The sequence below is a fragment of the Octopus sinensis genome, unplaced genomic scaffold (assembly GCF_006345805.1).
Source record: "Octopus sinensis unplaced genomic scaffold, ASM634580v1 Contig08757, whole genome shotgun sequence".
In the NCBI taxonomy this organism is placed as follows: Eukaryota; Metazoa; Mollusca; class Cephalopoda; order Octopoda; family Octopodidae; genus Octopus; species Octopus sinensis.
In genome coordinates, this window is record NW_021831287.1 from 1312 (window position 1) to 73400 (window position 72089).

Sequence of the window (72089 nt, forward strand, 5' to 3'; positions counted from 1 at the left end):
GGGGGATCAGTTTGAAATATTTTAGGATAATATGCGCTTTTTACAGCTCGTCGAAAACCTTTTTATCTACTCTATTCTGGCGTTTTAAAATTTTTAGCAAGATTTGCGTAATTATAAAGATCCCTACTCAGTTCTCCACGTGTGTGATATCAATCGAGCTCATTTTTTCAGGGGGTCAGTTTGAAATATTTTAGGATAATATGCGCTTTTTACAGCTCGTCGAAAACCTTTTTATCTACTCTATTCTGGCGTTTTAAAATTTTCAGCAAGATTTGCGTAATTATAAAGATCCCTACTCAGTTCTCCACGTGTGTGATATCAATCGAGCTCATTTTTTCGGGGGATCAGTTTGAAATATTTTAGGATAATATGCGCTTTTTACAGCTCGTCGAAAACCTTTTTATCTACTCTATTCTGGCGTTTTAAAATTTTTAGCAAGATTTGCGTAATTATAAAGATCCCTACTCAGTTCTCCACGTGTGTGATATCAATCGAGCTCATTTTTTCAGGGGATCAGTTTGAAATATTTTAGGATAATATGCGCTTTTACAGCTCGTCTAAAACCTTTTTATCTACTCTATTCTGGCGTTTTAAAATTTTCAGCAAGATTTGCGTAATTATAAAGATCCCTACTCAGTTCTCCACGTGTGTGATATCAATCGATCTCATTTTTTCAGGGGATCAGTTTGAAATATTTCTCGATAATATGCGCTTTTTACAGCTCGTCTAAAACCTTTTTATCTACTCTATTCTGGCGTTTTAAAATTTTCAGCAAGATTTGCGTAATTATAAAGATCCCTACTCAGTTCTCCACGTGTGTGATATCAATCGATCTCATTTTTTCAGGGGATCAGTTTGAAATATTTCTCGATAATATGCGCTTTTTACAGCTCGTCTAAAACCTTTTATTTATTCTATTCTGGCGTTTTAAAATTTTCAGCAAGATTTGCCTAATTATAAAGATCCCTACTCAGTTCTCCACGTGTGTGATAACAATCGAGCTCATTTTTTCGGGGGATCAGTTTGAAATATTTTAGGATAATATGCGCTTTTTACAGCTCGTCGAAAACCTTTTTATCTACTCTATTCTGGCGTTTTAAAATTTTTAGCAAGATTTGCGTAATTATAAAGATCCCTACTCAGTTCTCCACCTGTGTGATATCAATCTATCTCATTTTTCACACACCAATGGGGATACCGGGAATCGCCTCTTGAATGCTTGTACTAACTTGTGCAATTTATTCCTAAGCGGCAAAATTTCTGACCATGCTAGAATTCTGTTCTTTGCCGCGAATCTTACGGCCTTGGGCAAGAAAGATGGCGGTATCAGGCCTATTGCTGTTGGAAATTTCTTTCGTCGTTTATTTGCGAAAGACTGTTGCAAGTCCGTTATTCCTTCTATTGGCGAGCAACTGCAGCCCATTCAGTTGGGTGTGGGTGTTTTTGGTGGCTGCGAGTCTTCTGTCCATGTTTGTCGTTGTTTTATTCACGCTTCTACTTGTTCCAATCTTCCCCTTGCCTTATTGAAACTGGATGTAACTAATGCTTTCAATTCTCTGGACCGTGGTCATATGTTGGAGGTCTGTCAAGACCGAGTTCCACACTTGCCTTCCTTTATATCGCTTTCGTACTCGGTTCCATCACTTTTAATCGCCGGTGGTTCTTTCATTTCTTCGTCCTGTGGCGTCCAACAGGGTGATCCTTTGGGCCCATTACTGTTCGCTCTTGCCGTGGATGCCATTGCCCGCGTTAATGAATCGCCCCTTAATCTTTGGTATCTCGACGATTGCACCCTGGGCGGTCCGCCTGATGTTTTGCTAAAGGACTTAGCCAGTCTAATTCCGGCTTTATCCGACATTGGTCTGGTTATTAATTCCAGCAAGTCCGAGATTGTCAATCTCTCTGTTGAGCCATCCCTGTTTAAGAACTCCTTCTCTCTTTTTTGCAAACTCCTTCCTGAGTTGAGACAGACACCTCTGTCTGATCTGGAAATTCTGGGGTCACCGATTCTCGCCGACTCAGCTACACGAATCCTTCTTGCCAAAAAAATCTTATTGCATCTCTTTGTGAAAAACTTTCTGTCATTGATCCTCATCCTTCATTCTACATCCTCAAGAACTATCTTTTGATCCCAAAAATTGTTTATATCTTGAGGAGCTCACCTTGTTTTTATGCCACCCAAATGCTGGAATCTGATGATTCCTTGGTTCAGGTCTGCGGAGAAAATTCTCAATGTGCATTTCGATGATATTGCCTGGTGTCAGGCTAAACTTCCTATGAGTCACGCGGATCTGGGCCTCCGTTTTAGTATGGATTTGGCTCTTCCTGCCTTTCTTTCTTCGGCGTCTGGATCGTACAAAAGATTCTTCTTGTCCAAAAGATTCTGGAAAAAACTACTGAATCATCGTTGGACTCTGATATTGATTCGGCCCTCGCTTTTTGGGAACGCAATTTCTCTGAAGTCCCTTCCGATGTCTTTTCTCAGCGAGACTGTGACAAAATTCTTTGCTGTCGATCTTCAACTGACTTGGAACCACTCCTCGACCAACACAGACTGGCTTGTTTCCGTTCCACCTGTCAGCCATACTCAGGCTCCTGGCTGAATGTACTCCCTTCTCCGCTTTTGGATACTGTCCTCGATAGGGATTCACTCCGTCTGGGTATCTGTAATCGCCTTGGACTCCCTGTCTGCAGACCTCACCCATGTCGTTGTGGGGATAAAGTTGACGCCTTTGGGCTACATCCTCTTTCTTGTCGAATGAGCGCCGGCAAAACGTCCAGACGGCTGTACGCTGTTCGCTTTTGAATCCGGGAAACAGCTCGTTTGGGACATCACCTGTTCTGACTCTTTCGCCAAGGGTGCCTTAAATGCTACGGCTTGTCGACCCGGTTCGTCGGCCGAGAAGGCCGAATTTGTAAAACTAACGAAATATGAGGATTTACTCGATCGATTTTGCTTTTGGGCAATTGCCGTCGAAACTTCCTGTGTTTTTGGGGCCAAGACGCTTGCTCATCTCAAGAAACTTGGCCGCCTGTGCACCTACCGCTCCAGAGATCCGAGGGAATTTATATTCCTTAATCAGAGGATCTCGCTGGCTGTTTTACGCGGGAATTGTCTTTCAATCCTGCGAGCCAGTTCATAATAGCTAAATTTTTTTGACGATTTCTCTTATTCAAAAAAAATTAAATTAATTAGCTTAGCTATCTTTTTACTTTTTTTAATAATTATTTTTGTACAAAAAAAACATATTCGGTCCAAGCTAACAATCATTTTACAAACATAGCCCCCATGAAAGCAAACCACCCTATTCTTTACACCGACAGACACCCTCTAATTTGACAACCATAAAAGGAAGCATAATTTAACATGAATAGTAAGAGTTTAATTTAAATTTGTTCAGAGATTATTTTGGACGTCACTGACAATACAAAACAAATAATACCACAATTCGCAGCATTTTCACGTTCCAGTTCACCCTCATACAACTTGTTATGAAGACCCATTTGCCGGATTTTGTCCCTCAATTCATTCAGCTGAGTGAGTTTGGCCACAAATGACTAAAATCATAAAAAGACACAACCTCAACACTTCGAATAACAAATGAGAGCATAAAGACAGCCGAATCGACATTCTTCTTTGTGCCAATAATGTGCAATTTGTACACCTTCTCCTCCTCACTGTAATGCGTAAATAGTCTCCGCACTTCCGCACGATCCACAATCTTTTGTAAATTCTCGCCCTTCTTTCGATAAATTCTCTCTACAATGAATCCACCAGGCATACGAATCAAGGACTGCTCGATGGAAATGACTTGCTCGACATACTCCAACATACTTCTCGCCTTACTCACCGAGGACGCGTTCTAACACCCTCAATATTCTACAAATACATTTCCGGCAATTTTGACAGACGAGGTCTCATCATCGACGACCACGTCCAGAATTCCACGTATTTTACGTGCAGTGTCAATGTTAATTCCTTTGGTCCCAATGACGTGGCACATCAGAGACTTGTCCACTTTGAAGACGTCAATGATAGTCCCAGGCTTGACATTCGTCAAATCGCCGGACATTCGACACTGCATTGACACCAATTGGGAATTTAGTTTCATTTCTGTCCGAATAAAGTTGATGTGCATGTCCGCAATATTCACAACTTGCCTCAATTCGGCCGCATTCGGAGTCTGCCAGTCACACCACAACACATACAATCAAATCAAGCAGCCCAGTCGACTCATCCACAGAAATTGAGACTGGCTCTTTGCAGTCCTCAGTAAATTTGGCGATGCTTTCTGCACTCATCACGCTAAACAGTAAACGATCACCAAAACCTATCTAATAGTGCTTGAGGGACTTTAATTTGGGCAAAGTGGTAGCGGGGGGCTCCTCTTTTGTCCATCGTAGGACTGCAACTGTCGGGACTGGGAGATACTTGTGAGTGACGGCTCGGACTTCATCGACGGTGTAAGAGGCGTTGGTGGCCTCTCCTCCAATCACGGAAAAAAATTCTCCACGGACACGATCGACTTTGCAGGCTGACCAGCCAACGGCATTACTTCCGGAAATTTTGACGGGCACCTAAAATAGGAAGTTGTGAGTCAACTTCTATTTCCATGCCAGCTTCCACTTTAGTCACTTCGGAGTACTCTCCTGGCATTCTCAGTTGATTCAAAAGATACATCCCCGATGGAAGGCTAAGGGATTACAGATCATGGGATACTGGTCAAAGTCTATCATAAACGAGTTAGTGTTTCCTGAGGCAACGAATCCCTAAGGATATTGTCATAGGTGAACTACTTTAATCCACAAGTCATTTTTTAGGTATACTTCAGCTGTATACTTTCCTCGAGATTGACAAAAAGACATTGAAATGTAACCAAACTAAATCAACAAGTCAAAAATATCAATTGTTTCTTTTGGTTTAATGGAAAATTTATAAATTTTAAATAAATAAATATTTATAATAATATTTATTCTTTTTTCATTCTTTCATTATACTAAAAAATTAGACTAAATTTGTAATTATATTATTAATATAAACCTAATTATGGAAAAATTTATCAAAAATATACCATTGTATACATAATTTTGGAACTTTTTGAGAGCGTTCCACATGCGTTGGGCAGATTTTTCCTTTCCAAGGATTTTGATTTGTTTTTCCCATCTTCTTCTTTTTTGAAAAAGGACATAGCTTTGTTCGTACGGGGAAGGGCTTTTTTGATTATGATTGGATTGTGATCTGAATTAAGATCGTAGTCTACTGTCCATGAAATGGCTGAGGATAAGTTATTTGAGGATAGTGTAATGTCCGGACATGTTAAGCGTTCGGTATCCTTATAAGGTGTCCTAGTGTGGGTCTTGGCAGAGACATGGCAGAGAGTTGTTCCATTAGACACCATCCTCTTGAGTCTTCCCGTTGGGATTTAAGCCAAGTCGGATGCTCTGCGTTCAAGTCTCCGCAAATTAAAAGGTTCTTTAAATTGGATAGCTTTGAGAAGTTTGGATTGAATCCCTTTAGACAAGAGTTGGCAATAGTGGTCTTTCCAAATTTAGTATTCAACGTAATTCAAGATATTCCTGATACGCCGTCCTGAATTGTTGCCTTGAGGTCATCCGTGGAGTCTGTATAGTGCAAACCGTTTTTGATAATAAACAGAAGACCTCCGCCAAGTCGGTTTAACCGATCTAAAGGATACAGTTATATCCCGGGCGGAAACTGTTATGAAAGTATCTGATGTCTGAATACAGACGAAGGCTGAGTTCATAGATACGTAAACAAATGGAGTGCCAATGACAGGCGGTTTGGGCATGCAAACAGATCCCACTTGCTGTCACAAAAACTGAGCACAAAAATGGCCGTTAAGGGTCAGAAGAAAACCGATTTCTAATGAAACTCTGCAGTTGACAGAGAAACAAACGAAAATAATAAAATTGAATAAATAATCACAAAATGATGAACTTTCAGATAATTTTATCATTAAAAGAAACTACAACACAAATTATTCCTTCTGTATCCAATTACATAAAAAATAAAGTGGGATCATACAACTGAGACAGTACAATGTTCTGAGCACAACAATCGACCGCGTGCTCACATATGGCCTGAATTATTAGGTGGCCATTAATAAATAAAATAATTAAACTTTATTTTAATAATACCTGTGTTTTTTTAACATTGGTTGTTTTTTCGGTTTTAATCAAAACTATGTTTATGGTAGAACACAAATATTTTGATTTAATTTAGTATGTTTTAGGATGATTTACTTACAGTAGAACAGGTAGTCAACTCATTTGTGTTCTCTGCTGTAATTTTTCAACTAGTCAAGAAAGATCTAACTTTTGTTCCTTAACTTTATGGGATCTTATAGAATTTTGCAAATGTTTACTGTCCGTGGAAAACAAGGGATTTTCCTTGGAGATTTGGATAGCCTGTCTTTCAAGTTGATAGAAGTCCTAAATGAGGATCTGTCGACGGTTGGTCTGCGACTGAGGTCGGCGGACGACCGGGACAACCTCAAAGACATTGCAAGCACCAGAAATTCCTGGTCGAGAGAATGTTACGGAACACGGCACAAGGGAGACTTAAATAACTTTATGTTTTTTAAGTGCTCTTAATAATAATAATGGAGGTATTAAGTGTAACTTTAGAACAAATAAAAATCTTTATTCTGAACAATAATTTGAAGTCTTAGTAACTTTAAATAGACTAGATTGCAAATATTATATTCGGTGGTTTCCCAAGAGTTGTTTGCCGTAAAATCTACTCACATCTGAGTGTGTTTCCTGAAATATTTGATCGAATAAAATCGAGTGCAGTCAGGGCCTTAAATATCCCTAATTTACCTTTAACTATCTTCATTTATTCAAACTCTAGGAGTCACTGGCCAACAATGAAATGTCACGTAGTGATTTGATAATCTTCTCACGTGTGCTTGTTACATATTTGCAATGAAGAAATTCTGTGGTTGTAGCCATATGGGTTTTTCGTAGACAATCAAATTGGTTTTGAAGATTAACAAGATTTTTTCCGATTTAAAAAAACAAATCCTCTTCCATGTTTATTTCTTGCCAGATACCGTTTTTCTTTACAGACTAGCTTTTTCAGTTTATTTATAAATAGAAAATCATTTTTTAAAAATAAAAAAATTAGCTTAACCAGTATTGATTGACATATTCAGACAATTTGAAAACAAAATCCTGCTTAATGGACCTAAGACTAATACAAATAACAGCTATATGTTTGAATTTGTTTGGATAAAGTATGTATTTTGACATTTTAAATATTCAGTTGCAGTCGTTGTAATATATTACAGTCCGACATTGAATTGGAACACTTAGTGCTTTAAAAACTGAGGTTTTGTCAAAAAATTAATATCAATATATATTTGCATTGCATTATGGTGACTTAGAGAACTTCACATCAAAAAGTCTCATTAAAATATATTGTAAACAAAACAAATAATATTTATTCTTTAATAATAATAACAGTTCATAGGCAACGGAAAAGTGGTGTGATGAGAATATTCAAGGAAGGCAGTCACGGGAAGTGTGAGGTGTCCTTAGTGTGAGTAGTGCAGGACTACAAAATACTGGAATGCATAGGGAAGGGTGCCTTTGGTCGAGTCTACCGGGGAGTGAGTGTACAAACGGGGGATTTCGTGGCCATAAAACTAGTAGTGATGAGATTATACATATAGATACAAAAAAGTATATTAGGGGAGTGGAGTATGGCAGAACGTATTCGACAGGAAGTGGCGATTCATTCCAAGTTGACTAATCCGTGGATTGTGAAGGCAAGAGTGTATGATCAATATCCGATAGTTGTACACTCACTTTGAGGACGAGGACAATATATATCTAGTCCTCGAGTTATGTGAAGGGGGGAGTGTTTCCGCACTGTTGAAGGCCCGGGCATTAACAGAACAAGAAAGTAGTGGATTGAATGATAAGCAGGCAAACACATATTTAGTTCAGTTGTGAAAGCAGTGGAATATCTCCACTCTAATCATATTATCCATCGAGACCTGTCCTTGTCCAATGTCCTTGTCTCCTCTGACCTCACTTCGGTCAAACTCTGTGACTTTGGCTTGGCCACCACTGTCCTAGAACAGCACGTGACTGTGTGCGGGACACCCAACTTTACTTCTCCGTGTGCTCGGTCATTCATTTGTTAGGGAAATGATGAGAGGACTGCCTCACGGACTGGAGACGGACGTGTGGTCACTGGGTTGCATACTCCACACTCTCCTGACGGGCACTCCTCCCTTCGTCGAGTCCGGGGGACACATTTCACGGAAGGCCAAGGATTTGATTGGTCGACTCCTTGTGAAGGACCCTCGTGGGAGAATGAGTGTGGATGGTATGACCACTCCTTTACTCAGTCATACTCAAACACGACTATTTCTGGGAGGACAGTGGTCACTCTACGTGGTCTCTTTCGACCAGTCGACTGTCGCCGATTAGCACAAAGAAGGGGGAGTTGAGAGTATTGGTGATACAACACGACAGATATCCATTGTGGATGACCTGAGTGTGGAAATGGTGAGTGGACATGAGACGTGGAGAATATCGCGGGACGGAAGGGAGGTGAGTGTGAGGAATGTGTCGGGGAGTTGTGATGAATACACAATGACCTCCCTCCCGGAGAAGTACTGGGACAAGTACAAATATGCATGCAAGTAGACAACACTAGTGAATAGTAGATTCGTGAATATTATACGTTCAAAGACACCCAAAGTGACACTCCACACATCCTATGGGCAGTGTATACTCATGGAGGACTCCACTACCACAGAAATGAGATTCCACGACAGTATTCAATTCATCGCACTCCTTAGAATGCCAAGTGAGGACCAACTCCGCGGGGATGAGGATAATCTACTCCGACGGGCGACAGGAGAACATCGACATGTCCAATCCACAATCACCCATCCATCACATGTGTGTCTCCTACTACACACAAGTTGGTTAATTGATGGGTAGTCCCAGGTAATGAGAATACTCCGACAATCCGAGCAGTCCTCCCCTCTATTTCCAGTCTGTCTATCCAAGTGAGTGCTCATTCATATAACAGGCCCCCCTCCCTCAAACGAATGTTCATATCTGACATTCTCAACAATCAATCCCTCCAACTCATGTCACAACAAACACCCTTCATTCACATCCCCGACGTCGGCTGGGGGGCCAGGGTTAGATCCCCATCTCATCTCCAGGTACACGACACTGCCACTATCCTCTTTCACGACGGCACTCACCTTACTTTCCATTCTTCTCCCCACCCTTCTCTCACTTATATTTCACATTCTCATCATTCTCAGTTTAGTTATTCACTCAGTCATAGATATCATTCCGCGGGAAAAATTCCACCCCACGTGCTGCAAAAAGCACGAGCTTTTATTCTTCTTATGAATATTCTTGGTCCTCAATAAATATGCTTTGTTTATTTCCTCCCTTTGACATCATAGTAACATAATCTAATCTTCAAAGTGGCCTTGGTCGATCATTTTTTTGAAAAAACAAAAAAAAATTTTTGATGGGACCAATGACAGTCCAATGTTAATTAATGCTTTTATTAACTCGGATTTGGATTTAGATATTCTGTATCCTGTCATTTTTACAACATTTTTTCTATACCTGCCATTTCTTCTGTTTCGATGGCACACTTTTTTATTATGTATTCAAATACACTCAATACGGTCACTTTCAATACAGTCGATTATATTCTCCATGCTGAAGCTAACAAGTTTGCCCTATTTAATATGCTCTTAATACTTACCGACTACAAATTGATTAGTGTCTAATATAAGCTCCAAGTATATAACAGAATCCACATTTTCTTTTATTCTTACATTAGTGACAGGATTACGATCCACCCAACTAAAGTTGACTTGATCGTCACGATCGTCACAGAATTCCCTGTTGGACCAAAATTCTTTAAATTCGTCTAACTTGAGGTCAAAATGAGACGCTTTATGCATTTCTTCAAATTCCTGACTAGCTGACCAAATGTCTAAATATCATGTCCGCGAACTGGTTGATTCCTAGAGCATACGAAGTCTTCTTTCTTTCGTATTTCAAGTTGTATTAATTAATTAGTTCCAGATTGCTTCCCATCTCCGACTCTCCTCATGTGATGGATATTGTTTGTCACGAAAGTTGGTTTAATGAACAAATAATTTTTTCAAGATCAATTTCAGATTAAACTGGCGATAGTTCAAAACATTGGAACAAATATTGTCTTTATATTTATATTTTATTGCTACTTTTAGAAGATTCGAAAAAATCTTGCTACTATGATTATTTATTAAGACATTTATTAATGACAAAAGGACCAGGATAAACCAGTTAATTATAATCCCTGTGATCTCTGATGCATTTTGCAAGCGACAGAGATCCTTCGGAAAGGTTCGATTCTGCCCACAGTGATCGACGTGGGACGACGATGTCTCCTGTGGTCAAAGTTCTAGAAGTTCTTTGTCGGTAGGGATTAGGTTCCCCTCGAGCGTTTTCATATCAAATTGAAAGTTCTAACTGACATAATCGAGAACCTGATAGCAATAATCAGAACATCAATATGCTTCAACCTGGATCCGAAAATCTTGATTTCCAGGTCATCGTCATTATTATGGATTTCATAAACAGTGCCTGTGTTCGGATTCTTATTTTTTGCAACAGAAACATAGTTTTTAACATGCCCCGTCAAGGCTGAAACACCATCAGTGTAGATACCCACACATTCATTCCAATCCAACTTTATATGCTCGAAATATGAATTTATAAGATTTAAAATTCCATATCCCTTTGTTTGCAGCAAAGAAAATCTTCAACAATGGATTCATCGTTCACATAGCGAACGAAAACAAGGAGTTTCATTTTTCCTGTACTATCTGAGCTTTCATGTACTTGAAGCGCAAAAAATTCAAAATTTTTTATTTGCAGAACCAAACGCGTTTCGATTTCATCAGACATACTTGATCCACCTGCTCACATAAATATTTGAAATATGAATTAAATCGAGTTCTTTAAAAATTATCTTCACTACTTCTTTGCATGCTTCTTTGCAGTGTCCTCAAGAGTGTTTGATTTCGTCTTTTTGGTAGCGATCTCACACACATGCTTTTTCGGGTACTCATTTAAGTTCCGCTGTAGGTAGGCAGGGAGCCCAGATCAGACTCGCGTGACTTAGTACTGGGCGGATGTATCGTTTGTAGACTCGTCTGAGGAGTGGTTTTGTGCACCTATTTACTCTAGTTGGATCAAAAGTAAGTCAGATGTTTGGTTAGCGAGATGTCAAAATCAAAGAGAGATAACTTGGGATGTATGCTCGATTTTCTGGAGTCGGAAAGTAATAGGCCGACCGAAGATTTGGAGGACAAAGCCTGGGTCTGTTTTCGATGAGTCAATTTTCAGAAAAGTATAGTTGTTGATGAATTTGAAAAAAGCGGCTTTGTAGACTTTGTGCTTTTATGCGATAATGTCGGCCGCTGAAGTGGAAATAAAGGTTGAAATAAGTCGGAGACAGCACGGAATCTTGCAGTGCTCCCTTTGGAAGGTAACCTTGTTTAAAACAATGATTATTTTAATGGATTAGCTATGTTATTTTATCACGTATAAAACCGAAGGAGTTAGCCATCGAATTACATCAAGAAGTATGACAAGATTGGCCAGATTAGGTTATTCATTGTTGTTTTGCCCATTCCAATAGTCACATCACCCCACTCCATTAGGCTTTAAGGTTCGTCCAAAGGCAAATTACAAATAATTACCCTTGATTGGCTGTCGGCCTCCTCAAGTTGGGTGGGTTAACTGAGCATTGTGTAAAAGAACAAGTCCCAAGACTAAACATATTATTTGAAATGAGTTAGTCAGTTGAGAGTCACAACCAAGATTGTGTCCTCGTCACAAATCCGAAGACTGTAGAGTAGTTTGTTAGGATATTTAAGCTCCTCTGGCCCCCCGACGTGGTTGTCGTGAAACATTTTAAACTTGATGTTTCTTTTGTTGTCGAACAATTCTCGACAAATCAGCTTTCTGAGCTCAGTGACAGACATTTTGACACTGACAGGGACAGTCTTGCTGCAAAATCCATCGCAAAAAAGTCTTAAACTGACAACCTTGGGAGGCGTCAAGTCCACATCCAAGAGAGGACCCAAATCCCCGTGGATCTCCCTCAGTTCGTAAAACCGCTCTGGCTTGTCATGTCTCTGTGTGTAGTGTCTAATGAACGCCCGTTCTGCATTCTCTCGGTCTTGGTCACTCACTCTCGTCCTGTTGAGAACACGCAGACTTGGAAGGTACGAAATGCACCAATCACGCCGAATCCTCTGCGGAATGTTCTACAAGTCACGTTTTTCTAAATCAAACGTCAATCAACGGAATTCTGAGGAGTTGAATGTTCGTCAAAAACGGAAACGTGTTGAGGTGAGTGACTTGCGACCAGTCCCGCAGAAGAGTGTCGCAAAGGTTGATTTCCTCCAGTCGACACTCCCCACAGTCCAGTCCACGCAAATCCACGAACGGATTTTCTCGTATTGACAGGTATGTGAGCCCGGGAAATAAATGTAAGAATTTATTCAAGTCTTCAGAGTCTGAAAGTTTGTTTCCCGCCAAATAAAGTTTCCTCAATGACGGGAAACGGGGGGACCTCTCCATCCCGCCCACCAGATTGTCATATTCGTTAAGACACAGCCACAAATTGGCAATACTGAACATTTGGCAACATTTGGAACCTCGGAAGTTTTGTAAGCAGTTCATCCAGTAGAAAGGAGATTTGCACGTGGGTAGAATTCAAGACAAGTTCTGTGAGGTTGGGATGAAGGGGGGTCTGGGAGATGGACTCAATGTCCGTGGCCAAGTGGAGAGGGTTGAAACTGAGGTCCAGGAAATGAAGTTTTGAAAGCCTTGTGAGAAGAATTGCGACCTAAAAGAACTGAAAAGAGCCCACATCACTCCACGAACAAATCGAATTTTCACTCAAATCCAGTTCGCTGAGATGCTCGATCTGCCCGAGGGAGGCAAAGTCCCCCAAACAACCAATCGCCCTCCCAGAAAGGGATAATCTTTTCATTTTGTCTATTTTTAATTTCCCTTGCTTACCCGGCTTTGGCGAAGTGGATAAAATGAGGACCGAATCTGAGTGGTCTTGCCTCGTCTCTGCTGTGACGTCACCAATGGCATCAGATATTGATTTCATGGACTATTTGTGAATATTATTAGGTTTAGTGGCGACGGTCAAATATAGGTTATATCTACATTTTATTTTAGGGAATTGATATGGGTATTTAATGCTTTCAAATTGTGAGAAAATCAGCAGTTACAAATTCAGGTCAATTTAAAATTTGAATTAGTTATCATACTATTAGTTTTGAATTAATTTATAATTAAATCAATTAAAACAAATATTGCTTAAATCTCTGTCGAGTCGTGTTCTATTCTATAGCTAATATTCCAAAACCATCGCATCCAAGGAGACATTGGAGTTACCCTTGGAGGGGAAGAAAAGCTTCTCACTCAAAGTCGTGACTTTTTTGTATTAATAATAATATATTGAATGTTAATTAAAAAAGTAATAAAATCACGACCTTTGTGTAGTGTGTCATCACATGGACTTTTATTATTATTATTATTTAAGCCAAAAACAGAATCACCGTCTTAACCATTAACTAACGTGTTCAGGTGATTCCGACACTTCTCAACAGTCTAGCCATCTTTCACGATGTTCAGACCGTGACCCCACACACTTCTGATGTACGGTGAAATGCTTGTGGTCCATCTCCACGATCCCTCCCACTTGCCTCTACAAGAGACTCCAGTGTTCGATGGACAATTTTCATGTCGGTATGGTCCTTCAGTATGTTTATGGATTTTTCTTGGATTTTCTCGATTTTTAGTTGGTTCGTTGCCGCCAGGTTACAGCCCCAAGCAGCACATGCATAGCCTATTGTTGGCTCGATATACTGCTTGTAAGGGTCTCTACCCCTGGCGGACAAGTTCTCCCACAGTTCGAAAGAAAGGCTTTCACAAAATTGATTTTCTTTATACAAGTTGACACGATTGATTCAACATGAGGTGAGAAACAGAGGAAAGTGTCAAACGTTACACCCAATATCTTCTGTGTCAAACGTTACCCAACTCGATAGATGGGCAACTAAAGAAGCACGACTATTCCTCCGAAGTGACCGAAACAATACAAAACTCGAGAAAACTTCTTCAAGTACAAAATTATACCCAACAAACAGAGCCAATTCCCCTTAGCTGTGTCCAACCTCTTGGAACTTGAGAAAAAGTCGAGAATGGCCAACGACTCCGAATCGACAGCCCGTATATTAGTAGAAATAGCCTCACTCCACCAAATAAGAGGGGAGTGGGCCGGACTGTGTGACATAATCCCCCTTCTGTGTCGAAAGAGAGCCCAATTCAAACAAGCACAGCACGCCCTGATAAAGCAAGTGTTTGAATATGTGAAGGACACCCCCAACACAGCCACACAAGTCAGACTAATCGAGACTCTCCTCCAAGTGAGTGAAGGAAAGGTCGAGTGATCCCCACTTTGGCAGATCTTTGCAGAAGTGGAGAGGGCGAGGCTGACGATGATGCTGTGTAAAATAAGGCAGGAGAAGGGGGACGTGGAGGGGGCCTACGACCTGATGATTCCCGTCCAAGTGGAGACATTCACTTCCCTCGACCAACACGAAATGACTCTCTTCATCCTCGAGCAGATGCAGCTCTGTCTTAGCCTCTCCAAGTACGACAGGGCGGCCATCATCGGCAGGAAAATAGTCCCCTCCAATCTCGAACCAGTTTATTCTTCCTTTTTGACAGACCAGGATTGGCGGTCGTTGTTTTACACATATATGATTTCGATTGAAAAGCACGTCTGTAACTACCTCGAGGTGGCCAAATACTACTTGGCTATTCTGGAGGCGATTCCTCAGTTGGAGTGGAGAAAGGTCTCCGCTGTGGTTTATTGGGCAGACTCTGGCCAATGCAGTGAATTATGCAATATTGGCCCCACATTGTCCCCAACAAGTCGAGGTGCTCCATCAAATCAACTCAATCAGAAGACTTGACTTGCTTGTTGAACACAAGTTTGTTTGGATTGTCAGTTTGTGAGGAATATTCTTCAAGTTTTTATTGAGGCTGAGATTGTCGGCTCAGAACAGTTTTTTGCCAGGTTTTCAGACCTGTTCTGGAAGGATCCTCTGTCCTCGGGTACGTTTGGGTGCGGGGACGTGGAGTTGGAGCAGTTGAGGATTCGGATAATCGAGCATGTTGGTGTCTGTGTGAGTATTAGAGAACATGTGGGTGATCGCCAAGTCGTATGGCTGCATTACCATATCTCGGGCTGCCCAGTTGTTGCAGTTGTCGGAGGACGAGACTGAGAAGCATTTGTCCAAGTTTGTGGTCGATGGGAGAACATGGGCGAGGATTGACCGGATTAAGAGAATCGTCAATTTTAGAAAAGTGGAGAAGTACGAGGAGACGTTGGACAGATTGTCAGCCACCACTGAACGTCTTATGATGAATGTGTCCAAAGTTGTTCATCTCATTAACAAGGAGGCGCTCAAAGCTCTCTGATTTTTCCTTGTTTCCTAATAATGTGGGCTGTTCTTGTAGTTGTGTTGCATTTTTGATTGCTAAAAATTGTAAAAATCAACCCTGGCTCGATTCTTACCGACAATCGAAAGCTTATGGTAATGTCACCAATTCTCAGTCATCTTTCAAAAATGTATATTCAGCTCACTCAATCTCAGTCAATTTTAGAGAATCTATTCTGGAATGAAACACGGTGCCTTGCCCAAACAAAATGTCACGACGTTGCAAGTCGTTCAAAATCGCAGTGGAAACAGAAATCTGTTTGGTTTCGAAAAAGTTCACATTTTTGACAGAAATAAAAGGAATCAAATAATCTTTGGTGATTTGTCAACATGTCCTCTCCAAAGTAATAAATACTTGGACAGAGCCATACAAACATTTTAGAAACTGGTATTTCGTAAGCTCTCGTTCCACCGGAATGTTGTAGATCAAGGCAGCCTGACTATAATTGTCCGACTATTCAATTATAAATAAAGTATAAACATGTATGAACAAATTTAAGTTGCATCATACATAATATCATAACTCATCCCCAAAATCCTGGTAATCTACAAAAATTTATCGTCAGGAAATACCAAATTGTGGAGATTATTTTCCAAAATAAGTTTAGTTAACATAAAAGAATCATCTCAAAATGCAATCATTTTCAAATTCTGACACAAAGATGCTTAAAAAACGAGATCACTTTTCCAAAAAAGACCACTAATGATCATAAATTAACAATTTGTACGGTAGAAATTTCTACGGGAGAACTGGCAAGAATTAAAGGAGGCAATGTCCGAAATAGTTATTTCCAATGGGAACAACCAGAAAGAATAATATTGCCACTAAATACAGCAAAAGAGCCAGCCAAATCGAAATATTTATTTCTGACGTCTCTTCAGTCCAAATCACCAACGTGTTGTCACACATTGAGATTGCCCTTGAAGGCGTTTCATATTATTTTTGATATTTTTGGAAAATAAAGGAGACTGGCTTGCAAACCATAGGTCCTGGCCTTCAAAGTTGGCCGAAACACAAGTCGAAATAAAACGGTCAGAGACATCCAGAGACCCCCTCTTGCCAATCTTCAACCTGAGTCAATACTTTGCTATTCTAGAAAGATATCCCACACGAAACATCTGATGCGGGGAGGAGGTCTAGCACAAAATACAGTGGGGCAAATAAGTAATGGAACGCCTATCTTTTTTAATTTGGTAAAAATTGAATTAATTCTCTCGGCAAAAACGGGCCAAAATAAGAAACCCCAGAAACCGTCCACAAAAACATTAAATGATTTTTTAGACCAATAAAATAAAAATCGAAGCGAGCCTAAAAAAGCCTTTACACTCACAGTGCTCAGGTTTAGTGGAAAGTTCTCAGCTCCTATGGAAGCCCTCTTGCAGTCCTATGAATAAAAAATATAATGCAATTGCGGGAATCAAGGTACACTTTCAAGACACACTTGCGCGGATTCACGTGAGGAAAATCGGGCAAAAATGAGGACCCCCTAAAGTGTGTCGGAATCACGTGCATTTATTTTTCCGTTTCTTGTGTTTTGTTTGGGAAATATAAACAAATAAATATGACAAAAAACGAATCAAAAATATTCAATTAATTGTTACAAACACTAAAAAATTCCCTAAATTGATTGTTTTTAAAATAAATTAATAAAAATGTCCCGAGTGCGCACACTTTACGACGTGTTGGTGGTGGGAGGAGGACATGCCGGATGTGAGGCAGCCCACGCAGCCCACCGAATGGGTCTCTCCACATCCTTAGTGACGGACAACATCAAATCAATAGGCAACAACTAATAGTTCTACCCCCAGGAGAAATGTCCTGCAATCCCTCTTTCGGTGGAATCGGGAAGGGCCATCTTATGAGAGAAATCGACGCCCTCGATGGACTGTGTCCCAAGCTTTGTGGTCTAAACTTTACTTATTTGAACAGATAAGGCAGGAATTCACTTCCGTGTTTTAAACAAGAGTCACGGACCGGCTGTGTGGGTTTGTCCAACCAGTCTACTGCAGGGACTCAGAGCACAAATCTGCCGAGCCAAATACAGAACATTAATGCAGGCAGAATTACTGTGCAATTCCCACAATCTCGACATTATTGAGACTAAAGTGGAAAACTTGTGCATAGAGGAGGGACAGTCAGGCCTCAAATGCACTGGAGTGGTCACTGGTGAGATATTCACTACTTTTATCCAGAATGTGGACTGATTCGTGCTAAAACTGTTATTTTGGCCACGGGAACGTTTTTGGGTGGGCAAATAAATATCGGAAAGGAGTCCTTTCCAGCGGGAAGACTCAATGAATCTCCCTCCAATGGTCTCTCTAATTGCCTTGAAAAATATTTTTCAATTACTCGACTGAAGACTGGTTTGATTGTTCCTGCCTAATTAAAGGGACTCCCCCGAGAATTAGAAGGTCGACCATCAACTTATCACTCACCCAGCCTTCTCTCCCAGACATGCCTCCACTTCCTTTCTCTGTTATGAACAACAAAGTATTAATTCCGGTTTATTGGGGTTTATTTGATGGCTAGTCTGAGGGACAATTGTACTGCTATAAGACAGAAACGAACTGTAGAGTTGCTCAGGTAGTCCGGGACAGTCTCCATCTTAATAACCATGTGAGAGAAGAAGTGGTGGGACCTCGATACTGCCCTTCGATAGAAGTATTGCCTCTTGATTTTGCTAGTCGAAAATATTGCGTTTTGGTGAGAGACGACACCCAGTCTGGCTCGAACCCGAAGGCTTTGAGTCTGATTTGATATATCCTCAGGGTCTGTCCTGTACGATGCCTCAGGAATATCAGCAAAAGCTTATTAATTGCATTCCGGGTCTTGAAAATGCAAAAATAACAGTTCCAGGTTGCCATCGTTAAATATTTGCCTTTTATTATACACTTAATAATTTAAAGGATATGGAGTAGAATACGATTTTGTGGACCCACGTCAATTAAAATTAACTTTGGAAACAAAGGCAATCGCGAATTTATATTTTGGAGGTCAAATAAACGGGACAACAGGGTACGAAGAGGCAGCAGCCCAGGTTGTGTTGAAAAGTAATTGAAGGGAATTGTGGCAGGAATAAATGCAGGGTGTCGTGTGTTGGGACATCAGGAATATATAATAAGTCGATCGATGGGGTACATTGGAGTACTCATTGACGACATTGTGTGTCGTGGAGTGACCGAGCCTTACAGAATGTTCACCAGCAGGGCAGAATATCGAATCACCCTTCGGCCTGACAACGCTGCAGAGAGACTCACACTGGGTAGCCCAATGGCAATATTTCAGACAATCAGACTGGCTGTGTCTCCCAGGAAAGAATGGCCGCTGCCCGGGAATTTCGGGATCGGTTGGAGGGGGCGGTGGAACTGCTTTCGAGGATTGTCCTTCCTCCACATCACTTGGCAAATCCTTCCAGAAAGCATTTAAAGTAGTCAATTTAGACCAATTCAAGTGCATTGAAGTGTCTATCTCAGGATAATGTGGATGTTACTAATTTGATTCCCGTCCTCCCTCAGATTAGGGAGTATGTCGAGAAGAATGGGGAATACGACTGCCACATGATGCTCAGACTCAAATGCGAGGGTTATTGAGGCAGGTCATCTGCTAGGACTGTACAGACATGCGGTTATGATTCAGAGTGAGGAGATGAATTATTTCCAAAAGCAATCAGAAATCAAAATCCCTCACAATTTTGATATTGACAGGTTTTGTTATTTGTCATTTTCAGTCTGTGTGTCTCTTATGAGATTAGAGAGAAGGTTCGACAGTATCGGCCGAGGACTGTAGTCTTCCAAGTGATGTGTAGGTAGGGCAAGCCAGTAGAATCGAAGGAATGACTCCCGCAGCCTTGATGATTATTTTATATGCAATTGAACGTAATTAATTTTTTTGAAATCAACAAAACAAGAAACAAAATCAGTGTAATTTCTAACCATTAAATTTGGCATGTTTTTAAGCATCTCTTAATCTAAAGCAGGGGTTCTCAACCTTTTTAGCTCAAGGGCCAAATCGATAATTAAGATTAGCTTCGCGGGCCGCACAAAAAATATTATATATATTTTTATATTTTCCATTTTACTAAATATTGATTCGCATAAATATGTAGATTCATATATGCATTGTGTGTTATATTTTTGAATTTGTCTGGAGGAATTAATTCGTAAAAATTAATAATGGACGCATTTTTGAATAATGCCGCCAGTTCTATATTATGTTGTAAATTAATGCGTTCTAGTTGAAACTTTGCAGGCGCATCCTTAATTTCCACGCTGAATGGAGTTACGAATATTTTCATTAAAGGAAGGAATTCTTTAAAATTCTAAAAATTAAATTTATAATGTACCCCAAAACGTGCTTCAAATTGACTAATGAAATCACCAATTATGGATATGTTTAACCTTAAGAATGAATAATTGAATTTAAACATTATTAAAAAATTAAAAAAGTTAGTTACTCTAGAGGGGCCGCAAAAAAAATCATGGGGGCCGCATTTGAGAACCGCTGATCTAAAGAGTTAAATTACTTCTTGTCCTTACTCTTGCCAACGAAATCAACATTTTAGTCAATTTTGGAACAAGACTCCAAACGTGGCCAAACCATTTTGTATAATATTTGATCAATGTTCAGCTTTGAGCAAGTGTCACGGGAAGGTTATTCTTGGTCTAGAGTGGATCACTTATACTGGATGTATATTAAAATATTTTGATACATTAAACATCTAATATGGATATCGACGCGTTTTCACGTATAGGCAGATAAAAACATTTTGGAACCTAATTCTAACATTACAATCTGTCTCCCGAAATCAGAAAATATTCCTAAATAAAAAGCTTATCTTATTAACTGACAAAAATATGAAAATGAATGCACCTCAAAATTATAAAAGACAAATAATCACGGAGGAAGTATATAATGTGTTAGTTTAGTAACAGTAGACTGCAACCTCTCTGCTTTCATTAAGCAATGTTCAATGAAAAATGGAATGTGAATAATAAATATTCTAAGACACCAATTAACTAACCCAATTATTCGTGTGCCCCAGAAAATGTGCATTTTTACCAATGGGTCTCAACCCACAATGTACACTTAAATATTCTCATATAAGGATTACGAATTTCAATTCTCCGATAAGTATAATATTAACTGGCAAAAGTTTGGAAACAAATGCGAATTCAGGAAGCGGAGCAAGACTAAGATCCGAGAATCCATATGGTGGGTTAGTTCACTCACAATAGATTGCAAACTCTGTCGCTATCCAGCATCAAGAAATATGCTGTGCAGCCAGTATTGCCGAAAATAAATTAATGTTCTGTATGAAACACAGAAACCCCTGATTTATTTCTATGCAAAAACCAATGGAAGGATTCAACAGCATCAACGTTGGAATCATTTAAACAATCAAAGAGAATTGCATCCAATGGTTTTTTCATTATTTACTCAATTAAAGAGGCTTGTGAAGCACTAGCCAACGCTACCCGCCAATTGTCGTTTTCCAAGCCAAAGAATGTTCCCTTCCTTTTCAAACTTGATATTAAGAATGCTTTCAATAGCGTCAGGAGGGGCCACATGCTCGAGGCAGTGTCCCAACGCTGTCCCGAGTTATTTCCAATAGTTTCTCTTGCATATTCCATTCCAAGCAACTTGCTGTTTTCCGGGAAAGTCATTAGGTAGGAATGTGATTTGGTCAAAAATTAAATATGAACTATCGAGGGATGATACAGAAAATCGACCAAAAAATAAACATCAACAAAAGGATAAAATATTAGAAATTTGGAATAAAATTCCAATTGATTTTATTCGAAAATTAATAAATTCGATGAAAACTCGTAGTTTAGAGTTATATAAATCGAGAGGAAAGCATATTCCTTACTGATATTTTATTTTCTGACATTTGTCCGGAATTTTTTGTCTTGAAAAAATCGGTTTTTGCTTTATTCTCAATATTTTAAAAAGATTTATGGATAAATATTATGAAATTAAAAAATATAGATGATATTAGCATGCTTAAGTTTTTAATTTAATAAAATTGATAATAAAAATGACGATTTATTAACTGTCCGGATTTTAATGTCGAGGGGTGTAAATGCAGAACTCTTCTTCTCTTGATAAAATAAATAGAACAGATCGAATTCGCCACGTCGAAATTTTGAAAGAATTTTTAATATCATCCACTGATAAACTGACGTTAAGAAACAAGAAGGCATTGTTTCTTAACATATATCAAGAGGTAATCGGCTGCATGAAAAATACAAAACAATATCTCTTTGAGGAAACCGCCATATTCTCTTTGATTGAGTCATTTCAGAACAACCAGCACCATGAAGACAAGTAAACGACCAAAAACTTGGTCAAAACTTTGAAATGGGAGAGATTATATAATTTTAAGAAACAGATTAGAAACAGATGTGAGGAATAAAATCGGAAAATATGACAAAATGACGAAATTTCAGATAATTAAATCACTAAAAAAAACTTCATCACGAAATATTCCTTCTGAATCCAATTTAATACAAAAAATAAAGCAAAGCTAATTAATAAAGCAATACAACAAACTAAATAAACTGTATCTAGAGAGGTCATAATCTATTAGGTTTGCCATTAAAAATTAAGATAATTGAACAATAATTAATGAAAAATAGTTTATAATTATTATTGAAATAATTATTTATTTATTATTTATTTATTAACTCCAAGATCACCGAGAAAGATAGGTCAGAACTAACTAATTAGGTGATCCCTGCCTCCAACCACAGCCGTACTTTCCTTACATGATCTTCTGATGACCCGACCGTAATCCGGAAAAGCCTTCTCTTCCTTCTGCAGAGGAACTCAATTGGAGTGCATTTCTTTATAACCGACCGAAATTCCTCTGCATGTGCCACCTTTTCCTTGAGTGGGTTTCCCAGTTCCTTGCAGAAACGTTGAAATAATTATCTGTATCTTTTATTTAGATTTTTTTAATCGCTCCATAAAAAGTACTTCAAATTAAATTGTTTAAGTTCATTTTTTACTAAGCATAAATACAACCATTTCTGAAATATATATTTGATCAAAAAGACTTCTTATTTAAGGTGCCGTGTCAAAAGTGCTTTCCATGGTCGGCGTGATCATAAAATTATTGTTGGACACTAAAGAGACGCTATAATTCTCCGAAACGCTGAAATTCCTACCCGCAACTACTTTTCCTCCGCGGCAACTGACCTCTCATGGGACTTTCTCGTGAAAGGAATCCATACAGCGGCTGGCAAACACATCTAAAGACAGATATAGAAAACCCAGTCTGGAAAGGTATGCAATCCAGATGTGTATTCACATGCCTGGTTAAATGTCATTCCACTGCCAAGTATTGGGAACCTTCTGGACAATGAGTTTGTTAGGACAGGGGTTTGTTTACGCCTCGGTCTCTGCCTATGTGAGCCACATGTCTGCCCCTTCGTGCAAAAATCTGCCGTATCCCGCGGCATGTTGCTCTAAATGATCTCATCAGCAGAGCCTTAGAAGTCGCCGGAATCCCCTCCATACTCGATCGAGGGGACGGGAGAGAACGGACGGGATTATTGTGTTTCTCTTCAACAAAGGGAACCCACTTACCTGGGACGCCCGCGAATCGAGCTAAATGGGATTAGAAGAAAACTGAGTAAATTCAGCAGAAAATTGAGACTAACAGTAAACAAATAATAATATAGCATTTCAGCAGAGCCATAGCATTCTATAGCTCCCACACTTTATTTTAAGTAAAGAGTTTACTAATCGAGGTAAGGCCAATTACATTTCATAAAATAAAACAAAAATACATTTCAATATTAAATTTGTGTATCGCTTGACATTTCGATCTAAGTTTGTATACATCTCAAATCTATGATTCATTTACTGATCTCACTTAGTTTGCTATTGATTCCACTTATTTGCTGGTAATCTCATTTAGTGTGGGAAAAGATATAGTTAATGGCAAAATTAACTCATTTTATAACTTATTGCGTACATTTCCCAAAATTTGTTTAGGGTTAACTGACGTACAATAGCAATGGCGATTGGCTGGTTGTTTAATTCCCAACCGATCCACTTCCATTATTGGTGACTATCTGAATATCAATTATGACGGTAAACCTAAAGCTTTTGTTAATATTGTAAATTTTATGTTAGTCAACCAATATAATGGATTATTCAGAAACCACGCCACCGAGAGATCTAAAGAAGTCATTTGCGATGCCATCAACATATCGAGAGATGAAATGATACAAGCATGCCAAAATATGAAACTTAAGTAGCCCGTTAATCTTACTTTATCCGAGAAAATTCCTAGTTTTCTGGATCCAATTAAGGCTCTAGACACTTTAGCTTTCATTCTCAGCGTTTTCATGCCACGATAAAACCCTCCAGTTAACAACAATTGATTAGCGGATACTTACTGTCTTAATAGTTATCATAACATAAATTTGTTCATTTTTGCTCTTCGCATTGATAGGTTATTTTCAAAACTAACGACCTACAAAGAAAATCTTGATATCATTTGTAAAACTTTAAATTTAACATTAGAGGCATTATAGATTCTATTGGCCCTAATTCTAAAGTCAGGTGCAATTCAAGTCGTATTAATCCTACTTACTTGTCCTGTTCAGCGCACATTATTATCTTCATTTTCCTAGTGTCACCTTAAAAGTTTTTTTTTTTTTTTTTTTTTTAGGTCTTTTTATTTTTTTTTTAATTAAGTAAATTTATGATGTTAATTCTTTGATTGAGAGGACGCGCGAATAGATAGGCAGTTTCCGCGCAATATCGCGAGCGAAATGCGCTGAAAAAGCCAACTAGACTCACGTTTCTCGTGACTCTTCCTTGAGATCATCAAGCCGATTTCCGAAAGGAACTCAAGAGCTTTTGGGCCGATTATCCCGCTCGTTTCGAAAGCCAGGGGGACGAAAAGGCAGGTGTTCTCCAATGAGGCATACTTTGTTATTTTTTTTGTTTCGGCATGTGCGGAGGCTGAGCCAGGTCGGGAGGCAGAGTCCATGAGAGATGACGAGGAAAACGAGTCGACACAGGTCACGTCCCAAACGAGAGCGAGTCCCCCCTTGAACGGGAATAGCGTGGACCCGTCGCCACGGTCTAAACCAACCGGCTCTAGGACCGAAGGGAATCCAGCGGCGTTGAGCGCGCGCTTGACAATATCATTCAAGGCGGCATGTCTGGGTATACGGCCGGTACTGAGGCGACAAGAGAGGGGGTGTAGCCCTCTCCTGTCAATGACCTTTCCGCATCTGCACTGATGTGGCAGGCAAATCTCTATGCCAAGCCGTAAACAGATTCCGATGCGGACAGATTCGTCGTCCAGCAACATTCCAGCAGAGGAAATCGGCAAAGCGTCAAGCCAATCGGCCGAGTGGGGTTGACAGGCACAATTGATGCTTGCCAACTGAAACTGGTCAGCACGTAGGCGGATATCTTCGAGTGTATGCACACAATGTATCTCATCCCAGTTCTTTTGAACTGAGGGGACGTCCGGGATTTTAAGCCCACGAGAAATCCACATGTTGACACCCGCCGCATATTCCAACAACTCGGGCTGTTCAGGGTATACGGCCGGTACTGAGGCGACAAGAGAGGGGGTGTAGCCCTCTCCTGTCAATGACCTTTTCCTTAAAAGTTGGATCTGAAATTGAAAATTTTATACTTTGATAGAAAACATTTTAGAAATTAATAAATTCATTCATTTGATCTTTTACATCACCATTTGTAACCCAAAAATAAATCCATTTTATTAACTTTGTATCCCGACAAAGTAAGTATGGCTGGATGTTTCAGTAGACAGTTAACCTAAAAAATGGAAGCTTTTGGTAGGTTATTTTACTTATAATAGACTGCAACTGTTGTCCTTTTCTAATATCTGTTAATCTGCTATGCAACGAGATTTGGCCTTAATCAAATATTCGGATGCTACTAATAAACTAACATGATTATTCATTTTAATATTTTCATGTTCTTAACTAATATCAATGCAATTTAACAAATTTATCACTTAACACAGGCCTGAATTTATGACTATAGTCATTACACTTAGCAATTGACGGATTAAGCCGTTGACAAATTGTGCATTCGATGGAGAAAACGTTGATGATCATTTACGCGAAATTGAAATTAGGAGGGGAATTACATTTCTCAATAAAGAAATATTCTCGAATTTAAGCAAATTTAAGGATTGTATAGACCAGGGGTGTCAAACTCATGGGGGCCGCATTTATAATAATTTTTCATCAAGAAAAGGTTATTTATTTTATTAAAAAAATAGAAATAAGGAAATCTGAATATATTAATCACCATCTTTTAATCGTGCTCAGACCTACTTCCGAATGATTGACATCTTTTTTCCAATATAATGTTTGACAAGTCGAACTCAATTATTCGTTTAGTCCCGACTTTAATTAAAACCAACAAACTTTCATCTGAAAGTCGTGTTCTATGAACAATTTTTGTTAATTTCATGAAATGGTACCAGGATTTAACTTTCCTATTTCAAGTCGCAATTTAGAAGCAACTCCAGCATATCTTCTAGCCATATTAGGAGCACCATCGGTTCACAAACATACAAGCTTCCTCTGATCAAATCCATAGTCAAAGAGAATTTGTTGTAGTTTTACAAAGATATCTTTACTTTTAGTAGTATCGTGCATTGGTACCAGTTCGAGAAATTCTTCATAAATATGAAAATCTCGATCACAATCACGAAAAAAGATTGCTAATTGTGCAATTTCGAAGACATTTCTTTGATATGTTCGGCAACCGTATTTCTGGTCAAATAAATCTCTAAACAAATGTGCATTATTTACTTGTAAATTATTTACATTAAGTCCACGGACAGTCAAAGTCCTACCAAAGCTTTTGTTTAGAATGAAGTGTTCTGATAATTATTTCTTACAGTCCTATGATGTAGGGATTTTCTTAGCAATAATTATTCATTGTGTATTAATAAAATTTCTAATTAGTGGAAATGTAATATCAATTTTATCTTGAATTATTTTTGAAGATTTTATTCAATAGATAAAAACAAATAAAATAAAAATGATAATTTCCATGACTACAGTTTTCAATGTCTGGTTTGTACCCTTAAGGAGACAAAACTTTAGAATTTCTAGTTCCGCCAAAAAATCAAGTGTTTATAATTTCAAAATGCGATCGAAATGAACTGGAAGACCTATACCTTCGTTCCTATGATTACATCCTCGATCTTAAAAATGAAATGAATCAAAAAGACATAAAAATGAAAAAGTAAAAATATTTTTTTTGATTTTTCCAGAATGGCTACAAAACTTCTGCGAATAGTCAAAGACCAGCAAACAAATTCTCCTCCTGGTTACAGTCCATTATTTACATTAATAGATAGAGATTTGGAATATAAACAGACAATTGATTCCCTGCGATCAGAAAATATAAAACTTGAGGATAATCTAAAAAGATTGAAAAAGAAATTTATTCAAATCAAGCCCATGTCTACAAGCCAGTCAAAGTCCTACCAAAACATTTCATCAAAAATAAACACAGGGCGAACAAGTCAAAGGTTTTTTTATTTCAAAAACCAAAGTTCTCTTCTACCTCGACCTGCCAGTTTAGGGAATCCTAAAACTCGAGATTTTGAAATAAAAATCCAAGAGCTACAACTGGACAATGCCAGGAAGGACCAGTCCCTCTTGGAATTGAATGTAGAATTGAAAGAAAAGTCCGCGGAAATTCAAGTTTGGCTAAATAAAACCAAATTTTAGAAAATCGAGAACAAGTACTTTCAAACAATCGAACGAATGGACAAAAATATGAAAGATCTCCACCATTCCGGCGACGCTGAGCTAATAAACTGCCAAAGGACAATCCAAGAATGGAAATATAAATACAACAGACTCAACGACCAATTCAGTTCTCTTCAAAATGTAAGGATGGTGGAGATATGTCGAGGAATGTATGGATTTGCGAGGAAATGCAGACAAAGCGATTTCAGAGGTGAGAAGACAGTCTGACGCAAAATGCGACGACGAGAGGAAGATCCTCATGTTACAAAATGAACTCCGAATTGCTGCAAATTCCACCACAAAGATCTCTGAAGTTGATTTTTTATATAAAAATGAACAAAATAGCTTCAAGTGGAGATTATGGCTTTAAGGAGGGAGAACTCAATCCTCAAAGAAGCAAATAACGACCTTTTAAAAAGGCGTGATTGTTATATTTATTCCACTGCTTTAGTCTCTTGAACCAGGATGGGGACAGAGGGGAACGGGAAGAAAAACTAAAGAGTCAAATAACCCAATTGGAGTCCGCAATGAAATTAGATTTGGAAACCAAAAACGACTTGACCCAACGTCTTTCAGTCAGTAAAAGTAAAAATATCAAATTTAAACATTCCAAGGTCAAACACAAAAAATAAATGACAGTCTCGACCGACAAATCCAGGAAAACAATCAATTGAAGCAAGAAATTAAATCCCTCAGGAGTCGGGTAGATCTCTTCGACAAAACGGATCAACTCAACGACATGAGCCAGGCCTTCCTTGAGCTCAACAAGCCAAACAATGCAAAAATCGATTTGGACTTTCTCAAAAAAGTCGAAGGAAGTGATCTCAGAGACGAAGGTTAGTAAATATCCTCAAAAAATAAAAGAATTGAAGGAGGCCTATAAGAAGCTGCAAGTGGATTACGCAGAGACTGTTGCAGAGTTGTGGAAAACTCACGAAATGCTGATGGTTCAACACAAAATATCAAAAGATTACCAAAAAGAGGTAATCCTGCAGTTTCACCGAACAGGTCTCAATTCTTACCGAGAAACTCAAACTCCACCAAGAACGCTCAGAAAACCAACAAAAAGAGACCAAATCACTGTTAGATTCAAAAACTCAAAAAATCCAAGTTGTAGCTAAAAACCTATTAGAGACATTACGGTCTCAACTCAACGATATTGCATACGGGAAGCGGAAAGTGGACGCACTAGGAGGCCTTCCACGTGACTCTATGGGGGAGACTTGGGAGTGTGAGGTGGAGAAGGGACAAAACATTTTTGAGTTTCACATTCGAGAAGTAAATTTCACTTGTAATATTCTAGGCTAATATTGTGGAGAGAGAAGAGGCGGAAAACGAGTCATATTTCTGTGTTTTTGAGTTTTTTGACTTTGAAATTGTGGCCACAAACGTGGTTTCCGGAGGTAGACCAAATTTTGACTTTTTTGCGAAATATTTGATAACGATGGACGACTTGTTCCTTGGATATATCCAAAAGGTTAAAACCATGGAAACGGACATTTCAGGGTACGGGACAACTTGAGTTGTTGCAATCCAAAGGATCGACGTTCAAATCCCTGGGAACCGCCAAAATAAATTTCCGCGACCTTCTCAATTCCAAGGGATCCTTTGTCGACTCATCAGTCACGCTCTTTGGTTAGAAATGCGGAATGATCTCTAGACAGCAAAGCAACTCCTTTCTGCCAAATATCATACTCGTACAAAACCAAAGATCCCCTCGACGAGTCTCTGCTTCAATACCAGAACCGACTGAGAGCATTGGAGGTCGTCCTGCCCTCCCATGGAAATATTCTGAACCTCACAATATCAATTCTTCGTTGTACATCAGTCAAATCCTCGACAGGTTTGTTCATTTTGTTTATTTTAAAAATTAGGGTTGCCACCCTCTTTGTACGCGGTTTACAAGTTTTTTGACTTTGAAGACCACGACACGCCGATAATAGAGAACACGGAGAACCCAGAATGTGGTGATGTGAGGACATTTACTCTTCCGCTGACTGGAGAACTCGACAGATATCTCAAATCGAGCGTATTTTATTCGTATTTTAGTGTTAGAGTTTGAATGTTTTTGTATTTGATGACAATGAGTCAGAAAGCGCCTCATATTTATGTTTTGCCAAAATTCAACTTGTGTCATTGGGAAGAGGGAAGGCAATTCAGGGCCCATTCCAACTTTTTAGGGTTGGAAATGACGTTTATTCTAGAAAAACGGGACCCCAAACGGATTTATTGAGATTAGAATAGGCTGGGATGCAACAAAGGTTGATCAAACTCCACAAACGACACCAAAAACTGTCTTGGGGATTAAAAAACCCAAAAATGACTTGATTTTGAGTCCAGAAAAAACAGACACAACCATCAAAGATCCAGAAAGTGAAAATATTTCCCAAAATACAGAAATGGGCGAAAAAGAAGAAATACAAAATATTCAAAATAAATTAGAAAAAGGTCAAGATATAGAAAAAAATGAAATTTCTCAAGAAATTGATTCACCAAGAATGAGCCAAGATTGTAAAACAGAAAATGTAAAACTCAGTATTGATGCAATCCTAGACTCATTTAGAAGAGGATACAAAGAAAGAAGAAATTAAACGACCATCGATCATAAAACTCCCCGACCCTCCCAAACAGTCGTTAATGCCAAACATAAAAACCGGGGACAATACTTCAAAGAAAGTGCGCATCTCCGAACCGACGACCATAATTCAGGAACCCAAAGACATTTTGACAGAATCTTTCAGCGAGACAAAAACAGAATACGAAGGTAGAAATGTTAAATAGTCCAGATGACTTTGAGTTCTCCACTGAGGAAGTCACTGAGGAGAGTTTGGTCTCCAAGACAGTTTTGTATTTTTAAAAAGTCAAAGACCTCCGATGATGTCACGATAGTAGTACACAGCTTCACTCCGGGGTCAGTCATAATGACAGACTCGCGGGTGATGAACTTATTCGTTTCTTACAGATTCCTACAACTTCCCGCTGAACAAACAGAAACCGAGTTTTCTCTCCCAAAAACAGACAAAAAATTGAATTTCGACTTTGATAGAGGTTTTGGGATTACGTAACTTGTAGTCTTTGATGTCAGCCACGTGAACAATTATGAAAGGAGACAAGATTTGGCAGTAATGTTGATTAAGGAGGGCAACAGTGGGTTGGATTCTTTTTTAATGTTGACAGAATTTGTTTTACGGTGGTCAGTGAACCGGAAAGTGACGCGGACGGAGACTGCGAGGATCTCGGAAGTTGTGTGGTGAACATAAAAGATATTTTGTTGGAGAAACAGGACTGTATTGGCAGACAAATACCCGGTGATTACTCTATTCCTTGATAAACTCAGTTCTCAGTCGTAGCAAGGAGGAAATTGGGGTTTTAAAAGTCACCGTGAAGTGTTACGATGTCCTCAGGGTGATTGAAAGCGAATTGAACGGAAAATGACTAAATAATTAACTTAATTACAAATAGTCTCGAATTAGAGTTTGTTCTGATATTGATTAGAGAAGATTTGGTTTTAAATCGTAGAAATTTTGATTTATTTAGTCTACTGATACCGCATGTGGGAACAATAACTGATTCTTGTTTAAGCAAGTTTCTCGAAAATTATGATAACCATTCTGCTTTCAATGAAGAGGTTTTTAAACAAATAGACTAAAAACTGGACATTTTTATAAGGTTAGGGTGATTAGGTGGCGATACGATTAAAGATTATTATCAATAAATGTTTGTGGAGGACATGAAGCAATCACAACGAATTGTCCATCTCTGGTCAGCTTGACTATCTCACTAGACTACAAATAAAAATCTTTTTTCTTAAAATTGAACATAGTTTCTTTACGATGTTTTGTGATCCTAATCTCTATAAACGTAATGTGTTTTGTTAAATAAAAGAAAAAATAATTTAAAAATAAAATATTTAAATAAATCCACACTATTATTTTAGTGGTGTCACATCTTCATTTCACGATGAACAAAGACCGTTACAAAGGAAAGACAATCCTTGCCCCAATGGTACGTGCCAACAACCTCCCCATGCGCCTACTGTGCCTCAAGTACGGGGCTGATTTGGTCTACTCAGAAGTAACAACAAAACTAACATTAACAGGAAATAATCGACAATGCACTCCTCCGAACAGAAAGAATAATAAATAGTATATTTATATGCCCTACTAGACCAACTTGGCACAATTGATTACGTAATCGGCGATTCTGTCATTTTTAGGACATGTTCTGTAGAAAAAGACTACATAATATTCCAACTTGTACTATTTTTAGATCAATAACATCAAAGGGCACCGCCAATCCACAAACCGCCTTAGAAGCAGCTCTCAAAGTGTTGGCTGAAATAATCTATTTTGATAGGCAAGGGGATGTGAGTGGAATTGATGTGAATATGGGGTGTCCCAAGGCTTTCTCGGTCAAAAACGGAATGGGATGTGCTCTCCTGTCTCGTCCTCAGCTCGTCAAAGAAGTCCTATTTTCCCGTGCTACTTTAGATCCTCACAACACTGGTTGCCCACCTCGCAGTGCCTGTTACTTGCAAGATTCGTGTATTGCCTGAGGTACCCCACTAATTATATAATTAATTAATAAATTATTAATTAAAAAATATTAATTAAAGGAAGGATCGACTGAGAGTTTGCTCAGACTAATCGAATCAACGGGGGTGTCAGGAGTGGCAATTCATGGGAGGTACCCCAAGGACGAACGAACAGGTCCATGTCGGTGTGATCTCATCTCCTCCTCGAAAAGTGTCCTCGGGGTCCCTCTGATAGCCAAGTGAGTGGAGTATTATAACACAAGTGGTGGGTCGGGGACGATTATTAAGGAGTGGAAGGACATTGCCACATTCCGTGATCTTTGTTCTGCCGATTCCGTTATGATAGGCCGGTCAGCTATGCGGAATCCGTCCATCTTTAGTGAGAGTGGATTTGCCCCGGTGTTTGAACTATGCCAGGAGTATCTACGACTTGTAGGGGGAGTATATTTAATGTAGGCTATTGACTATTCTCTCTCATTTCAGCGGACAAAGTACTCACTCTCCTCCATGGTCCATGCTGGTTCTCTTCCCGAGTTGGCTCGACAACTTGTCCTCACATTGACATTCCGTGATATATGGTATATATTTAAAATTTAATAATATTAGTGTTCTCTTTCAACTGGAGGAGTATTATTTATCAGTGCAGGTCGACCGAGGAGTAGACCCAATGGCCAAGCCGGTGGTAAGCGAGGAGGAGGGAGTGTACCAGCTGTTGGTGTGTCTGTCCAAGTATGTCTATCCCTCAGTGTTTAGGAAGGACATGAGAGGCAAGACATCAAAGGCACGGTTATTCGAAGATTCGGTGAGGAAGAGCAAGACCCCGCCTTTATACAACACAGTATGAGTGGTTGTGGTCAATGAAGGTGTCGAAGGATGGCAAATTCAGGAGTGTGGTGTCGTATGATGGCAGTATGTATGCTTCCCTCAATTGGTGTAAAAATAAACGTATTGCGGAACAGTCCTCTGCCACTGTATGTCTTGAAATTATGAATTTGATTTAATTTTTATTGCTTAATTATTCGTCGTTGACTTGTGTAATTTTTGTATTCTTGTTTTTATGGCTCGTAAGCTTAGTTTTGAGTTAAAGGTCAAAATTGGCGAGGAATTAAGTGAGAATAAACATCTTACTAAACGAGATATTGTAGATAAGTCCAAAAAGGTTGTTTATTAATGTAAGTTTGTAGGCGCTGTGTAACGTATTAGAAGAATTATTTAAGAATATTCAACGCTCTGCTCATATTTTATCCTAAAAATTGGATAAAATTGTTTTTGAGGCTTTCACAAGACAAGGGAAGAATTTATTTCTGTTTCCGGTCCTCATTTTGAAAATATTGCTTTCAAAGTAGCAAGGATGTTGAATTATTTGGTGTTCAAAAGGTTCAATGACTGGTTGGAATAATGTAAGAAAAGACGTCATTTAAGACAATTAGTGGAGAGAAAAACTCTTTCGATGTTTCTTCACTTGATATGTTTTTTCCCAAGTATGATGAATATGTAAAAGAATATGTTCTTCAAAATATTTTTAATTGCGACGATACTGGGTTATATATTAAAGGGAAATTAATGAAAAATATGCTAAAACTATTTAAATGTTTATTAAAGTGAAGGAAATTTAGACCTTTTTGAGGCAATTTTTCACAATTGATGTTCCAAATGGAGGTTTTCTGTAGCGGGAATATACTGTGGAAATTTATTAGTTAATGTGTTAATGCGACATTATTCGGTGGGATTCTACCACTGGTGGATTTGATTCAATACGGAGTGGCGACTCTACTTTGGAGTTTTCTTGAATCAATTTTTTTCCAAAATTCCATTTGAAGATGGCTCCATAAGTAGCAACAGTGACAATAGAGTTGGACATATTTTGACTTTGAGAATACTACTATCCCTTAAAGAGGGTAGTCTTCTTATGATAGGACATAACTAACAAATGTTGGGACAAGTCACCTTGACTAGTTTGTCGTCCCCAGGAGTGACAAAGTACCTGCCACAACAGGAGACATCCATTCCATTAATATCCCCGTTGTCCGAACTGGACAGAGTCTTGACTTTATCGAGTTGTAGACTACAGTGCAATGTTTTCGTGTGATAGTCTACACGAACTGCACATGTTTGCCACCAAATTACTTTAAACCCCATATGTCTCATTTCCGGCATACCTCCCCTCATTGGAGTGGCCAGACAGCTTATTTTATTGCTGCTTCCACTACTGCTGACAAGTGAGGATACTCCCCATAATGACAGTCAAGGCAAACAATGTGTTCTCCTCATCCCTTTGTACCAATAGGCCATCGAGGACAGTCCTATAAGTGAGTTCTATTTCCAGGCCATTAAATGATAAAACCAATTCCTGTGTATTCCCCATTTTATCAACATTTGTTAATTACAATAAAATTAGAATAATTTCATTTTAAATCATTAAGTCTAAATCGGTAATGGTCCTTGTTGGCTGCAAAAATATGAACAGTCCCCGAAACATGGACGATTGCCTGTTCCACGAGGATTGTCCCCTTCCTCCCCACGTGATTGGTTACACTACGAAGGGAAGGGAACAGCCAAGTGAGAATCCTCCCACCTTCAGTCACCAGGACTATGCCCTCCACTCTTCCCCAAGTGCAAGTGGCCACCGAAATGCAATTTATAGTCACCACGTTACAACAGGGAATCTTTATTCTTTTTTCAATCAAAAATGTATCTACATTCCTAATCTTAAATAATATATATTAATATATACTTCAATAATATTCTTCCTTAATATAAGTAATTTTGAATCTATAATAAAATATATAACTCTACATAGTCGACGTGATTCACCTTCATTGGTCACATTTATCATTTGTGTTGCCGGGTGAGAGGCCATAAAGGAAAGTTCGTCAATAATATTACCACATATCACTAAACATCCCCTCACACCACTAACATAATCTCGACGACTTTCTAAACGACATTCGTTCGTGTAGTCCCAAGTGGTGGACTGTGTTACACCTCCCCCCAGTCTCCACCAAGAGAACCAATTTGTTACCCCCTATATATACATTCGTACTACTTTTGTCATCCAGGGCCATGAATAGATGTATGTAGGTCACACCCCCCCAGTCGTGGCTGACCGGCAATGCCCGATACCCCACCAACCAATTACAACTAGAATATCCACACAATCAACAACCACATAAAATTAGCACACATTGTAGTATTTGATGCACACATCTCGACGTGGCGATGAATGATCTCCTGGAGGGACATTTGGTAGACCACTCGGCCATAGTCATAGTCGAGCACGACGAATCCCCGAGTAGTGCCCACAGCCAGTCTGGAATATACACAATCATCACAGTTTGGTGGCCTCCTCACAACTAATCGAGTTGATGGTGGCCTGTAGGAGACACACGAGGGTTGGTTTGATGGAGTACAGCTGGCTTTGTTTGTGGTAGTCGTTCCCCATCTCGATTGTGCTGGCTGTGTTCATCTCCACGTTTATTTCCATTGTCTTATTATGTTTATCCAATTTACACTTTTGTTGGGATTTCCTGCTTGTATTCCAGTAGAATGAAGAATATTTGCTGGGTTGTCGAGAGGATTATTCTTTTATTCGTCAAATCTACGTGTAGACGGGTTATTCTTTGGTTTTCGGCTATAAATTGTGGCTTTTTGTCTGCCTTTGGGTTTTTAGTGTGAATGTACATAAAAGTTGTCATTTCCGTTATAAATGTTGTCGTACTGCTGGAATAAAAATCCTGAATAGTTAATTATGTTGATTAAGAACACTGAGGGCCCTCCCACGTCCCAAATTTGGATGAATCCGTCCTTAGTCCTATAAATGTATATTTTTGATGTCCCACGTCAACAGGAGTATGTCTCGTTGTATATATTTAATTCCCGCATATAAAGTATTATTCCAACAATTCCTATAAATGTATATAAAAAAATATTTTCTCATTACATTGAAGAATAGCCAGTAAAATGACAAAGTTCTCTTTTCTGAAAGTAGGCAAGCACATTATATGGACAGTCGAGGATAAATCGGGAGGCTGAGATCGTCTCATGGGGAATGGAGGCAAGGAAGGGAGTCCGGACAGAGAGGAATTCCAACGCAGGTGTAATTTCGAATACTCTGCACGAATTGAGGGTAACCACAATGATAAATTCAGAGTGGCAATCTGATTCTGATTGTGATAACATTTCGATAAACCTTCATTTATTTTAAAAAAGTCCACTCCTAAAATTTCATTTTCGAATTGAATTTTTCGTTTTTTTGAGTTCAGTTCAATTTGAATGTCGCATTCGTGAACAGTTGCCCCAAATGATTGTCCACGAGTCTCGTTTATAAGCAAATTTTGAACTTTTTGAGTGTCCCCTTTATCTAGTGAATTACAACAATCAAACTCAACAACCCGCTTTACAGAAATTGTCACTTTTAGTAAAAGGTGACAAGTCAATATTGCATTTAAAAATATTTCCGTTTTCGTGACCGGAAAATAATATTCTCCCATCCTGATTAAGAGCCAAACATGTCAAATTCTGGAAATTAGTCATTGGAGTTCAAAACTGGTTTACTTTCGACTTGTTTAATTATTTTCATGTTTGTAAGGTCGAATATAACCACAACGTTGTCTGTTCTGCTGTAAATTACGAAATGTGTCTTTTTATGGCAATGTTCGACTATTCCTTGAACACCACTTTTAAGACTGACTGGGTGACCATTCTTTAATTTTCTAAAAAACATAAATTCTATTTTTACTCACGTTTCTTTAATCCAATAAACCTCTAAGCTGTCCAAATCCATATAAACAAGTTCTGGACTATTTGTTAACCCAATCCACAGTCGTTTGTAGCCATGAGATACACAAGAGATTCCAATATTCTGACAGTCTCTACTCAATTCAAAAGAGATTTACACATTTCGCTCAAAAAACGAGTTTTCATGATGACCAGAATCCCGCATCGGTATTCTAGTTTATAAAGATTGACATTTCCGTTGTTGAAGATACAAAGTAACTTATCCTACATGTTCAGGACTAGATTGAGTACATGTTTTGGAATGAGGTGAATGATTTTTATTTCTGGTACTACAGTCTTCACAAAGAGGACATCCTCGAGGGTATAACTTAAATAACATTTTGAACAATTTTTACATAATAATTTGATTATTGGTGGTGGCTATTGCTAGTCTCATGTTTATTCTGTCGAAGGAATATTTTGTTATTCGTTCATCAGAGGAGAAAAGATTTACTTTTTCTCTGTCGGAAAAAACTTTATTTTCTGAATTTTGTTTTGAACTGGTTCGACTATGTGACATTGGTCGACTTGATTGTGCGATTTTTTGGCTTATAAGTTCATTGCATTCGCGTCAAATTCCGCAAGATTGTGATTGGTCTGTATATCTTATCTATTTAATGTTAAATATGCCTAATCATATTGCACGATACACACTTGCTACATTTCTGAACAATAATTTGATTGGGTATATTTTGTCTGTAGAACTTCATTTCATGAATTTTTGACTATCCAGACAAAATATTCACCAAAATAATTTAAGAATGTCCAAAAATCGATATATAGACATTCTTAAGAAATGGTTCAATCATATATTCAAACGTAAATATTAAAAAGTAGAGGGCTCAAGACCGAGTCTTGAGGTACCCCTCTTTTGCGATCGACAAATTCCGACAAACTGTTTCCGCATCGTATGTATGACCTCCTCATGGATAGATAGCTCTTCAGCCAATCGACTGTTCTAGACCCGGGTTTTATTCTGGCGACACTTCCCAAGAGGCCCAGGTGCCATACGCTGTCAAAAGCTTTTGAGACATCGAGGCAGATAGAAATAGTCGCTATATTGTTTGCAAGACTAAGCGTGATGACTTTCTCGAATTCTCCGAAACAATCTCCGTAGGATCTTCTTCGTCGGGATCCCCACTGCTCTGATTCCTCTACGAAGTTCGAAAGCCTTGTGAAGACAATCCGTTCCATAATTTTAGAGACGGAGTATATTAGGCTTATTGGTCGATAGTTCTCTGTATGGTCCTTCATTTTCCAGGCTTTGGAATCATACGTACGATTGACTTTTTCCAAGAGTCCGGTACGTATCCAAATCTCCAGCTTGCATTGTATAGTGCGGTCAAGTATCGTAGGAGAATAATTGGAGCATGTTTGAATACAGTAATTGGAATGTAGTCATGGCCGGGTGCATTGTTCTTGCAGCTCATAATTGCGGCATACGTTTCTTCCAACGTTATGTCTCTGCACAGTGGTATAACTCAAATTAGCTTGCCTCACTCTCTGTGCCTCACATATAAATTCTTTCGGATTATGTCAATCGGATCCACCTCTTGAACTTTTGCCAGTTGTTTTCGCAAATGTGAGGGAACTTCATCGAGCGGGATAGCTATTCCTTCAGTTGTTTTGGAATATTAATCGACTGAAAACCATTGATTTTGTGATGCTGCTTTCCCTTTAGCTTCGTTTCATTCACAACAATATGTCCATGTTTATCAATCTAACCAAGTAGGTTAGCTCCGTAGCCCGTTTCCGAATTGACCGGGCGTTGATAGCGTAAAAACGCTCATCTCGTCAAGTTTTGGTGACTGTCCTCCATAACGAGCTCCACCAGTTCCAGTAAATTTTTAAACGTTTTTTTAGTCGTCGTTTTCGATTTAAGATGGAGATCCTCTAGTTCTGCTTTTAAATGTTCAATTGCACTTGTCTTTTCGTCTGCCACCAGTATGTTGCATGGTGATTTTCCCGGGATTGACTTAGAAGTGTCCCCGAGTTTCATAGATGTCATTCTTTTTTGGGTTGAATCATAGATTCGGTTGTGTTTACGCCTTGTTCCAACTTTAATTTTGGTTTTTGCGTAGATATAGTGGGTGTCGCAGTTTTCAAAGTGTTTGACATGGATTCATAGATATCGTCAGTCTGAACTTCAGCGTCCACGAATTTTGTACTTTTACTAAAATTCCATCCCTTCCAGGTATTTTGTAGTTTAACTTTTCCTGTTTTTATCTTTTCGTCTTGTATTTTCATTGCGGAAGACGTATTAAATTTCAGTTTACTAGACTGATCTGTAGTTTTTCGAGGTAATCTCTTTTAAGAAGCTCCTTGACAACAGGAAATCCACCGTAGTTGACCATGTGTGCTGAGGATCCACAGTTTATGCATATTAAGTTGCTGATATTCCAAAACCGACAGATCCTACCAGTCGTCTCATGATCTACGCGGACGACATACTAATAACGGATACTTCATGGAGAAAAGACATCTCGTGTAGGAAATTAAAAAGATATGTGACAAGAGTGGAAGAGTGGTGCATATCAAAAAGACTGAAACTCGCAAAAGAAAAGTGCACCACCACCTGGATTGCAAAACAGGGAGCTAAACGAAAACCGCCGAGAAACCTCCATGGGTTTACAGTAACGGAGAAACTGAAATACCTTGGGGTTGAAGTTAGATCCAAGAGTTCTTACTTCAGATACATCGACTCGAAGAGAAGGAAATGCGCTCAAATTATCAGGAGCATATTTTACTTCCACCTTTGTTAATTGGTAAACGATCCTGTGCAGATCTTCGGAATGAAAGGAAAAAGCATTATTAACCAAACTAGACAATTTCCACTGCTAGTAGTTTTCAAATTCTCAAAGGAATCTTAATCGGGGCGTGGAAAACATAATCGAGTTGGGTTATCTATTGAAGGGGAGACGTCAATTACTCGAAACCTCAATATACAAATATGCTACTCGCATTTGTACTATTATTTTGGTCATAAATAATGTCCAAGTATTGATACACTTTTGTTAAGATACAAGTTAATTCAAGACCGCCGTGTCTTAAAATTGTTGCGAGAATATCTAAATTGTCGGTCGAGAGTCATCGATTATTGATAATTAATGAAATCTATGTTGAGTAGTGAGGGGAGTCCACTCAAACAAATTGACTTGTTTGTTGTGCACAGTTATTAGTTGTAAGATGTAATAAATCAGTGGAGTGATAGGACATTCTCGTACCAGTGGAATAAGAGAGAGCTTAGAACAATTTAGTCGAAGACACTCCGCTTCCTTCGCTCGCTCGGTCGGCGGATTTCAAGGACTAGCCACGATCCAAGAGAGTATTCTTGGCTCCTGGAACGTCTGTCGATTGCTGTGATCCGAGAAAACGGCTTCGCCATTCGCGAGGCTGGCCGGGTGTCTCGTGAGGCCTTTAATTAGCTTGGCTATCTTTTTACTTTTGGATATCGTTATTTACGTAAAAAAAAAATTTAGTCCAAGAAATCGCAAATTCACATAGACTACGCGAAATATTATTTTTCGAGAAACTAGACGACTGGGAGACATTTACATTATGGAAAGAAAATGTGGAGAAGTCGATTTGGAGTCAATTGACTTTATTTTTTAGATTTTTGCAGGCATCAAGGAATTGTTGTATGCTAGACGGAATGACAATCTTTCCTTTTCGGGACGACAAGTGCCTCGTCTGGGATGCTACGTGCATCGACTCTTTCTCTCCATCGGCAATCATGTCATCTACCACTTCCCCCGGGTCCGCTGCGGAAAAGGCTGAGACGGCCAAAATTAAAAATACCAAGAACTTGGACGCCGTTTTATATTCGTGCCAATCGCTTTGGAGACATCGGGCGTCGCAGGGCCTCTAACCTCGGCCTTCATCGACATTGGGAGGAAATTGGCCCACAGAACGAAAGAGCCACGCGAGGTTTCGTGGCTATTGCAGCGGATATCCATCGCCATTCTCCATGGCAACACGCATGCGGTACTTTCCGCAGGAGGGTGCGTGCTTTAGCCCCCCCGGAGTTTCCCCTCTGCACATTCCTAACTTTATTTTTTTTCTCCCAACTTTGGGGTTATACTCTTTAATATAGTGCAATAATATAGGAAAATAGTATAAACATCATGTGATTCACAAGTGGCTTCGAAATTATATGTGCATGTTAAATTAATTCTTTCAGTATTGAAGTGGCTTATAGATTTTACGGATTTGAATCAATTGATTAAGCCATTGATTATTTCTATTCAAATTGATCTATTAAATTTAAATCGAAATCGGTATATATGAATTATAAATACTTATTTATATATTTCCGACTGTCAATGGCTATTAGATATTTTATACCCCCTAACTCTTCATACTTTTACGAATGTAAAAAATGTTTAATCCCCTTCGCCAACTTGGACGACATCACATCAGCCGAATTCACAAGAAGAGGAATAAAGTCATACCAATTCTCAAAAGTGGTCAACATCAAGTTTGGGAAGATTTTTGACACAAACATACGATCGAAGCACTACCTAATACAGAATGCCTACTGCAGTGGCTGCCTCACCAAAGTTGGGTGGAGATACGAGTTCACGTTCAATGACGAGGAACAGCACAAGGAGGACATGACTATCATCAACAAAGCCTATGTAATCCATCACGTCGATCCGAATTGTAAGGAATAATATTACTTCTTGTTTTATCACTTTTTTAATTTGTGTGGTCTAAATATTATTTCTACCTGAGGCGGAACTAGCAACTCTCTCTGATCCTTAAACCTCCTCCCAATCGACAACCCGACCTCATTAAAGAACGAATGAGTGTTTTTTACAGCGACTCCAACGATCTCCGGGGCAATTGGTTCAACACGGTAGCGGTTCGCCAGGGCTGAATACTTTTCCAATTTTATCTTTTCGGAGTTGATTGCAGCCGAACGATGGTTCGCAGGGGAAGAGACAAGTCCCTTTTCGTCAACGGTCTCCCACATCTGCAGCGGTGTTTATCACATTCGTCCAAACCGAGTCGGTAAGCGACACCGATCCGGATGACAACATCATCTAGCCACGTCTCAATACTGGAGAGCCAAAAAGAATTCAGTCAGCTGCCAGAGTGATGGACTGATGCTGCAAGGAGACAAGCTAGCCGGTGTTGGTAAAAGTTTACCGAAAGCTCAGACACACGAGCTCTACATGCGACAAGTCCCAGGCACGTTGGGAGGAAAACTCTCCAAGCCTCTCAAAAAAAGGGCGATCCAGGTAGCAAGCCGACTAAACAGCGTACAGGCAAGATCCGAAAGGTTAGTGCAGGATCTCTGCACATCGAAAAAAAGAATAGATATGTCAGGAGTGTTAAATCGGATGCGATATGGATTTTCGCACCTCGGAAACTAGGAAGAGCAAACATTGGGCAATCCCAGAGGATCGAAGCGGACATTGATGACGGATTCAGCGGCTTTTTCAGAATGATGTCGTTTGCTGGGAGTAGATCCATTTGCAATAAACAGGAAGATCCATTTGCTTCTGAGAGTGAAGATGAGGTGGGCAGATAGTGCTGTTCCTCGGGCGGAAAAGGTAGTTTGTGAGTCCTGGATAGAAAGAAAGTCTCTGAAAGTATGCATCGGAGCTAAGGGTCGGAAAGGAGCCACAGAGGATGGTGACTCATCGATTCAGGCGGGACACAGCGTAAAGAAGTCTGCCTCAGAACAGGAGACGTTAATGATCTCAGTCTTCGTTGCGTTGAACGAAAGGCCGAGGACAAATAGGGATGTGACAATATGTTCGATAAAACAGATTGAAAGAGAGACAGAAAGTCGGGCTGCATAATCAATTGAGAAAGAAAAAGAAGTAGTAGAAGCTGATTACATTAAACAGCCGACATGGCCGAGCGGTTAAGGCGGTAGCTTTAGGTGCTATTACGGAAACGTGCGTGGGTTCGAATCCCACTGTCGGTATTTTTTCAACCTCGAATTTTTAAAAACATTACCTATTTTAAATTTTTAAAAAAACTCGGTAAATATAATTTTATACGTAAAGGATAATTTGAATATTAAATCGAATAAAATCGACATGTAAATCTTTCGATAGTGTGCAATTTGAAGCACTTGCAATCTGAGTCAAATAATATTCTCGTTTTTGCTAATGTTTTAAAGGTCTATCTGAAAGATATTGTTTTATTTAGATTATGAAATTTATTATTGTTTTTAATAAACTATTTTGATTTAACCGCGCTTAAATTTGCTGTGGTGTTGAGTTGTTGTATATGGAAGAACGGGATTCATATTGGGCAGAATTGTACGATTCAAACTTTCTCTCCACCGACTTTTATGATGACTCAACCACAAAGATCAACGAACCTAAAAAATACGACTGTGCTCAAAAAGGACTATCTGATACCACAAACTTACAAGAAAATACACATCCTGATTTTCGAGAAAAAATGACATTAGCACTATCCTCCCTCAAAGAGAAATATGAAGGACTCGACCCAACTGCCTCCCAGAAATGGCTTTTTATAATGAACGGGGAGTTCCGTGATTACCAGTTCAACATTGCACAGAAGGCATTGTATCGCAACACTCTTGTCTCACTACCCACTGGTTTGGGGAAAACATTTATTGCAAATATAGTCATGTATAATTTTTACAAGTATTCATAATTTGTGATTCTATTTTAGATGGTACCCACGTGGAAAAATTATATTTATGGCACACACAAGACCGTTGGTTAAACAACAGCTTGAGGCCTGTTTTGATGTGTTTGATATTCCCGCCAATGACGTGGTTCAACTAACCGGTTAGAATGTTCTGGAACGTTCTAGAACTTTTCAAGGAAGTAAAATGGTTTCTTTAAGGAAAGATGACTGGGAGACAAAAAGGGTCTTCTTTCTAACACCTCAAGTGTTTGTAAACGACCTTGTTCGTTATCCTTTCGTGGCCAAAGAGGTCAAATGTCTGATTGTGGACGAGGCACATAAAGCTCTGGGAAATCATGCCTATTGCCAAGTATTCCCATTCTTTGTGTTGGAAGGTTGTGAGACAGTTACTGACTGTGGGCTGTGAATTCAGACTTGTGGCTCTGACTGCCACACCAGGCAACTCGGTGAAGACAATTCAGCAGATAATTGATAACCTATTAATTGGACATATTGAACTGAGGACAGATCAGTCGATTGATACTCGAAATTACTCATTTTCTCGCCTAGTTGAAAAAATAGAGATTTCCCTGTGTGATCATCCAATCGAGAATATTTCAACCCAATTTATAAAAGTAGAGTTGGGTGTCTGATTGGGTAGATTATGCACAGTCAGGCTGCCAGGTTATATGAAAACAACCTGATTGGACGACTCCAGCCTCGAGCCATTTCCAAATTCTACATTCTGAAAGCCCGGGAACAGTTTAGGAGGCAGAATAGTGCCTTTTCTGTATATATAGTGTGGGATTGATATTTGTGGGTTAGAAGGTGATGCGTGGAGTATTGGAGGCTGACTTTGCCAACTGTATGAGTCTGTGTCATGCCTATGAACTACTAATCATGCATGGACTTGTGTCCTTCAGAAATTTTTTCCTGTCAAGGGACACCCAATCAGGTCAGAAGGGGAACAAGACATGTCTGCTTTCCACATTTCCCGACATTAAAAGTTTATTGAGTAAAATTGATAGGTTGAATAATATAATCACTTTTAGCACCTGTGGACACCCCAAGCAACAGAAAGTTCTAGAAATCCTGGTTAACCACTTTGAAAACTCTCCCAATTCTCGAGCCATTGTTTTCTCTCAGTACAGAGATTCGGTAGAAGAATTGGAGGGAATTTTAAACAGTCGGGGATTTCCCGCTATAAAAGCACGTGTTTTTGTAGGGCAGAAAGCTACTGGGTCATCTTGTGTGACTCAAAAAGATCAAATGAAAGTGATGGAGCAGTTTAGGGGCGGGGATTGCAACACACTGGTCTCCACGTGTGTGGGGGAAGAAGGACTGGACATTGGGACTGTGGACATAATAATTTGTTATGACGCAACAAAGTCCCCAATCCGCCTCATTCAACGAATTGGGCGAGCTGGGAGGAGGAGACCTGCACGTGTGTTTATGTTGGTGACAGAGGGAAGGGAGAACTCAGTTGAGTCCAAATGGATTAATATAGATGTACATCAAGTGTATTGAGAAGAGGAGAGTAATCACGGATGCCATTGTCGACCCCTCAAAGTGCCTTACCCTCTACCCCAACACCCCGAGGATGATTCCCCCCAATATCACCCCCACTGTCCACAAGATTACCATCCAGCCCACTTTATATACCCAACCGTAAAGTGTCATAATTATGATAGTTCTAAGCGAAAGTTATCGCTTACTCAAACAAAGAATAAATTGGCCAAAAAAAGTGCAGAACAGTCAATTCCCCCAGAAAACATTGCCTTCCTGGAAAAGTTGGTGAGAGATGAGAATTACACTCAGTTGGAGGGGTTGTTTAAGAGGGACTGTCTTGTCTTTAAGCCAGTTGTGTTTGTGTGGTATTGTTAGAATGCATTAAAACGAATTGTACATTTCGCAGATACAAGTGGGAATGTGTTGTGGAGTGGGGATGCTGGACATTCCTTCCTCGTGCGGGGATATCTCCTTCTTAGAAATCAGTTAATTGTTATGGATGGACTGGAGACTGGCTCGTTTGGTGACAGAAATAAGACTCGGGATGAGTCATTGATCACTAGACCGAGGAAGAAGACATTGAGGATATTCAGTGATGATGATTCTGATGACTGTGGGGATTTGGTTGCACAAGCAATGAACAGAATTACTTGTTCTCCTATCCTGTCCTCCAAAGTCAGGCGAAATGCCCCTTCCGTTGACAATCCCTCCAAAGTGGAGTGTCCTTCTCTGCAAAATGAAGTGGTTCGTTCACCTGAAATAGTGGGGGAGAATATAAATGTGGACAGTCCTTCGTTATTTTCAAATAATGCAGTAGTTTTATTTGATTACATAAGATGGAGGCCTCCCCTTGTTTCAAAAATGACTTGTGCTTTGACTTTGGGTATATTGTCTCACCTCCACTCCAATCCACGCCTATTCATAATGTTTTGGTTGTTTATTATTGATAGAATGTTATTGCTGATTCTCATTGTGTTGAGAATGCCTATTGTGAAGAGTTCTTTGGTGACGATGTCATTGGGAAATCTATCAAACTGGCTACTGAGAGTGAAGATGATGAATTTGATGGTTTTGTAGACTATTCTTCTTATGAAAGTGGCATTAATAATCTAATTTAGTGGATTGGGACGAGCATTGTGACTTGAATGCGTTTCATTTGGATGCAATGAGAGACATTAAGGACGAGAATTGCGAATTTCTTCCGCAGAAAACATATATTCCTAATAATCTACAATATTCGCAAATCCCAATTCAAGATGCTGATTATGATTATGACAGCTTTGTGGTTCCTGACTCCGAATGTTCTGAGGAATCACTTCCTCCCCCAAAGAGGAAACGACGGGTAATTTCTTTCTCTTCTGGAAGTGACGAGAAGGTTCTAGAAAATCCCGTGATTCAGGTTGATTCAGTGATTAATATTTGTAGGATGAAGTGGTTAACCCAAATGGATATTTTATTTATGCCGATTCTTCAAAAATATATTTATTTCACGTGAGAACTATTTTTATTAACTTTTCGTAGGAGTTAATTGGAATTCTTAGGTTTAAAATGAATTTCAACGTCCATCTGTGTCAGTTAGAGTACTGCCATTTTGCACTCACTCCAAAAGTGGCCTTGTTTATAATAAACGTGGATTTGGGTTGATTACTATTATATAATTCTAGAGAGTGACAAACCCAGAAAACAACTTTCAAGCGACGTGATTGATAAATTAATTGACGATATCAACAGGACTGCTGATTTATACGACAAAGTGTGGGTCATTCTCGAACTCCCCGAGAACCAACCGAAGCCACGTTCTGTCGATCGTCTACTTTGCAGTGTCGTAATGTCGGAGGCAATGTTACTCCAGTCTAATTCAATTGGTATGACTTGAGAGTGTTATTAGTGAGATACCACAGCAGAGTATATTCGTAGTATCCACAAGTCATCTGCCTCATGTCCATCTATAATTTGGTCGGAGAATGATTTGGTATGAATAATGAGTGTAAATGCAGATATTCAAGTCGTTGTGTTCTTGTGGTGTGATGAATACTCCTTCGTTGATGGTCTTAATGAGCAAGTTCTCGGTGCATGATGTTATTACTGGGTTGGGGTGTCGTAGGTATTGTAGGGATTTGGAGGTTATTGATAATGTGACTCAGGTGGGACTAAGTCGATTGAAGAGACTTAGGGAATTGATTTGTTATCGCACCATGCCGGAGATGACTCCAATTTATTAATGATGTATAAATATATTTTGTTTGTGACTGTCGTCGTGTAATGAGGAGATTTTGGGGAAATATTTGATTAATATTTTCACTTGTTCTGGTTAAACTGTACAGAGCACAGTCAACAAGATCAAGTCATTATTAGACGAAACATAATTAAGTCTTTTTGAGCTATTGAATTAATTATGTGATTCAAAAGTTGAGCCTGCGATTAACACTTTATAATGAACTATTAGGTTGGTGAAGTAGTAATACAGATTTGTCGAGGTGTCTTCAATACCATTTTTCGTTTATTATATCTGATAACATCTCGAACGGCGAAATGCAAACAACTCAAAAAACTATTTTGATTATTTCATTGTCTATGCCACTGTTTAAAAATCAGAGTATTCAGTCAGATAGAAAAAATCTATCTTTATTTTCTGTCTGTGTTCAATGAGCATACTTTCCTGCGTTCTCTTTTGCACAACCGACTGCATGCACGTCTTCGTTCCTTCTTCAATTAATAACTTATGAGTAAAATTTTACCAAATAAGTGCATTGATATAAAAAATTTTGACAGTCTGCAATTAAATTCAAACAGATTGATTTGTCGTCGGCAATTAACGTTGAAATATTCCCTTCATTACTAGAACAAACAGCCATGGTGTAAACAAAGTGAGATATGATCATGCTACTCTTTATTATTGATAACTGTTTCATCAGACTAGAATCCTGCAAACATCATGAACGTAATATCATAGTAGGAAAATTATCTCTTTTCCAGAGTTTCCAATAACAACCTTCTTGAAAAAATAATCAAAGAAACAACTCTTCAAATAGAATTCTAAAATTTAGTTGTTTGAAAGTTGTTCCCGACTTCGTCTGACATATAAGCTTTCAGAATTATAATCAATTTGTAAAAAATACAAATATTGTGGAGATCAATTCCATAAATTTCGCCATATCTGAGAAAAGAAATCGGTCTGTATCATCAATTGGAATGGAATCGTAGCCAGCTGTCCCGAAAAAAGAATTCCCTAAGAAAAACAAATCCCTCTGGATGTATAGCATTTTTGCACGATCTACGAACAAATTTTCCTGTTTTCTCCAACTGGGATCTTTATGGGATGGCAGGATGTGGCTATTTCGTATGTGAAGGTTGAGTGTTGAATGGGAGTACCTAAAAGTTTAGGGCAGTGAGATCAATCCAAATAATTTTTCCATTTACACATTTTAGTTCCTATTGAAGACAGTCAGTTTCCTATGAAGTGGAGGAGTTCTAAAGAAGAGATATTTTTAGAATTTTATTTTGTTCCTCAGATTCAAATCATGGAAAGTTCAATACTAATGAAATAAATATAAATACATAGATTAAAGTGTGTTAATAATTTTTTGCTCCTATATTCTTTTTGGTCAAAGGCAGGTGTATTTTAGTTCTTTCAGAAAAGGTATCCTACTTTTGTCAATAGCTTCATTAATAGTTTTTTCCGAGCTATTCCAATTTTGGAGATTGTCATTCCCAATTTCGCATTTAACGCGTGGGATTTGAAGTTTTCCCGGCATCGCCAAAAAACAAAAATAAAGTGTTTAAGCTCAAATAAAGTAACAGCTTATAATTTCCACAACAAAAACTATTTCTGTGCGCATTTTTCATTTCCCGGAAAACTGACAGAAGTTTCCTGGCAATTAGCGCGCTTTTGAGTATGCAGACAAACCTTTAAATCTCACCATTTTTGGGACCAGCCAAATCTTGGCGAGATTTAGAATTTGGCATGCATTTGCACTTTCGGTTGTTTATCAAAATTATATACGTAATTGAATGATGATTAATTATTTATGTTTTAAAATTGTAAAAAAGTTAAGAAATCCACAAATTGTTTTAAAAAGTTGATGAAAATAAAGATCCATCTCAATGAAACTATAATCAATTAATTCCGATTGTTCTATAGGATTCAGAATTATAAGCGGCATGACCATTTAATCGTAATTCTCAATCTTTATTTCTGTTTCTGGCGCCTGATTTTCACATGTAATTTATTCGGCATGTCCGCTAAATAACATTTTTCCATTCAAAATATGTAAATAGAAGATCTTGACTTAAATTCAGCAATTTATGTAAATCGACATGATCAGTTTCATTGTCAATTTTGTCCAACATCGCCTCAAATTAAAATTTTTTGCTAACCAGTCATTGCTAGTCTTGAAATCAGTAATTCCATATAGAACTGCGACTTTGTTTGCTTTCAAACAAAAAAAATTGTCGTTCATGAATCCGCCACAAAGTTCCATTCATGTCATAACTTTTGTATCAATAGTTGAATATTTTAAATTGAATTGGCGTTTTTGCTTAAGAAAAGAGGATCACTGTTAAGTATTTTTTGTTCCTCAAGCCTGAGATCATTGGTTGATCTCTGTGAATTTTTTTTCTTATTATTGAAGAAAAAACAGCGGCTATATGTTCCATTGTAATATGTTTTTTATTATCGATGTAGGATATTATGCGTTTTTTTATTAAACGTCAGTCTAGTACACTTGCGCATTTTTTAACTCCCCAAAATTTTTCTGATAATAAAAAATAGTGGCGAGATTCAAAATTTTCTTTAGAAAGGTTTCTTTAGAAATTTGTCTCTCAATGATGCGAGCCGGTACTTAATAACTAGCTTATTCCGTTTTCCTTCTTATTTATACAAATTATTCAAAACATTGTTTCAATTTTCTTGAAAAATGTAGCAAACAATGGAGTAGCGAGTAATAGAGGTTTGACTGTATATCAGATCTAAAAAGAATTAATTAGACTTAGCATACGTCACTTGCTAAGCATATATTATATTTCGATTCACACAAAACCATTTTTGCTGGAATAGGGTGGTTTAACTGAATGTCAGACCATCGATAAGGGCGGTCATATCACCAAAATATAGACCGCAGAGCTTAAAAAGGTCTCAACATCGGAGGGAAAAAGGCAATGAGGTAAACAGACAAAAAATGTTCAAAGTCTTTGGATAAAATTATTGCTCAGTCTACAATCCCAGTAAACTAGAAAACGTTTCTAAATCGACCTCATCATTGCCCGAATGCTGTGATTAACCAAAAAGAAAGATTCCAGGTCGATTAGCAGCCCTCTAGCATGTCTAACTTAAAACAGTAGAAAATGCAAGCCAACATCGAATACCACTATACAACATGAGAGTGCCAGAAAGAAAGAAATTATTCTGTGTGATATTCGTGAAATAAGGACCAAGTAAGAAATATCAAGCCATAGGTTTAAGCATGGGGACAGTCTTCTTTGAGCCGCAGGTGCTACAAACGAGAAAGACGAGTCGACTGCTCTTCTCTAGAGCAGTGACCGGGGACTTACACATGTGGCACGTGACGTATTCCTCTAACAATGACAAACCAGTCTTACTTATATACTTTTTGAGAATAGTCTCAATATTGAAATTGCGGATTTTCCCTTAATCAAAAACACCCCGTTCATGTCCACACTCCCCGTCGTGCCCAGTTCGGCCAACAGAAAGGCCCCCAAGTGGGCAGACTCGCGGTTTATCCTTCCACTCACACCACTCACTCACTGCTCGGAAATTTCCTTAAAGTTGCAGAATGCAGTCTTCTTGGTGCCCGACCGAACCACCTGGGGGGTCTCAGGACGAGTTGCTTCCTCTCCCCACTCACCATTTCCGGATTCTTTTCTGCGATGATGGAATATATTCGGTCGATCATCTGCGTGAGGAATGGAATATACGAATTCATAGGTAAATCGGCCTGTCGAGGAGTTGCTCGTGTCGTTCTCGGCTTCCTCCACTTTTTCCACGACTGGACGGAATATGTCGCCCTCTCGTCTTTTCTTCTTCTTAAGTCCGCTGAATTCGTTGGTGACTGGCGGAGGATAGTTGGGGGGAGGCGGGTGGAGTACATCGCCCACCTCGAACTTGACTTGTTTCTTCTTTTTCTTAGTTGGCAACTCATCAACCACAAAATCAGTCATGCTCGTTTATTAATATTATTAATTTATTAATTATTAATATATTTCCATATTACTAGTTAATATTTCAGGAAATGTTCATAACCAAGTCTTCAATTCTTTTGAGGAATGAAACAATAAAAGAAGTAATATGAATTATCAATAATTATAATTTAGTAAAATATAATTTATTGCGAGGTTTATTTTGTGCGTTGTGAATTCCTCACAATTTATTCCCTTGTGGAGACAACTCTAATACTCATAGAAACATGGCAACCAACAGTTGTTCTCGAGTATACGCCGACGTGCTTGATGACAAATTGGAGGAGTACTGGGACTACGAGTCTCTCTACATAAACTACGGGTAGTGGTGGTAGACCAATGGCAGATCCCCCGACAAGTACAGAATAATCCGGAAGATTGGGAGAGGCAAGTACAGCGAGGTGTTTTACGGAGTGGACTCAGTCACTTCCAACAAAGTGGTCATCAAAGTGCTAAAAGTACTGTCTGATATCACCCAGCCCATTCGGTACACCAAAATACAGCGAGAAGTGCACATTCTGCGAAACGTGGGCGACCACGAGAACATAATCAAGTTCAATGAGATAACCAATTCGAAAGAAGTAGTCCTCCCCCTCATTGAAGGGTCACCGTGCCCTCATCTTCGACTATGTCCCCCACGACGTCCGGGTTGGGTGTGTGTGCTGACTGTAGGCCTTCGAGAACCCTTCCCTCCCGGAAATCCGCATGTTTATGTTCCAACTCCTGAAGGTAGTGCTGTGGGGGAGTGCAGGCCTTGGATTACTGTCATTCGCGGGGGATCATGCACAGAGACGTCAAACCTCAGAACCTCATCTTCAACCGAGCACAGCAGAGACTGTATCTCCTGGACTTTGGACTGGCTGAATATTATCACAAATATCAGGAATACAACGTCCGGGTGGCTTCCCGACACTACAAGGCCCCTGAATTGCTTGTCAATTACATGATGTATGACTACTCGGTCGATTTGTGGGCTACTGGGTCCTGGCTGGCCGCACTGCTTTTTAGAATAGACCCCTTCTTCAATGGAAAGGACAATGTCAATCAGGTTGGTTTGCTGGTAGCATTCAGCTTGTGCGAGTGGAGAGAGTGTTGGGATTTGCAGAATTACAGGCATACCTGTCCAAGTACAATATCGAGTTGGACAGAAAGATATCCGCCGCCATCACCAGAAAGTGTCAATTCTTGTCATTGTAGACACAACCGACGTCCCTGGATGGACTTTGTTACTGAGGCCAACTATGCGCTCTGTCAGCCTGATGCCATTGACCTGGTCGACTCACTTCTCAGATATGACCACTCCACTCGCCCCACTGCCCTCGAGGCACTGCAGCATCCTTTTTTTACTGGAATGTCCTAACTTTTAATTCCCTTTGCTTTCCTGCTTTTTATGGCTGTTGACTCTTTATTTACTCATCCGAGATATTTAAATTAATTATATTTAAATAATGCGTCGTACGTGTCTTCTTCCCAGACCATCGAAAGCTCTCGTGTTCAGTCTGGCCACGTCCAACGACTTTGGGCGCATATTCGTGGGGTCGAGGTCGGGGACTCTCACTCCACACCAAAAGTCAATTTCCCCCTCCATCGAAGGAATATCCCTAAACCCCTCCAACTCGCAATCCCTCGCCGCATGCGCACGGAAACTGGCCTCCCACAAAATAGACGTGCTGGTGCATGATATGTCTTCTGTCCTCCTCCACCAGTACATGAATTGTCGAATGAACAGCATATCCCTCAACGTCAACTGCCAATCCCTCCTTCTCAGGTTCCCATGTGAATTTATTATCAGTGTCCGAGCATTCCTTCCTCTCCTGGCCAAGTCTAGTAATCCACACGTCGTCGTCCTGTGTGCTCCACTTAACCTCGACAGTCAGTGGACGACCCATCATTTCAGTACTCCTCCCTTCCTAATGTCCAGATATGACTTTGGCCCACAATTTCAACTCCTATGCCACTCTTGCCCTCGCCGAAGAACTCAAAGACCAAGGAATAGCTGTAAACTCTCTGTGGAGTCGGAATTGTATGTCCTGCATTGATTGGCAGTGATTTGTGACCTCCCTCTGAACATTGCAGACAAGTCACTGCGGGACATGTGTGCCACGCCCAGTCTCATGGCTCGGGCCATCAATCACATCTCCAAGCAAAACTCGGGCGGGTTTACGGGGAATCACCTCATTGCGGAAGACATGTTGGGGGAGAAGAGCAGGGAAGGTTATTCCGTGGGTGTATTCTAGACTTATTCCCTGCCTTCTTGATGGGAGAATACAAGCACTCGCCCTACGCACTCGTTCGAGCCAGTCAAGTATAGAATTGTCCTAATCTAGACTGGGCCTATTAAAACGTTGGACGGACTGAATATATTCCAGTCCATGTTGCAGAAATATGTAAAAAACGTGCCCTTGTCAGACCTCCCCTCCTCTTCATTCAATATTGTCATCAGGACGTGCAGTCTCGATGACTGGATATTCAAATGTGAGGGCAGGACATGCAATCTTGTCAACACAGTCGACTGTTCTCAAGTGTACATCCTCTCCCTTCCCCAACAACTCCTCCTGAGTGTCCTGTCTTCTAATCTACACCCCAAATATCTCAGCTTCAGTTCTGGGTTCTTCTTTAAAGGATCTGTGTCTGCCTGGAAGATGTTCGAGGGTGTTTTGTTGATGGCTCAACAACACGTGATCGACAATTTGAGTACTAATTCGTCGACTGTCTGATCAGTCACTAATAATACTGTCTTTGTATTGCCCTCTTATGTCGACTAATTTTATTGTGTGCCCAATTAGGGTGTAAAGTGTCAATTGTTAAATGGATTGTGATAATAAGGATACTCTCGATAGTACTCATTTGGGTAGTACCCATTATACATGTAGTGAGGAATCGACACCCTCGGGTTGACACTAGATTATATGTCACCACTCATACTAATTGACCTGCTGATAGGGCAAATACGTGTCAGGCATTTGTGCAGGGGGTATTTGTGACCTGTCGATACTAAACTTGATAGCCCATGAGTCACCTTATTGCTTCCTGATTTGTTTCGTCTGAGTAAATACCCGATTTTCTGTTTTCCAATAAATTTCTTTTCTCATTTTTTTTGATTCTCTGCCGCTTGTTTTTGAACCAATTCTTGATTTGTTCGTCTGTAAGACACGTGTTTTGTGCCAGCAGTTTCTTTTCTTCGTGGGAAGGGTTGGGGGTGGTGGAAAAAAAATCTTCCAAAATTTTTTTAGCAGAAAGCGGCATGTTATATTTGTATTTGTCTTTTCCGTCCGAAATTGTCAGAGGAGGAGGATTTTTCTTTTTAAAACGATGCCATTCGACTTTTTTATAGTCCATCCGGGCCAGTTTTCTCATTTGACGCTGAGAGTCTATCCAGATGAGATTGAGGGCGTGCCAATCTGAGCGATAAAAACGGTTGTTTTCCAAATATGACTGCACTAGCCTGTATTCCCCTCTCATCATATATTCCGTGGCGCGTTCAACCGGATTTTGCTCCATTTGCTTTTGTGGACCACTTTCCTCCAGTCGTTCCTCTTGTGGTGAAGTAGTTGACTTTTGAATACAGCGTTTCTGGTGTTTTCCTGCCTTTTTCATTGTGCATGGCCGCAGACTCTTTTTTCGGATTATATACCTTGTAATAGAACACCTCGTTCCGTTAGCAGCCAACGTTATGACAGGCAAGTCTAAACACCATAGCTGACAAAATAGCTTCCTTTCGAAGAGATTATTAAAAGTATTGAGGATTTCGTGAATGTGGGTGGTTGAGCTGATTCGAGTATGTGATACTGATTAATGGGTCATTCGCCAATGAAAAACAATCACATTAAAAAATATATGTAAAATTAGTAGCACGTAAAGGATTAGTACTAACGTGGAGGGTGATAGGGAAATTGTTGATTACCCTGTCCGTAATAGTCTCTGTAGTATGAATCTTGATTGTAGTCATATCTATCATATTGCGGTCTGAACTCACTGAATCTGGGGTCGCGACTACATTATGATCCAATATTCAAACCGATAAACTGGTTGACGGAAGGGGTACCTCTCATGATTTTCCGCTGGTAGTACTTCCATTTGTCGTTTTCGTATGAATGTACTAACTTGAGGACGATTCCCAAACGTATTTGTGGTGGGTGGCTGTATGTCCGATTCACTGGGGATTGTGTTATTCAATAAAGGGTACCTCTCCGGATTTTCCGCTGGTAGTACTTCCATTTGTCGTTTTCGTATGAATGTACTAACTTGAGGATAATTCCCAAACGTATTTGTGATGGGTGGCTGTATGTCCGATTCACTGGGGATTGTGTTATTCAATAAAGGGTACCGCTCCTGATTCTCCGCTGGTGGTACTTTCTTTTTTCGTTTTCGTATGAATGTACTAACTTGAGGACGATTCCCAAACGTATTTGTGGTGGGTGGCTGTGTGTCCGTTTCACTGGAGATTGTGTTATTCAAAAAAGGGTACCGCTCCTGATTTTCCGCTGGTGGTGCTTTCCTTTTTCGTATGAATGTACTAACTTGAGGACAATTCCCAAACGTATTTGTGGTTGGTGGCTGTGTGTCCGATTCACTGGGGATTGTGTTATTCAATTAACCTCCTCGATGCTCTTTCTTTGTTTCTCTTTCTGTGGTTTTTAAACCAATTAGTGACTTTCTTGGATGAAAGATGGGTCATTTCGACAAGCACTTCTATTTCTTGGGGAGAGGGTTTTGGATTATTGGAAAAAAATTCTTCCAAAATCACTCTCGAGGATTGGAGGACTCCATAAATGTATTTGTCTCCCGGATCAAGTATTGATGGAGGGGGAGGATTCTTGTCTTTGAAACGGTGCCACTCCACACATTTATAGTCGAGTCCAGCCAATTTTCTGAGTTGTCTCTGCGAGTCTTCCCAAATGGTATAAAGGTCGTGCCAATATATCCGATCGAATGAATTATCCCTCAAATATTGCTGCACTTGTGTGTATTCCCCTCTTTGTATAAATCCTCGAGCCACTTCAACCGGATTACGCGTATCTTTCTTCTGCGGTGGACTTTTCTTTTTTCGTTGATTTCTATTCATGGTGATTGCCGCAGACTCATCTTTCATCTTATCAGTAAACATGAAACGATGGCTAATTCATGACGGAATAAAAGGATTAAGGCAAGTTGGCGTTATTGTGCACATATACTATATCCTCCGCCCCCAACAACGACAGAAAAGAGCGAACAAGGTAACTCCCCGTCCCACCCCTTCCATAAAATGGGAGATGACTAAAACTCGTCAATGCATCACCGTCCAGAGTATCGAGTGTGTACAAATGCACTGCATTGTGGACAACCTACTCCATTAGATATCCCAAATGCCTCGTCCACACTCAGTGCTCGCTCAATGTCCAAGTTGAGCAGTCCAGACTCGAACGACCCGATCACTGTCAGAGCCTACAACTCTACTCACTCCTGTACCTCCACAGTCAGTTGTTTCTGGATGGGCTCGAGACCCTCCAATGCCTCCACTAAACTGAGTTTGCGCTTCCGCTGAATGTTATCCCAGGAAATGTGCACGCCGTCGATGACAACCCCATTTTCCAGTCGTTCGAGAATTATGTCCATTGAGCGGAAAAAACTTTGAGGAATGCGTCCCAGCAGTCCATCAACAAGTCTCGCGTGTCTGAAATGTGAGGAGGAAATACCCGGCCTCTGAACTCCTCTTCCTTCCCAGAAGGTCCTCGATCAGTTGCTGGATTTGTGCAGGAGATAACGTCCATATATCCTTCCGCGAAGAGAGTCGATGTGACTCAACTTGCATTGCACGAATCAAATCCCCAATTCGAATATTGACAATATCCTCAAACAGGGCTGGCTTGTCGGATATGAGCACTCCCAGAATGAAGAGGACTTCCTGTTGGAGACTCACCTGCACAGGGTTATCAGGCATGCACATTTCGGATATGCACTCCAATATTTGTGCCCGGCCTAATGGCTGTCGGATGGCCACCATTTTGACCAGTCCCACGGAGACCTGACTGATTCACATATTTCTACCGTCTTTCCGTAACTGATGTAAGTAGAGACCATAGAGGCCAGTGAATTGACTGATTTGTGGAGAAGGGCAGAGCATAATCTGACTACGTACCTCAGATAGGGAAGAATCACAAACCAATTGCCCACCGAGAGACCAGACATGTAGAAATCACGAACATACTCATCCAACTGGACTGCCTCACGTCTGCACCTCAACTCGACCACTGCAGAGACTCGAGTGATCAAACTGGTCTCGTCTTGGCTGACCAAACCCATCAACTCCTGGCTCGTCAGACTTTTCAAATCCTAATTAATCAACAAAACCAAACAAGCCTGTTCTATCTTGGTGCTCTTGTCCTCAAGTCTGCATAATGGCTGACTGAATTTCCCAAGACGGGGACTGACCCCATCAAATCTATCAAAACATTCCACGGAATCCACAAAATCAAGATATTCCGTGGCGGAATTGGCCACCAAATTCTATTCCAGTGAGAAGAAGGGACACCTGTGTCCTCCCACCAATAACTTTGACGCCATCAACACTCCCCGTCTTAATTTGTGAGAGCAATTTGAGGCAGGCGGAGGCATTCGACCCACTACGAATGAAGGAACCACCAACGCCAGCATCGACTCGTACAACAGAAAACAGAAAATAGGACGACCCCCCAACTTCCAACTGCGGGAAATGAATTTGAGAGTATTCTAGCAATGGAGAGAAACAGCACCCTTATCGAGTTGGCCACAAACTGGGAATCACTCCACAAGTAAAAGTCATCCACTCCGAACATGAGAGGAAAACAAAGCACAGTCTTGCCGCATAATTTGTATATCTACACTCACTAAACAACTCACTTTGGATGACGAGAGGACTCCGAAGGTTCTCGGAGGACGCCCAGTCAGGCGGAGACCCTCATGACATCCCAGTCGTTCAAAAACCTTGACGATGTGTGAAATGTTCCAAATCTCGATGGGGTGGATCTGGGCGGGTGTTTGTGTCTGTATTCCGTAGTCCTGCAAAAGAGACTGGAGATTCTCGTTCTCCGCGATCTGCACAATTTGGACGACCATGTTGGCCTGACCCCCCTGGAAGGTGGTGTGTCGGCCATGTCTCTTGTGTCTTTTACTCCCCGGCAGAAACCTCCTCAGGGGGTCCAGGTCAGACCGACTGATCACTTTCTCGCCTGTGGAATTGTCTCTGGCCGTCTAACTGAGGGCCGAATAAAGCAGGCTGAGGGAGTCGAGTGCTAGGGAGACAGGTGAGCAGGCCAGTGGGAATAGTTGGTTGAACAGTGAAGAGTACTGTGTCTGTAGTTCATCATTTCTCCAAAAGAATCCACTAATCATGACGAGAATGCATATTATGGCCCGTTGTGGACAATTCTCCTGTCCTTCCTCACCCAGGATGCACCGAGATACTCCTTCCATGACTTTAGCGAGCGTATCCCTGCTGTGGGAGGCAAAACATGGCCATCCGACAGCCGTCAACACGTCCAGATCAAACTCCTACAGATAGTGGCCCACAACTCACGTCAAAGTGGAGAAGAGTGTCGAAAGTGCTCGAATTCCTTCCATGGGCATCCACATCGGCGTAGAGGACAGCCCAGGGAGGCCCCGAAGGACCGTAGAGGTTGAATCCATTGACCGACTCGAGAGCTGCCTTGACTATCCCGACCGTACTAACATCCTTGCATGTACATACCAGGAGTGCAGTCTGGGCTCCTTTTCGGTGGCCCAAATGCCAAAAGCGGGGACACAATATGCCCTCTCCACACAGAAGACGAGGTTTTGGACAAAGCTGACCTCACTCCTTGAATATATGACATCCATGCCACTGCTGACCATCTGAGTCAAGAACAAGAGAAACAACGCAGTGACATGCACCTATTGTCGTTAAAGAAGCACACCTGTCTGTCTGCCACATCGTAACACACAGTGAGGCCTGTCTGAATGTCGCAAGACGAACTGAGAGCGTTCTCGATGTGTTGATGTTGCTTGAACCTCTCGACCTACCCATGAGGGACCGAGACACCCTCTCGGACTGGTGCATCCAGCAGTACAACACCCCTCGAATGCCCTTGATGGCCGAGTAGGCCAGGGAGTGGTAGTGGCCGCTGCTGCTGTCGAACCGTCTGGGAGTGAGTGGAGTGTCCAACCTATATCCCATGGACAGACCCCACAGCAATAGGAACAAAGCAGACTGTCCCGCAGATTACTTGTGTTTTGGTCTTGTTCGGAAGGAAAGAGGCCGGTCGTTATATTCTGGTTGAGGAGAATTCGATTAAGGACTATTATCAAGAAAACTCAGCCCACCTTGTGAATATAATCGTTCGAGTTTATTTCCGATTGTTACTGGACTGTCCGTGTATGTGTTACCGTACATCAACCACCACAATAATTATATATTTATTACTTATATTATTCAGTGCAATGCCATTGTCATTTAGCATGTTTAGGGCACTGAAGGATGGTAGTATTTACGCGACCGAATATGAACTATGCTCTTGAATATATACATGTTTTTCTATCGGATAAAGATTAACTGCACAGTGCAGGTAGATTGGTGTTGATTTCAGACATAAGACGCATGTTTATACTGATTGCAGTCTCAAAATGTAGCTTGTAGATAAGTAGAGAGTCCAACTCGCCTAACAGTACAACAGAGTCGGAGGCAGCCAACGGAACCCCATTTTACAGATAACGTTGTTCAGAACAATGGTTGTTCTATAATAACTGTTTTTTTTGTTTCTGACTGCAGATATTCCAGAATACCAAATGTTCAAAAAACGTGTTGCTGTATTCTAATTTTTAGAGTATACTGACTTTATTATTAACTAAATATTGTCACAAACACCTTACTTCATATAAATAATCATCAGTGAGAATGTTAGCTGTATTTTGTTATTTATTTCTTTGTTGATTAATTATTTTGAGTTAACTTCCCACAATAATAAAACAGCAATAACGTTTTAGATCTTGTTGAAATGTCTTTTGCAAAATCTCAAAAGAGTGGACGAAAAAAATACAAGGAGAGATCACAGCCAACTGAAAGAGCCCAGTTGGGCATTCTCGAAAAACGTGCAGACTATCGTGTCCGCGCCAAGAATGCAAACGAGAAACGCGACCAACTGAGACAGCTTCACCTGAAGGCTCTCGACAGAAATCCCGACGAATTCCACTTCAAAATGATGCGGACTAAACTAATCGTATTTTCCCTCCCTAATTGGAGGACGGAGTTCACCAGCCGGAGGAAAACAAGCCCGTTGTGTACACAGACGACCAACGACTGGCCATGGACACTCAGGACATGACCTACGTCCGATTTATGCTCAGCAAGGAGAGGAAGGTGCCACTTTTCTCTAATATCAGAAAATTGATAAACTGCGGGAATCAGTCACTCTTTCTCAGCCTCCAAAACCAAACCGTCGACTCGTCTTTGCTGATAGTCCTGAGAACTGTGGGAGTGTTTTCTTATGACTAGTCCTCTCTATGAAACACCAGTCGACGCCTTTCGAGCAGATGGGCCCGTCGGAGATTGATGAGTCCTCTGTACTCTTGTTTGTGTATTTCAGAGAGTGCAGTTGGCGAAACATGAGGAGAGGGCGAGGAGTTTGTCAGTGATTTTGGACAAGATGGAGGTTCGGAGACACTTGCTTGTATTCTTGTGTACTATTGCTAGAAAACTCCCAACAAGGCAACTCTCCTGGTGGAGGAGACACCACACAGCGCCCCCGTCTATCAGTGGAATTTTATTAGGAAAAAATGAATTATTATGTTTTGTTAAAAGAAAATTAAATATTAATAATAGTCTATAATTGTAGTTGATCAATATGGAGAAAGCCGAGTATCCTCCGGAAGTATGAGTATTGTGTATAGTTAGTCGCCCGACGGGAATGTGGAGTACAAGGTAGTCCTCAGGCACACCCCCAGCGAATGATAGTCCACCCTCCCGACGACCGACTGGAACACCTGCTGACCCAAATGAAGTACCGTCTCGACCAAGGGAGTGGCCATGCCATCTACCTCCTGGGAGTGAACGACGATGGGTCAGTGGCCAACATTGACCAATCCCAACTACAACAGTCGTGTGCCACAGTCATAGAAATGGCCAACAAGTGTGACGTGCGAGTGACGTACTCAGATTAGGGGCAAGGACACAGGTCAAGACATGTCCCCACAATGTCCTCGAAGTGTGCATGTTCCAGGACTGGTCGGAGGCTGCCTCGGTTGCTGAATGTGCCCCACTTGGTAGAGACCGGAAGTGCGGGTGGCAGTAATCGGCAAGTCGTATGCAGGCAAGTCCTCGTTGGTGGGAGTTATGAGTTGTGGACGACTCGACAATGGGAGGGGCCTGGCCAGACTGTCCATGCTCAGTCACTTCCACGAACTGGACTCAGGCATGACTTCCACCACAGCCCCCGTCACCCTCGGCTTCCACACCTCCGAACAAGTCCCCTTCTCTCCACAATCCCCCAACATGTCCCCCACAACTGAACTATTCAGTCAGTCCGACAGAATGGTCACCCTCATTGATTTGCCTGGCAATCACCGTTATGTCCGCACTGCCCTCCGAGGACTCACCGGCTACCACCCCGACGTGGGTCTGGTCGTGGTATCCGAGGACCACAGGACTGGTCTGCCTGTCCACGTCCAAATTGGAGTGCTTCTGGGCATGGGAGTGCGCATAGTCGTGGTCATCAACAAGATTGATATGCTCAGTCCTGACACTCAGGCAGTCACCGATATGTTAGGAGTGCTCGCCTCTCTCGGACTGAATGGATGGGAGGTGACCCACTCCTCTCAGTTGGACACATTCTTTGAGGGTGACCAGTCGGGTGTGCCTGTCATCCCCCTCTCGTCCTACACGGGCACCAACCTCCACCTCCTCCTTCACTACATGGCTCTCCTCAGACCCCCCATCCACCACTATTCCCACCACGTCGAATTGAGAATAGTCAAAGTCTTTCGGGGCAACAAATTGATTGTGGGGGGCACTCTCCGTCGGTATATCTCCCACGTGATGTTAGGGGTGTCCTCTCCGTGGGGCAACAGTTGCATGTGGGTCCCTTTGAGGACGGGATATTTCACTCAGTCGTGGTCGACAGTCTCCACCGGTGGAAAGTGCCCTGCAATACTCTCACCTCGGTGAAATCCTGCGTTTCAGTGGCTTTGGTGTGTTCCGACACGTTTATTCCACGGGCGGTGAGTGTTCTGTCCTCAGTGGCAGGGTCAGGTTTGTGTGGACAATCCTTCGGGGATGTTGAATTCGCGGAGTTTTTGGGGGAGGGTGTCGTACATTGACTGTCCTTGCATTAAGTGTGGGGACATGACGACCGTGTATATGGAGGGGATTCGAGTGAGTGCCGTCGTGGCTGTATTCCCTGGATGGCTAGTCTAGTCTGTCGAGGGGAATGTCTGTCTCTTCCAATTGAACCAGTTCGAGGCATTCCGGACTGGCTCGACATTTCTATTGGTGGATGATCAACACACAGCACACGGAGTGGTCTTGGCATAATTACTCATATTTATATAATTATTTGTTATTTGTTAGAAATATTTCCAACTGGTCAACCACACGGACTAATTGTTTTCTACTGTGACTATAAAAGGATACAGTGAGAGAGCGAGCGTGTTCATTTCGTCCAGTCTGAGGGAGTGGGTATCGGCCATGACGACTGTCATAGACTGGAATGATTAGATTGTGTACATTCATTAATTCGGTCATGACAAGGGAGTGGGCCACCATCTGGTCGTCCATTGCAGAGATATAGCCTGTCAGCCATGTGGCAAACTATAAGTCAATGACTACTCCTCACGTCGTTTCTGTTAGTATTGAAGCGGGTGGTAATGCTGGCCAGATCAGAGTCAATGGAGGAACAGACCTGCAGAGATTTGTTGATGGCTTCACTCAGGTGTTGGGGGAATTCAATGTCAGAATTATTGTATTCACCCATCACTAAACTAATTATTTAAATAATATTTATTAAATAAATAAACAATTTTATAATGGGCGACTACATCAATGAAGTTCTTTTTGTAGTTAACGGAGTGCCAATGCGATTCTGCATGCGGCCATGTGAAGAGAAGGCACACGTGCGGGCACTAATCGAGACATATGGAGGGGAGTTGGTGTCCAATTCACTGCCCGACTCCATCAGACTCGACCTCCCCAACTGCCCCTTCCATGCCAACTCGGAGACCATCTCGACTGATTACATCACCGAATGCATTCGAACAGACCAAGTGCTGGAGGACTTTCGGTGAGAGTAGTGAGTGACTGAGCAGACTGGTGAACTGTCCGGGGAGAGAAAGGGTGGCCAAAGGGTAGTGTGTTGTCACATGTCAGTCGACTGGCCTACTCCACCAGTCAATAATCCACATCTACCAGAACAGACTGGTTGGGCGGATGAGGGGTCTGAAGGTGTGGAGGGACATGGTGAAGGTGTGTTGGCTGTGTAATGCAGGTCACCCCCCACTCCGCAGAGTCCATGCGACACCGTTTTCTTCACGTGATTTGTCCCCGCATATTCTTATATAATATCCCCATGGAGTGGAAGATGTATTTAAGTTCCTCAATCGTTGTTCTCTTGCTTAATGTTTAGTCCAGTCCATCGGAAATGTACACTGCCAGGACATCGTTGGACAGCACATTGAAATGTTGGTTATTTGGCTTATTCTAGTCCACTCTCCTATTTCTGATGACGAGTCCACTGAGTTGTGTCGGATAAGACAACATATCGACATTGGTCGGGCTTGTTTAGTGTAGACTATTGCACACGTTTTGGAAGTCGCTGTTGCCCAGGTCATCGACCGGCTGTATTCCTGTGGTGGAAATTTCCTACAAACTTATCAATATTTTTTGTCAAAGGGTTCTTCTTAGTTTTGTGATTTGTTTGTTTTTTGCCTGCCCTTAGTACTTTTAAAAAGCGCGTTTTTTAACTGAGGGCAACCACCGAATACTTTCAACTAATTATTATTTGCTTTAAATAAATTTATTATTAATGTTTCATGTGGGAAATAAATGACAAAAAGATTTATTAGCCAAACTTGTTCATCACCAAACATAAGTTTAAATTACTTCAGAAGTGCATTGTCAGTGGCTAACCCTAACATAGAACTAACCGCAGGTCTGTGAGTTACCCCAATTCATCAGGCGAAAAGGGCAGGTCTGTCCTTCTGTGGACCAACTGTCTCATGGTCTCCCCCATCGGCCAATGGAAACTGTATTCCTACCAAGTCGGTCCGTCCACTGACCTTGCCCCCATTTCGAGCAGCATTTACGACGGATTCAACTATATCTTCTCAAAGGAGGGGGAGTTGCGAGTAATCACGTGCTGACATACTTAGATGAAGGGGGGAATGTTGTCGGGGGAGTCCGTGCCCTATCGGAGTCCTCTCACAATGTACTTGCTCTCCCTTCTCCTCAAACGGTGACTTATTGTCCTTATTGTAGACATTTGAAGGAAGCAGGACTGTTGTGTTGTGGAAACGAGTTCTACGACTCCTCTGGGTTGTGTTGATGTGATGACTGTAGGAGTGGAGTGGCCTTGGGCATTCGGGACGGGGAAGAGGGCTATTATTTGGTGGCATCCCCCAAACAAAGAGGGAGGGGTGAGGGGTCTTGGTTGGAATACCTCAACTCATTCCACCGCCGACATCTCCAGCACGTATTCAGGGAATGGAGTCTGGTAGTAGCCAAGCCGAGTGTAGTGAAGGGCCGACGACTGAGTGTGACTCCGCGGACTGTAAGGAACTGTTGATATGGCAGTACTCCTCTGGACGTGCCCCTCTCCACTATGTGTTAATATACCCCGATAGTCATGCCGAGTCAATATTCACCTTCATGGACAAACTCCGTGAATATGTGGGGACTCAGTTTGGGTGTGTTCTCGAAAGAGTGTCCTTGTATGTTTGATATGTCCAATGCAGGGTCGGGGTGGACGGAGTGTCCATCGGGGAGTATGTGAGTGCTCTGCAGGACAGTCCCCCCGCGGATATCCTCATGTGTGTATTCCCCAAGTTCAGTGACCGGGGGTACTGTCAAGTCAAATGGGAGACCTGTGTAGCTCTGGGAGGTACTCATTGGTGGGATGGTCAGTCAACAGCCAAGTGATCAGACTAAGGACTATTCGGAGAGTGCTCAGTGGGGATCTCTCCATGCAGTCACTCGCCCGACAAGTATTGGCTAAATGTGGTCGTCTCCACACACCCGTCACATTTCCCCCCAGTGTGGCCAGGGGGATGAAGGGGGACTGCATGTTGGTGGGGATGGACACCTTCCACCACTACGCCATGTCCTTGCCGAGTGTCACTGCTGTTGTCTCCTCACTTGGGTCTGTCTTTGGTCACAAAGTCCCACTCTTCCATAACCAAGTCGAGTTTGTGGAGACTGGGAAGGAAATAGACGAACATGCATTCAGACATGTGTTGAGTGAGTGTGTCATTTGAGAGGACAGACTGTCTCCGTGCCTGGCAGTCCGTCAATGGTCGTCTCCCTTCCACCGTGGTCATTTTCCGTGACGGAATCGGGGATGAAATGTTGGAACAAGTTCTGTCGGTGGAAGTGTCGCAAGTGAGGGAGGCCATCTCCTGTGGTGCCCAACAGGCCGGGACTGTCCCCCCCAGACTGTCCTTCATCGTAGTCAACAAGCGAGTGAGTAATTTGGTGTACCCCGTCAAGTCCCGGTTGGTGGGGACTGTGGTCGACTCGGTGGTGACGCGGTGTAATCGGTCAGTGTTGTGAGTCATGCCAGATTTGACTATTTCATGTCTTCCTGTGATTTTGGTGAACAGTCTGGTGGGATGTTGACTTATTACAACGTGTTGGTGAATGAGGACGTTTTGTCCCCTGATTTGTGTCAGTATTTGTCGTTCGGACTTACTCAGACGTATGCTGTCTTTCCAGTTTGTTTTTTTTGTTTTTTGTCAGCAATCCACTGTCCCCTCCGTCTGCTTGTATGCCCATAAACTGGCCAGTCTGACTGGGAAGTATTTGCTCGATGACATTCACCCCTCATTTAATCGAGGACTCTTTTATTTATAGATTGCTGTCTAATAAATGTGTACTTGCTTTCTCCTTTGCTAAGTCGACTAATCAGATTGTGGTTCTCTTATCTCCATTTAATAAATTACAAGCCAGTTTTTGAACATTCGACCTCATTTTTCCATCCTGGCCATTTCTTGCAGGCATTTTTTAATTTTTAAAGCTTTGTTGAAAGTCATTTTTGTCAGTCCATTTCTGTTCATATAATTTTATCACAGCACTCTGAATACACGCCTATTCCTTTTACAATTCTGAATTAATGATAATTCACTATAAAACATGTTGTATTTGTGCATCTTTTTCACTCGTTTAGTAATCCTAACATCAGTTAAAGTTCATTTTTATTATCAAAAATTATCGAAAACACAAATATATTGTGGCATTCCTTGCTAAATTAGAACAAGTACACTTGGCCTCGGACTTATGTTTTTGGTGAAATTTTATATAAATAAATTATTTTACAAACTAAAAATATTAGTTAATTTATTTAAATAATAATAACCGAATAAAATAATTAAGCAGCTTACGAACATGTCCGACTCTGATTCCGACACGGAAACTGTTCCACAAACTAACACAAAATCTATCGACGAAATAATGGCAATGGACGCAGAAGACGAGTCCCTCAATCGGTACAAACAGCAACTGCTCGGCGAAGGGAATGTGGTCCTCTGTATGTCTGTGACTCACTACTCTAGTCGAGGACGACCCTCGCAAGTTTGTCCCCTCCTCTGTGGAATTACACATCGGGGACGTCGTTCACAAAGACTTTACCATTTCAGGTAGGAGCATAGTATGAGTGTAGGGGACACGGCAAAGGCCTCCAAAACCATTCCGGCCGCGGAAGGGTCGAATGCGCGGTTGGTGATAAATGGGAACATCCAGCGGGACATTATGGTGGGGGTGAGGAGCAAGTGCAAAATCACCAAGCGAATGGGCGGGATCAACACATTCCGTTGGTTCCCTCACTCACAGTAGACACGACACTCAAGACATTCCACGGAACATTCGCCCCGCGGAGGGATATGATTTCATTTGCCTCGGACGAAGTGGAGGTGGGGATGTGGTGACATTGCAGTTGCCTACGGGGATGACGGGGCGAGGGGATTACAAGTGTGTCGGCCAATTGTACGGTGATGGGGTAGTTCTCATAAAGATCGAATGGTTCCTCAAGATTGGAAAGGCTTAGTTCATTTAATCTTGTTTACATGGAGTGTTCTCTTCTTAAATTAATTATAACCAGATTAAGGATGTTGCATAATTAGATTCCCTATTCCGCATCATCGAGCAACCTATTTTCCTGCTGTACGCACATTGTTCGCAAATCTAGGTGTGCTATCCTGTTCTTATTCATTCTAATATCAAATGCTCCTGCCAAAAGGAGTATTTGTCTAATACGTTTTCTCAAATGAGAACTAAGGAATGGGAAATTAGTTTAAACAAAATAGATTAATGAACTATCAACGTCAATAGACAAGAAATAACAAAGATAGAACTAAGACTGCCTCGACTGTTTGTCTACTCCAAGTGATACCAATCATCTCAACCTATTTTAACTTGCTCAATCTGATCACAAATAGTCTTAAGCTGCTGTTGTTGTTGGGCGTCCAACGTTTGAATCAGTTTGCAGAAATACTGGGAATTCCGTTCTCGGAGTGCTGGAATAAAAACAACAAGCAAACATTTAAGGTGATCACTGAACACAATCAATTCGACCATATCATAGTTCTTGTGGTCGATGAAAGTGATGTACACGTCGTCATATACCCCATTCTCCTCTTCGTCGGACTCGTCACTCTCTCCCAATGAGTGTTCGATCGGCATTCGATTCTCCCCCTCCTCATACTCGACACCTTCACTTATAACCACTCACATACTCCCAATCGACGACCCGGTCGATATGCTTTCCGCCTCCTCTTCTTCCTCCGCGGGTCCTGCCATACACAACAATCAATACTCTTGTAGTCCTTCTGGAGTGACAAACAAATGGAGACGGCGAGAGGCATCATCATAGGCATAAACTGCAGGACGGACGGGTCAGAGGACAAGGACAGTTCGACTATGACCAGAAGGGACAGTTTTAGTTGGTGTCGATTGCTATTATATATACAACTGACTACCATTTATTCCTCATTAAGGTCATCCAGTTAGTCAAAATGTCATTGGTGAGTGTGGTCTGATTGGGACAAACCACAGCAGAACACAAATGCACAGCCATACTACAATCAGAGTAGAATGCGGATATGAAGGCCTGCAATGATCAATAAAACACAACCATCCAGCACTGATTTGCAGTAATTGTGTCACTCTGGTTGGTTAAATAGTGTTGGTAGATTGAGTGCAGAATCAGCCTCATTTGGTCCCCACTCAGCCTCCCCTTGCACGATATGAGCACCACTTCGTATAGTTTAAGTCCCAGAAGCACAGCATCGTAGATTGTGTCTGTATCCTCATCCCCGGTGGTCATCGCCTTCTCGACAGTGCTCATTATCCTCCCAAAATTGTCCTGTCCACCAATAAACGTGGCAGTATCCACAGTCACGAAATTGTGGATGAAATCGGCGAGTGCTACAATTAGGACACCTCCCACCCTCAAATGAATAAAATCCCATGTTGGAAGGAAACACTTCGAGGAATCTGTACAGATACTTCCAGAAGGACGGATTGACTCGATGGGCAGTGATAGTGCACAACAGCATAGAAAAGTCGTCCCACAATTCTACATTGCCACACAATGCCCACCAAATAAAAGTTCGTCCACAAAGCACAGACCCAGCACTTGGTCGACCAGGGGCTCCACTTGTTGGAGTATCTGGAATAGAGGACGAGATTAACCTGAATGTTGCCGTCGATGGATTCCACGATTGTGTCCATTGCACTTATTATTCCCGATATGACGGGAGCGTTGTCTGCCAATTTGTCCGGGTCGTTCTGCGGCACGAGGGTCATCAGCAGTTGAACCTGCGAATAAGTCCACAAAAGACTGACCGAGTGCTGCAGCAGTTCACAGGCGACAGGGGAAACATGTTCAGAGAACACCTCGAACATCTTTTCGATGACATAGGGAGTGCGGTGGCAGTTCAATTCCTTAATAAGTGCCATCATTTCTACGATCAGGCAACGCATTACTCTGAGTGAATGGCTTAATAAACGTGGAGAACGGCTGGAGGGCTACCAATTACAACCAAGGAGTACTTTCTGACTTGGAACATGTCATGAATGAGTCAAACAGCGAAATGGCCTGGTACTGCACTGGCAACGAATTGTCGTTGAGTATTCCATTTATTATCACCTCCACCACAAAGAGCTCGTTCGACTTTTCCCGAAATGGCACGTCGATGAGCGTCTCCAGCAACCAGTAGGCCTACGCGTGAATAGAATTCCCTACTCGGTAACGAATAATGGGGTTGTCTGACTTGAGGGCAGGGAATATGAACGACACAAACAGTTTTTCCATGTCATTCTTATACCCCTCATTCTACAAATTACTCAGCCAGTCACCTTGACGAGACTGGGGGCCACGGAGGCAAGAACTGTAAACGTGGCATATCTCTGTGGGTCAGGACAGCCTTCCAACAATTGGAGACAGCAGTTGACAATGGTCGAAAGCACCTGAGGACGATGTTTGGCCACTGCTCTGAGGAAACTGGTCATGGACGCCTCAGGATAGAGAACATAATTCTCCACTGCAAATAATGCCACAACTCAACCGCAATACTCTTCCACAAACCCGAGGGGGTCATTCGTGAACTGATCGACCAGTTTATCGTCATAAGCCAACAGGCGAATAAAAATATGTCCCACCACATTCACCAGCTGAGACGACAGGATTTTCCACAAGGACAGTTTGGATATACTTACATTACGAATGGACACAACCACAATCGAAGGAAGAGAACAGAGTACTGCACGACATAATCGGAGACTACCAGTCCCTGGGTGACTTGGCCAAATAGCGAGAATATACAATTGATGACATCCCCTCCATACTTCCCCACAAACCAGGCTGCGAAGGCATCCTTCGACCTGACCCTTGGAATGACGACAGTGACACTCACGAGCGGAATATTTCGTAGAATATTCTTATGGGCCATTTTCTGCTCTTCGACCACACAGTGGGAGTTGCGTCCCCGTCCTGTGGGGCTGCCTACACATCACCCAAATGTCTCACCGCCGGGACTGGCCGAGTATACAGACGGAGAGAACAGTCCAAAATACTCACCAAATTGGCCTCCCCCAAAAAATCCATCAACACGTCTCTCTACGAAATCAAGCATGGACAACAACCCTAATCAGTTCCCTCATTATTTTGTAGCAGACCACAACAATCGAGCAGCTCTCGCTCGTGTCTAACTGTGAGTACTGAGCAATAATCCCAGCCAATGGGCCAGCAATTGGACGCATTTGACTTATGAATGGATCAGCCTTGTCGGCCGGCTTGTATTTCTGTGACTTGAGCAAAATGAATGCAATATTGATTGCAGGGCCCACTACTGTCTCATTAGCCGAGGTCAGGAGAGTGATGACATGTCCAGGCAGTCCTCCCAAATAGACGGGGAAGGATCTCTTCATGACAGTGAATATACACTCCAGCAGTTGATTCCTTCAGTCAATATTGTTGAGTCACCTTATTAGGGCCAGTCGACTGTTCAGGGCTGAGTTGACGAGAGAACATTCTAAAAATTTTTTGTCTTGGACGTCAATGTCGTTTTTGGGCTTGGATTTAGTTCTCATCATTTCGCACTCCTTCTCGCTGTCTTCGAACACCCATCGGTCTTTGATCAGATTTTTGAGCATAATGACGGCTGGGAAATGTGCAAATTGTATACACCTGACTGGCGAATGTGATCTTCCAGAGAGTCGCAGTCGACTATCTTCATTAGCACTTGAGAGAAATTTGGGCAGTTCTTGATGGAGGCGAGTTTCTTTTCTGCTTCTTTGGTGAATTCAGGGTTTAGTGTGAGTCGAAACATGTTTACTATGTCCTGCTCGTTCATCTTCAGCTAATGCAACAATGACAATAGTCGAAAACACGTTATTAATACTTATATTTAAATTTTCACAAAATTAAATTACTAATTAATTTAGGTAATTTGCTACTCTGAGGAATTTATAAACTTCACTTCTTAAACCCACAGTAGCTTCATTCGTCGCCAGCCATGTGTATTAATCACGTCTATTTGCTGTTCTGAGATTTGTATGTTAAATAATTATTTAGTGACTGCACTACTCCTTCCTGGTGTATAGATAGTCGATTACCGCAGATTGGAATATCAAGTCATTTTGCAGTATTCACATTCCTCCCTGGTTTATCGCCGTTTTATCATTAATTAAACCAACTATTCCAATTTTCCTTTATACTATTTCATCTTAAACGTTTCCTACCACTTTTTACTTTTAGACTAAGGTTCTTTGAAACTGTTAGTCCAAAACATCTTTTATTTTCCATTAGAAAAAATCAAATTGGCATTGTAAGAGTCACTCCATTGTATGCGTCCAGATGACTCCTGGAGGAAGGTCTGTCGCTATTGCTTGTAGATAATGTTTTATAGAATCTTGATAGGTATTTCGGGTCCTGTGTAAAGAGTATGCGTACAAAACGACTTGTAATATCAAACAGGGCAACGACGATTTTGTGGCCACTTTCCAAGATGACCCCTCCAAAAGAGCTCGAGTCTTTTAATAGTGTTCTGTCGTTCTGTTTGCAAAGAATTTAGTCAATCTGATTATAAATCGTTAGCATTCCAGTCTCCTGTAATGAAGACTAGAAAGGACGATTCCAATTCGAGCAATATTCCCTAGAGCTGCATGTAAAAGACGTCAAGTTCGTCCGAATCTTAGGCGACCCGTTCATTCTGGAGTGCATATACAAAAAATTATGGAAATGAGGGCCCTCGACGTGCGTTTAACACCTACCCGTATTTGAAAAACGCTGATTCTATCGGAAACAGTCCAAAACATTTTTATCTTCTATAAGAAAAAATCAAATTGGCATTGTAAGTGTCACTCCTGATTGTTTCCGAAAAGTCAAAATGTATTGATT

At 40.8% G+C, this 72089-nt stretch overlaps 5 protein-coding genes, 1 non-coding gene and 1 pseudogene across 6 annotated transcripts; 5 read left to right on the forward strand and 2 right to left on the reverse strand.

Annotated features, from left to right (window-relative positions):
* Positions 1-11864: 11864 nt before the first annotated feature.
* On the reverse strand, positions 11865-13066 carry LOC115227992. The gene is made up of 2 exons (XM_029798673.1): positions 12944-13066; positions 11865-12335 (listed from the first exon to the last, which is right to left on the reverse strand). Exons 1-2 carry the CDS (start codon positions 13064-13066, stop codon positions 11865-11867), a joined length of 594 nt encoding a protein of 197 aa, XP_029654533.1.
* A 2231-nt stretch (positions 13067-15297) lies between these two features.
* LOC115227993 lies at positions 15298-19126 on the forward strand (annotated as a pseudogene).
* Positions 19127-41000: 21874 nt separating this feature from the next.
* LOC115227994 (protein yippee-like At3g11230) lies at positions 41001-41351 on the forward strand. The gene has a single exon (XM_029798674.1). The coding sequence runs from the start codon at positions 41001-41003 to the stop codon at positions 41349-41351; it is 351 nt and encodes a 116-aa protein (XP_029654534.1).
* A 1184-nt stretch (positions 41352-42535) lies between these two features.
* On the forward strand, positions 42536-42616 carry Trnal-uag. The gene has a single exon. It is a non-coding gene; the product is annotated as a tRNA-Leu (tRNA).
* Positions 42617-54015: 11399 nt separating this feature from the next.
* On the reverse strand, positions 54016-54597 carry LOC115227996 (homeobox protein SIX6-like). Its single transcript, XM_029798676.1, has one exon. The coding sequence runs from the start codon at positions 54595-54597 to the stop codon at positions 54016-54018; it is 582 nt and encodes a 193-aa protein (XP_029654536.1).
* A 5390-nt stretch (positions 54598-59987) lies between these two features.
* LOC115227997 (probable U3 small nucleolar RNA-associated protein 11) lies at positions 59988-60314 on the forward strand. The gene has a single exon (XM_036498800.1). It carries the CDS (start codon positions 59988-59990, stop codon positions 60312-60314), a length of 327 nt encoding a protein of 108 aa, XP_036354693.1.
* Positions 60315-61402: 1088 nt separating this feature from the next.
* On the forward strand, positions 61403-62152 carry LOC115227998 (GTP-binding protein 2-like). Its single transcript, XM_029798677.1, has one exon. It carries the CDS (start codon positions 61403-61405, stop codon positions 62150-62152), a length of 750 nt encoding a protein of 249 aa, XP_029654537.1.
* Positions 62153-72089: the final 9937 nt, after the last annotated feature.

Coding starts and splice junctions, on each gene's coding strand:
- LOC115227997 (XM_036498800.1), top strand. CDS start 59,988: ATGTCTTTTGCAAAATCTCAAAAGAGTGGACGAAAAAAATACAAGGAG.
- LOC115227998 (XM_029798677.1), top strand. CDS start 61,403: ATGACTTCCACCACAGCCCCCGTCACCCTCGGCTTCCACACCTCCGAA.
- LOC115227996 (XM_029798676.1), bottom strand. CDS start 54,597: ATGAAAAAGGCAGGAAAACACCAGAAACGCTGTATTCAAAAGTCAACT.
- LOC115227994 (XM_029798674.1), top strand. CDS start 41,001: ATGGCTATTAGATATTTTATACCCCCTAACTCTTCATACTTTTACGAA.
- LOC115227992 (XM_029798673.1), bottom strand. CDS start 13,066: ATGAAAAGATTATCCCTTTCTGGGAGGGCGATTGGTTGTTTGGGGGAC. Junction 12,336..12,943: donor CGATTTGTTCGTGGAGTGAT/GTGGGCTCTTTT, acceptor CGTGACTTGTAG/AACATTCCGCAGAGGATTCG.